The sequence below is a fragment of the Dermacentor andersoni genome, chromosome 8 (genome assembly GCF_023375885.2).
Source record: "Dermacentor andersoni chromosome 8, qqDerAnde1_hic_scaffold, whole genome shotgun sequence".
Classification (NCBI taxonomy): domain Eukaryota; kingdom Metazoa; phylum Arthropoda; class Arachnida; order Ixodida; family Ixodidae; genus Dermacentor; species Dermacentor andersoni.
Window position 1 is genome coordinate 76,830,776 of NC_092821.1, and position 72,089 is coordinate 76,902,864.

General features: G+C 45.8%; 1 protein-coding gene across 1 annotated transcript; it reads right to left on the bottom strand.

Annotated features, from left to right (window-relative positions):
• Positions 1 to 12,730: 12,730 nt before the first annotated feature.
• On the bottom strand, positions 12,731 to 54,177 carry LOC126538788 (uncharacterized). The gene is made up of 6 exons (XM_072284091.1): positions 54,055 to 54,177; positions 38,617 to 38,729; positions 35,902 to 36,064; positions 24,305 to 24,496; positions 16,820 to 16,957; positions 12,731 to 12,934 (listed from the first exon to the last, which is right to left on the bottom strand). Exons 1-6 carry the CDS (start codon positions 54,175 to 54,177, stop codon positions 12,731 to 12,733), a joined length of 933 nt encoding a protein of 310 aa, XP_072140192.1.
• Positions 54,178 to 72,089: the final 17,912 nt, after the last annotated feature.

Genomic DNA, 72,089 nt, shown 5'->3' on the forward strand with positions numbered 1-72,089 from the left:
TAAGTTTGTCAAGGATCTCGTACAATTATTAGTGGGCTGCCTCAGGTTCCACCTGAGGTAGCTGATCGGCTTTGTGCACGACCGTTAGCTGATGAGGTGAAGGCAGCATTATCTACCATGAAGCGTGGCTGGGCCCCCGGCCGAATGTGTTACCCGTTGAGGTTGATCCAACCTTCTGGGAAGATATTGCTCCCGCTTTAGTGTTTGTTATCAGCCACTGCTTGGAGAACTTTGGATTCCCGGCTAGTTTTCGTGACGGCCGCATTTGTGCTTATACCTAAGCACTATACATCATCAGTTCGTCCAGAGGAATGGAGGCCAATTATGCTTCTCAACGTTGACTACAAAACCTTCACAGCTGTTAAGACTGGACGCTTCCGAAGCCTGATCCCTTCCTTAATAGGATACCATCAGGCATGCTTGGTCCCTTGCAGAGAGGTACATATTCCCTCATTCGTTACGGGCGGCATAATAACGTACGGGCTTACCAGGTCGACAGGTGGTCTTTTGGTTCCACTAGACCAGGAAAAGGCATTCAATCGACGTGCACAGGGTAGGCAAAATTTCCGAAAAAGATAGATTTTATTGTGTAATTTAAGACCTCTATTTTATCCTTAACATGACCCAGTGTTTCATTTGCGCGCACGCCAAATATTTACCTCAAAATCAACATTTTTCGAAACCTAGGCAGCATCCAGCCACACTCCCTTTGACACATGCTCGGGATCTGTGCCTCTCCTAAACTGAAAAAAAAACATTTTTTTCAATGCCTATTTTTTTACGTTTAGCGGAATGGCTGTCACTCATCTGGCAACAGTGAAAACTTAGCTAGCATATTTCACTTAGCCAAACGAATCCTAAGACGCAGCTGGATTATTCACAACGCGCGGCGTTTTGCTCGTGCTTCGGCGCGTTTTCGCGTACAACCGAATTTCTTTATACTTTGGGGCTGGTTATTTAGCCGTAATGCAATGACGAAGCGAAAGAAGTGCTTTAAGAAACGTCTCTTCCACGGAAACCGGCATAAGTCGATCTCAAATGACGCCAATTCTCCGCAACACAATCCAGAAGTGGGCGCCGCAGCCACCACATGCGCGTCTGCATCGAAGCTTTCGCACTCGGCGGAACGCTTCAAGGATTCCCTCCCGGCAGCGGTCCTTGAGGCAGTGAAGCCGGTGTTTCAGCAGCTCTCAAAGCCTGAGCTTCTCCAGAAATGTCTCCATGGAAAAACTCAGAATGCGAATGAGGCGTTCAACAACGTTGGATGGGAGCGCTCTCCGAAGAATGTCTTTCTTGGCCTCAAGACGCTGTAAATAGAGACGATGGATGCTGTGCTAACTTTTAATGACAGCAGCATTGCTCGAGCCGACATGTTGAGGTCATTCGGAGTTTCTCCAGGACAGTTCACAGTCCAGTAGTTGCTCGAAGCTGACCGGCGGCGACTGTACTTTGCAGAGAGGGCTACACGACTGGTCACTAAGGAGGCTCGGAAAACAAGACAGCTAGCACAGAAAAGAAGTGTTGATGATGGGGGGTACTATTGAAAAAATGCGTCAGAATTTCTTTCTATAGTCCTATATTGCAATAAAGCTCTTTCTTCCCCTTCAAAGCCAATTATCTCAAAACACAAACTTTTGCTGCATTTCACCCTCTTTTTCAGAAACTACAAGGGCTAGGGAGATACCAGATATTGAGCAAACATTACAGAGAGTCTACAGAACTAGGATTATAAATATTATTGTAGGGGATTTTTATTTACAGGCTATTTACTGCAGATTTTGGCTCTAAAATTTGGTGGGTCAAGTAAAAAATAGAAAACTTTAAAAACTAGTCTTTAAAAAAAAGAATCCTAGTTCAGCAACACTACCTAACATTGCTGATTACAATGCCACCAAGGTTAATGTTCTAACCCCAGCAGATCATGAGAAAAAGCGTCGCGAGCATAGCCTAAAATGCATGGCAAGAATAGGACCTACCATGTCCCCTTAAACACAGCTTTACTTAGTGTACAGACCTTGCTTGCTTTTATTCAAATTTTGTTGAACTTATTAGGAATGCTATTCAAATATTGGAAATACAATATTTCTTGATGGTCGTGAAAGTGCACCATTTCCTGTTAATCGTGGTGTTCGTCAAGGGCGTCCTCTATCCTCAATAGTCTCTGAGCTCAATCTTGCGCCATTTCTGCGTTCGGTATCGCGAGACACTTTCGTGCGCAACATGAGAGCGGTCGCATGTTGCCTCGGCTCCTGCATTTTTTTCCTTTCGTGCCCACCCCATCACTTCAAGAGCCTGATTTCCTGCCTGGACCTTTGTAAGTGTTATCGGCGCTTCTTGACAGTTATTTTAGTAACTCTGACGTCCCTTACACGAGCCATGTTAGGATGGATAGTTGAGCGTGTTGGTTAAGCATGATCTGAAGTGAAGGCGCTAAAATGACGGAGGACAAAGATGAAACACACACACAGGGCGCCGCAGCCGCAGCCCTTTTTAGGGCTCTCCGCTGACCGTCTCGCTGCTGGGCCTAGCTCCGCCTAGCATGGGCGCAGGAACGGAGTGCGATGCCGCTGGCGTCCATGGCGCCCGCACCTGGTGCGAGATCCACGATAACCTCTCAAGACAGCGTCAGCATCCTTCGCCACCAGTATACCCCACAATGGCTCATAGCACTCAGTCAAGAGCAGAACCGAAGCCCCCGCCGCTGCCGCGCAGCGATTATAAAAGCATCCTAATAGTTCGTGGGGGCCTCAATTGCGCTGGAATTCATGCATGCGTCCGCAGACAAGTCATCCTCAACGCTGCGGGGCTCCCCATCACCGACCGCACCAGTTCTGACCAAATTCGTGTCAACACTATCGACAATACCGTTCTAATCAGCACACCAGACTTGGGACGTGCAGATCTCTACCACAACATCCAGAGTCTGCAATTCAATGGTAACCCTTACGAAGTCGCCACCCATGTGGCCGATACCATCGATACCTGCAGAGGATGTATTCACTTGCCCCCAGATTACTCAGAAGATGACATCGCCTCAACCCTCCGCAGATGCAAACCAACATTGATTATTGAGGGTGCACGACGCCTGGGCAATACTGGAACCATCATGGTCATATTCCAAGGCAAAATCATCCCTTTCTACGTCAACTACGACGGCTGTTCACTTCGATGCCGTCCCTTGAGGCAGAAGGTAGAAGCCTGCACTCGATGCCACGGGATTGGTCATCGCCAGGACGTCTGCACGAATGCCACCGACACACTTTTCCCCAAGTGTGGAATGAAAGACGCACCCATGGACCACGAATGGGACCCGATATGTGTTGTGTGCAACGGAAACCATCAAACCGGCTCCTCACTGCAAACAAAGGTTCAAACCGCGCCCTGCACGTCCCAGGCATAAACAAGGCACTTCACCACCAACCGAACTCCCAGTCTCGAGCGCACTCGCGACTCCAGCCCACGAAGAAGTCGCAGCAAAAGCAAGGACCGTGGGCCTGGCTATGCAACCCAAGACGTCGCTTGGCCAGCTCTATCACCAAACCCTACTCTCGCCTACTCCTCGCGCAACCCACCCCAGGTAAGCTAGGCTAAGGTAGCCTCTTCCAGCTGCTCCTCAAACCAGACTGCTAATAATGAATCCCTGCTTACAGAAAATACAATTCTAAAAGCCGAAATTCAAATACTTAAACTAGAACTCCAATCTCATCACCCCTCTACTTCAACCTCTGAAGCCCCTATCTCTAACACGACCCTTTCGACTCATCATCCATCAGCTCTACCTGAAACCTCTTCACATCGCCCTATGGACACTAGCCCCTCCACGGAACGGGAACCGCTTCACCCTCCCCCAGCAAACGTAAAACCCCGAGCACTCCGCGTTCAGAGGACACCCTGGACGAGACAATCTTAAATTACAACGACAGGCTAACCGCTTTGGAGACAAAATTCCATGATATACTCACTGCAGTTGAAAAAATCAATACAGATTACAGAGCCAGGAATGAAAAGCTCGACAAAGTTATTGACTTCGTACAAGCGCACATCCAACCAACTATAAGTTGGATAGCTGGAGTCACCGCGAATCATCCTAACATAGTTGCACCTGCTCGATCCGCCTACCCACCCGCTCCGCTTAACAATGGTCAATAACCCGACACGCTCCGAGTTTGAAGTGTGGCGATGAAACTGTAGGGGGTTTCGAAAAAAGAAAGCACACTTCCGGCAGTTTCTAGCCTCCTCGTCTAATCTCCCAGCTGTCATTGCGCTTCAGGAAACTCACGGACTAATTAGCTGCCCAGGTTATAATGTCCATCAGACCAATAAGGTCTCCCGGCCCGATACGGGAATTCTTACACAAATGGACCTCACTGCCAATCACTCCCAATTCGACAGCGTCGATATAGAGCATGATTTTCTAGAAATTATTCCTCGCAAAAATCATGCATCTGGCTTTTACATTCTGAATATCTATAGTCGTCCACAAGACAAACATCACCGCTTTGACTCCCTTTTCGCTCAAGCTATTGCCGCTGCCACCTACCACCCTCTCTTAATTCTTGCAGATTTCAATGCACCCAACCTGCTGTGGTGTCACTCCGTTTCTACTCCTAAGGGCAGATCCCTATGGATCCACATACAAGACCACAGACTCACATTACATAACGGCATCGATGCATCAACCAGGCCAGCCCTACCAATTGGGACAATTTTTGAGAGGTCCGCCAAATATCAGCTCCCACAAACATTCAAGACATTTCAGAATGGGTTCAGCAACTACACTCAGACGCCCAGACGCCCACACTACCATTCTGCCCCCCGAAACCGCTCTCACTACGGTTGATACCAAGCTTCTACACATGAGGGAAGCCAAATACTTTCTTCTCAAACGGTGGAAGAGGCAACAATACATCCGAAAACTAAGACTCAGAATTGCCAAATTAGACCTCCAGATGCAGGAGTACGCCACACAACTGGCCTGCCAGAAGTGGGGCCAGGTATGTGAAAGCATGCATGATAACCTCGATAACAAGCGTACATGGCAACTCTTGTGACACTTATTAGACGCTACCACATCGCGCACACACTACAACCACAGCATCGGCTACATGCACACAAAAGCAATCTCAACGGATTCTTCGACGACCTCCGCCATAAACATCTGCCTCCCACTCAGAAGTATGACATGCCAAAATATACTGGCGAATCCAACGAGCTATTTAGCGCTGCTATCCCGGAAGCAGAGGTTCGCCATGCCCTCGCCACCCTGCGCACAATGTCAGCACCAGGCCCCGAACTTATTAACAATAGAATACTCCGCAATCTAGACGAAAACTCTGTCAAAGCCATCACGGCGTACTTCAATCACTGCTTTGACACTGGCACCCTCCCTAGTTCGTGGGAAGATGCCAGGGTAATTTTTATCCCAAAGCCAAACAAACCAGTCAACACCTCTAATCTCAGGCCTATATCACTAACCTCTTGTCAAGGTAAAACACTCGAACATGTCATCCTCATCCGACTCAGTAAATACATGGAAGACAACCATCTTTATCCATCAGAAATGGTAGGTTTTTGAAAATCTCTCTCATGCCAAGATATCATGCTTCGAATGAAGCATGACATCATTACACCCAATAGCAGTCTAGATACGCAAGCAATTCTCAGTCTGGACCGCCACGGAGCCTTCGATAACGCTTCACAATGCGCCATCCTCCGAGAGCTTAATCTAATTGGGGTTGGCGGAAAGACATATGGCTACATATGTACCTTCTTATCCAACCCTACCGCAACGATACACATAGGCACAGAGCAATCCCTTTCTTACGCTTTAGGTAGCTGCGGCACGCCCAAAGGCTCAGTGCTGTCCCCTTTTTAATCTTTCTATGATGCCGATGCCGCAAGCATTGCAGTCTATTCCTGATCTCAAGTTTTCACTCTACGCCGAAGACATCACTCTTTGGACGACTCTACACTCTACACTCTACAGACTCTACAGACACTCTACAGGCCGCAGCAGACGCCTTCGTGGCTCATGCCGGCGCTATTATTCTCACATGCCCCTCTCAAAAATCCGATCTGCTACTTCTGCCATCCCACCGGGAGGCCGGAAAACACATGTCTAGTATACACTGCAGATCATCCTAAACGACATCCCAGTTACTAGAGTGGAAAGGCTCCGGGTGCTCGGTTTATACATTCAAAGCAACCGGCTCAACACATATACCCTACATACACTCCACACCACAGTCGATCACACCCTGCGCCTTCTAGGGCAACTCTCCAATAAATATGGAGGACTAAAGGAGGCCGAACTTCTCCGCTTGAGCCAGGCCTTCGTTATCAGTAAGATAACATTTGCAACACCATATCTACATTTCCTTAAATCAGAACCACATAAGATCGACACTCTTTTACGCAAAATATATAAATTCGCTCTGGGGGTCCCCATACGTACCTCCACTGAAAGGCTAATGCTTACTGGAACTTTTAACACACTGAACTCACAGAAGCCCACCTCACATCCGAATATAGCAGACTTTCTAACACCGCAACAGGTCGCCACATTCTACAAACTTTCTATCACTCCGGCACCCATCATCAAGACTAAATACACTATTCCACATCACATATGAATAAACTTCAACTTCAACTTCAACATACACGAGAACTTCTGCATCCCTCCACTTCCTAAAAACATGCCCCCTGTGCACCACAAACAGCGCAGGAGGCAGCGAGCAAAGGCTCTCCAAAAACAATTATCCACCTCAAAAGACGTGCTCTGTGTTGATGCCGTCGAATATGGGAGCAGAAATCATTACGCAATATCAGTCATTAACTATCACGGCCAGGTCGCTGCGGCCGCCTCCATTCCTGGCTATTCCTTGGAGGAGGCGGAGAAAGCGGCCATAGTCCTGGCCCTCACAATCCCAAATTCATCAGTTATCGTTACCGACTCCAAAGCATCCATACATAACTTCGGAGCGGTCAGGGTCTCTAAGCCAGCCCTTTCTCTCCTCTTAGCCCATCCTTTCCATCAAACTGTGGCATTAACAGGACTCCCGCGCATGCGGGCCTTGCCGGAAACGAGGCGGCTCATGCCAGTGCCCGAGGATTTACAGTCCGGGCTCAGGCATCAGATGTGTTGGACATCGCCACGGAGGAGGCGCCGTTTACAGCGCGGTATCGACTGATTACCTACCACGACATCTGCACAGACTACCGATTAGACCGTTTAACCTTTCCACCACTCATGGGCAAATCCCCGCATGGGAGTGAAGTTCTGTGTCGACAGGTGCAGATTCGCACCTTTCCGTCCCCTTACCTCCTCCACCGCATTCATCCCACCATTTACCTTTCTCCCTCTTGTAAATTCTGTGTCTCTCTGTCTCTCCCAAAGCAGACTTAAACCACATAATATGAGGGTGCCTTAAGCACCCCCTTCCCCCTTTCCTCAAGCAATTAGTATCTAGTGAGGAGCAGTGGGAGGCTGCCTTGCACAGCTCGAGGCCCGATCTTCAGGAGGCCATCCTGGAGTGGGCTGAGAGGATAAAGGAGGCCTACTTCAAGTAGTTCCTCCCCCCACCCTCTATTCAATTTCCCCTTCCCTTTAAAGAGGAATAAATAAAGTTTTTCATCATCATCATCATCCTGTGTCTGGCAGCGTTGTTGTAAATGTTACAGCCATCGCCGTGACATTTCATTGTATTTCAGGAATGAAAATATCTTATCTCGTATTTTTTAAACCATTACTCAGTACGAAAATATTTCAGGTACTGTGCTAAATTTCTCCAAATGTCGTTATCTGTTCATTGGTTCTCTAAAGACATGCCTAACTCCCCTTTCCGTCTTCAAAAGAGCGATCTTATTTGTATTTTGGGCCTTGATTACACCTTTAATGGCATGTAAGGCTGTCTGTGGCTCTCAATTCTTGAATATGTAAGGCGAAATATTCCTTAAAGGGTACGTTTACCCCTATTAGAAAGCAGCTAATTAGCACAGTCTGTATTTTGCAACCGTGTGCGGTACGTTTGTCACGTTGGACAGCCACCATTACTGGCTTCTAGGTCATTTTTGTCGCTCCTTGGTTCCTTCTGATTGGGAGCACAGAACTGGTCCGTAGCACAGCGCTTGGGCAACCACGCTCTCGTGGCGGGTTCGCGTTATCATCCCTGTAGGCTGTTTCACATGACGCGATTGGGGCGAAAAAGATCGTTCTGCCGTGCACATGGCAAAGTGATTTTCGCTGATAGCTTTTACATGCGTTTGCGGCAGCGCGATTTCCGTCGCAGCGATGCATAAAGTTGCTGCCTGCATCGTTAAATATAAACATGAAAACTAGTCAAATATTCGAATTTTCCTAATAGTATTTGATAATAGAATAAGTGCAGCATTCTTTAATGTTTAAAGGTGTGGAGACTTTACGACAGCTTGCAGGTGTGGTGAGTGAGACACTGCACAACACCGCAAGTATGAGCGTGCGGCTTGTCCGGCATCGGTGGGGTGGCTCCGTTTATTACACTCTAGTTTCGTTGTTACTGTGGAAGCCACAACTTTTTTCCTGAATGAGTACTTGCTTTTGCAGAACAACAAGATACTCTTGCGCGTGCATGTATAAGCAGCTGGCACAATTTGTAGTGATGAAGAGGTTGACGAGTGTGGCCATAGAGTGGGTACGTGCCTTATGCTGAAGCGGCGTCCTTCTCTCGACCTGGATAGCGTGCAGCTTCTCATTTTAAACAAATTGTGCAAGTAGAAGAAAAAGAAAATGTTTATAAAACTTCTAAACCACAGGCGCTGGTGGGTACGCCCTAATAAGACATAACTAAAACTGGCGCGCGACATTGCTCGACAGAAATACCAACGCGCGGTAAAACAGGAAAGCGCCTATTTCGAAGCGCTTTGTTCCGTCACACATTGCCGCTCAAACATCGCGCTGATCACTGTGACTCAACGACGGCGAGACCAAATTGTTGGAATCCAGTCGCGGAGAGCCCACGACGTCGCGGCGGTCGCTGAGGGACGGAATTCGCTGTGTCGCTGACTGAAAATCGCGCCATCTGAAACAGCCTCATCTCTCCGCTGCCGGCTGCTTGCTCTGCGATTTCGGCTCCGCCTGGTTCAGCGTGATGAGTGTGCCGCGCGTGAACTAGTCTGCTGCTTCCTTGGCACAGAAATTCGTTACATGTTACCGGGCGTAGACTTAATTCGTGGGCCGCAAGTGTTAAACGCACCTGCATTTTACGGCCCCAGAATTTTATCGCCACGCACAACAGGTACATCCTCGAAAACCGTGTCGTGGATACAATGTCAGCCTTACTGCTTCCTGCGGTTCCCCCAGCGCGCCGCGTGCGTTCCAATAATGTTTCATCGGGTGCTATAACGACGTCCTTTCTGCATGGCCACCTACGCGACTTCATGTGGTGCGTAGGGTGGCAAGTGCTCCCATTACGTGACAGACTAGAGTGGCAGAGTCCCATCTTGGCTGTGTCTCAGTTGCCTTCTTGTAGAGTCGAAGGAAACAAAAAGCATGTGCTGATGCAATGCCTCGTTGCTAGCTAGGTTATTTTGGAAGGCTGTGCCTTCTGGCTTCCGTAGTCGTGGAGTTAACCGCTTTATTACTTCTGGTCGCTGCTCACGCGGTGGTTTCGCGTGACTTTTAATTGCTGCGGGGCGCTTTTGTATGTGGCGTAACCAGTGCGAATCAGTGGCTGCGCGACGGCGTCACCGCACCTCTGTTTCCACATTTGGAAAGGCTCTACAGTGCCTGGATTCTCAGGAACTTGGAATGACTTCTAAGGATAGCGCGAGTTTCAATATATGCGTTGTTAAACTGGCAGTAGAAATGCACTATTGCGCTTACTTTTTGATGCGAAAGCGTCAAATGGCTCACTGAGCGAGAAAGCCGGCTCTACCGCTTGTAGCAGCGAAACGCCACCTAAGTTCCCATTGGCTTCGACACCACGGCACGAGCGCGCCTGTATGTAGCAGATCGAGCGAAAGAGAACGGGCATTTGTTGCGGTCTTAGAGCGCCTGGTGTCGTCTGAGGGGAGAGGGCATCGCCGCATCGGTGGCATGTTGGCACCGCAGGACGCTGCTGCTTACTGGCTCGGGCAGCACATACCGCTATGGCGCATTACTCGCAGCGCAAAACTAAAAAAAACAGCCCAGTGGCGTTCAATTGGACGATAAAGCTTTCTCACGCTCATCATTGCTCAGGTGTTCTGGGGAAAAGAGGTGTACTCGGGTATTTAAGAAAATGGCGTTTTATGCGTTCGTGAACAGAAGTAATTGGAATAGCCTGGTTATTATCGTACAATGCGGGGATGAATATCTGCAAACTGATGTCACGCTGAAGATGGATTACAAGCGGATATAACTAGAGGTTGAAAGGCTTTCGAACTGTTCTCAGACCCCGTGCATGCCCTATGAAAACAAAAAAAATCAGTGGCGAGTTTAGGTAAATGTTACAAAAATGAAATACCATTACGTCGCACCTGTTGAAGGTCCCGTATACATTACAAAGTGTTGTCGTCGCCCGGGCCCGGAGGGCGATCCAAGCCGGAGGGTTCCTGGAATAAGGGACCCTCCCACCTCGACTGACAAGTCACTGCTTCAAACAAAGGTCTCATTCTTCTTCAGTAGCTCACGCGACACACGTTCTGCCTCTTGTATTCTATATTCTGTTCTATATATATATATATATATATATATATATATATATATATATATATATATATATTTAAGACGAAAGGGGGTTAACTGAGGGGCCCGAAGAAGCCAACAAACACTGACGCCAAGGGAAACATAGAGGAAATTACTTGTGCTTAATAAATGGAATAAAGAAATGATAAATTAACGTAAATGAAAGTAGATTAAAAAATAACTTGCCGCAGGCGGTGAACGATCCCACAACCTTCGCATTTCGGGTGCGATGCCTCTCCAATAGAGCTACCGCGGCGCCGCTTCCCCAGCCACTTTCATGGGTATTTATGTTTCCTATTAGAACCCTGCGAGTGTTAGCCAGCGCCACCACTCACAGACCTTGGCGGCGGATGTGAAAGGATGTTCCACATCCGTATTATTAGGGCACAAAATTCGTCAGCTCATGCTCCTAACGTCGAGGTTGTCGGTAATACTATCCCTCGGAAAATGGATGATTTGACACCAATGAAAAATGACTTAGACTGTTCGACGACTTTCAGAAAAAGTCGGGGCACTGTGTATGGGTCCCTGTGTATGTTACGCTTTCATATTAATTGTCCTATAATAAGAATAACTCATTGACATTATATATTCGTCATAGGATAGACGGCTAATCATATTACCTTCGCCAATCAGAGCCAATGAATGCCTGCGCTGCCAATTTTTGATCCATTCGATGGTCGTATAGTATTTCTTCCACACCTCCATATTTTCCTAAGTATATGCTCTTTGTGATCTCTGGCTGTGAAACTCGATAGAAAGATACAGTGAACGCTCACTCGAATGAATTTCAAGGGACCCGGAGAAATGGTTAGCTGAAATTTCACCAAACTGAATATTCACTACAATATGGAACAGCTTGGGGCACAGAAGATACCGAGTCAGAAGTGTGAAATGCCATTCATGGAGACATGTACAGCAATATACACGAGACGCACAACTATTACGCTGCCTATCTCATTTTGAGAAAAAAGATCTGTAATTTTAATTTGGGCTGGTGCTTATAAAGCGCAAGAAGTAACAAAACTGTCCAGAGAGCCCGTGTTTTTTTTTTTTTTTTTTGCACTTCATCTGGCACAGCTTGTTGCCGAGACATGAAGTCTCGCAAATTTCAAAGGCATCCTACAGCCTCGGCTAAAGTTAAAGGATATAAATGTACCGGTGCTATTGCATCTTTTATGGCTCACTCTTCTTCGGGACGAACGCCCGAAACGATTTCCAGATCAGATAGTTCAGTACCAGTACCAGATCACTGTCACACCGCACATATTCCTCTAACGAAGTTTTGCCAGGGTCCCCCGATCAAGATCGTTCAAATGAAATATTCAGTATGCAAAGACTTGTTTAATTGAAAGATTTTTGCATAGAATGAATAGAAGAAGCGTCGGGAATTTTCTGAAATTTTATTATTCTGAAATATTCGGTAAACCGACGATCACACAACCGAAAATGTACTGTAGAGAGACATTCTGTGGGTATTATTTCCAGCTTCATTTTGTCAAAGTTTCCACGCAGTAAGAGCAACCGCGCTGTCTTGCCGCAGAATTTTAAATCCCAGTTTCCTTACAACCAAGAAGCTCGCAGCAAATGCGATGCATCCATGTGTTTTAACAAATAGGCCACATGTAGGCGTTGTAAAATGTAACACAAATTGTTAGGTTAAATAGGAGGTCATTTTTTACTGTCGCGAAACGAAGCACCATGTTCCCGTAAAAATAAAAATAAAGTGATAAGATGGCCATGAATTATCCTTCTCTCACCTGTATATCGTTTCTAGCGGGATGACATTGTTCTACTATATAGCAAGAACGCCTACTGCGAAGAACATTTGCGCTGTCAAGGTTTTCTTGTGGCGCGAAATAGGCTTCTCCATTTTGTGCTACATCATACATCAGTGACGGAAACGCAAATAAAAAAAAAAAGACCGCAATGCTAGTTACCCCAGCTTTTTCCTCAAACATTTAATCACATAGGATGTACCTGAGCACACCTTATAACGTAATATACAGATGAGGTATGTGTAGGGCGTTATCCATTAATAATGGCAAGGCAGTCTGCTTGCTGCTTGCCATTGAAGTGTGCGAGAAATGTGACGAGCTTCTTGTAGCTCTGCGTTCTGCTGTATCCGCCTGGAATCTTCTGCGGGCACGCCGAGGGAGCATAATCGTAGTTAACGTCGTACGCTGCAATAGTATAGGCATGCGTCTTGTCTTTGTACCTGGCGTCACAGATCTGTATGGGAGAAATTACAAATAGTGCGCTGTTAGTGGATTCCCTGTTTTTTTTTTTTTTTGAAGAAAACGTTATGTGTAATGATAAGTTCACTGCGACGAGAAGGCGATGAAGTCGCAAGGAGGTATGGGAACTCTGCGAAGGACTTCCGCACCTGAGGTAAGCGCAGTCACGCATGGAGGGACACACACGTATATACGGACTTAGAAGGAACAAATGGAGAGGGAAGAACAAGTACTTTCAGCTTCTTATTCCCGTATATCGTCATACGATAGACAGAATTGAGACGTTTAGAAAAAGCGCGCAGAAGTTGCTTGCATAACCTTTCTGCACTTAACCTCTCTACACATTCGGTTTAAACCTAGTTGCATTAATAAATTCCGATTTTTTATTTAACTGCACATGCTTGTAATGAAAGAATTCCCTACGAATACGAACTTCCTAATGCTAAATTTGAGCGCCGTTCTTTATGTGTTTTAATTTCGCGATATATTGGCTGGTGCGGACAATCTGCCTCCTGGGGAACGGCGCATACGGAGTAAAGTCTGGTGCGACTGCCTCGTTAATGGGGCGATCGCGAGAAGCAGCGCGTCGGCGACGCGTTGGCACGATTTACAGCCGCCGCTGCAGACATTCCTCCCAGACGGCGCACGCTACTCTGGCGCCATCTCTTAGCCATCGTCGCCCCACTACGCTTTCAACGGGGCAGCGTTAGAGGCCCCGTGTGGCAGAAAATCTGGCGTAGGCGTAAGCGGCCGGCGCCTGCGTGCCCGCGAGTAAAAAATCCCGAATATATTAGGTATGTCGATATGCGACGCCTTGCCAAGGACGTTCGCTATACGCGGGTTATATTGCCACGCCATCCTATCACTAAAATTATTCGCACTTTGTCCTACATTCTTCACAAATTTATTCCACAGAATTCTGAGAATGACAGCCCACAAACAAATAAATGTCGTGATACAAAACACCGACAGTGCACGTCTTTTACGGTAAATATTCTCAGACTTAAATATTAAAAGTGCGAAACAGTAACAGAAACACGAAAATGATGTTGTTGTTTTTTTTCGCGGCGGTGCACGGCCTCCGGGATTGGCCCACGCAAGACGCCGCGTTTCTACCTGAAAGCTCGGCTTCGTGAATAACGCTCGCATCCAGTGTTTCTCGGTAAGCATTACAATTACATAATCTGCAGTTGCCGGGTTGCGTGAGAAGCAGTAAGGGACATTTTAATGCTATCGCGTTCCATTCTTAAAGGCGAAGAATAAATGTCTTCCACTTATTGTTCTCACGCGTTCGCTTTGCTCTCCTCCTCCGCTTTCCTCCTGCTCCGTCCTTTATTACCCATTGCGCTCCGCATTCGCTCTGTCATCCTTCGCTGTGCTCGTTCGCTTCGTTACGCCGATGCTCGAGGCCGGAACGGGCGCCTTAGAACCGCACTCTAGAAGTTCAAGGTAACGGACAAAAAAGGCTACTTTCGCGTTTTTACATTTGAAATGTGCATGTAGACCGAAAACTGCCGTTGAATAGTTCCATCCATTTACCCGACTACACACTCACCGCCACCAGCACGTGTCTCTTTCCTAAACCGCTGTGTAACGTAAAAGCGTAGCGCAAAATCAAGCTTTCTTCGCGCTTCCCTCAACCTACGATCTTAGTCCGACTGTCTGAGTGGATGCATAGCCACTTATGCAGCAAGGACGGCACGGAACGCGTTGTAGCGGGCTATGGTCAAGCTCCATTTCGCGCCGCCTAACGACGTCCAAGAGTAATAGCACTAAGAGTGACGTTTCTCTGTGCTCCTACTCTTAGGCATTATTTCAATATCAATTATATGAAGACTAATGCGGCCCAGGAAGATAATAAATTTCTGGATGAACATAATTTGAACAGCTTTTGTATGCTTCTTTTAAAGAAAAGTGTTCGTAAAAGAAAACGAAGCTTACGTTAGAAGTAGGCACTTCCACAACTGCGTTGGCGAAATACCAGAGAAACGAAAAGTCTATAATGTTTTGGCTATGAATTCCTCGAGAAAATTCACTATATTTCGCGTACGGAGAAACGAACATGGCATATCCATTCTTTGGAAATCTGCTTGCCGCTGGAGCAATTTTTGTTACACAGGGTTATTCTCGGTATGACACAACTGTATGTATATATTTCCTTTGTAGATTTGTGTTATAGTCGGGTGGCGCAAGGTATTTCTCGTTAAAGAAACAGTAATGTCGGTGACGCACTCCACTCCCTTCGTTATTGTGCGATGTCTTTCCAGTGCGCGTGAACTCCTTTGAGCGGCGTGCGGTCTCGTAATTACTAATATTTACTTCTTCATGTATGTGCCAACTGGGCACTGCGGAAATATTTATGAGATCTTTACCCTAACGAGCTGTGGACGTCGCGTAACGAGGTACGAACGAGAACGCACTAATGTTGTGAGCTGAAGAAGCGCAGCGATGTTAAAATTAAGGAACTGACGTTGGCGCTTGTCTTGTGTCGGTCTCCTGCTCGTGATTGTCTTAGTTAGCGCTGTTCTTTCCTAGTTGAAGCATGCACCATCTAACCCAAATGAATGTTGCTGTGAAATTAAAGAAGCTCACGGAGGAAGGCGATTTCGGCTGCTTCGGGAAGATTGCACCATGTGTTTCTCCGAGGAAACAGATTTGCGATAATAGTATGCAAATATTTACTCGTGGAAGATTGTGGCCTATATTAGATTCGTCGGACGATCTCGCCGCTGCCACCATTTGTTAGAGTTGTTGGACGATCTACGAACTGTAGGCCGATCTCACCGCTGCCATTCAGATGTAAGATTTGGCAGTCGCAGCTGTAGGAAGGAGCTTGACTCTTCGTCGGGACTTAGGAGAGCAGGATTTATTTACACGTTATTTACAGTTGAACATCAGATACATCGACAGTCTAGCTTGACTCCCAAATGATACCCGCAAGACGAGCATACAGCAAACAGCTTACGAGTACACAGCTCACGAGTACATTTCGAGCACGACAACGAGCACGCTCTCGCAGCCGACAATCGCTGCCTATAAGCACTCCACTGGACGTCATAGTTCGACGTCATTGTAGATGGATGACCCGCCCTTTTGGAGGAGGCGGGCTCACATACACGTGTTGCACAGGTTTCAGTGCCGCACAGGTTTCAGTGCTATCTCGAGGGCCGACGACCTTTGCAGAACAGCCGCCGCCTCTAAATTCCAGAGCGGACCTCGCACAGGGGCCTCCACCGCGGTCCATTGTCTGGCGTAAATGGCTGGCGAAATTGCACTGCAGCTGGCCGTTCTTAACACCATGCAATGCGTTCGCCATGAGCAAGGTTCCGACGTTCTCAGATGCTTGAGTGCTTATGGCACCGGATACCATGGTCCGTGTGTTAGGATACCATATTTTCTTGCCGTTCTTCTTCTTTAAACGATTTTTGAATTTTTTTTTTATAAAGTAACAGCATCAATACGTGGACGTAAATTCACGCATGCGAAAATGCTTGTTCATACTTATACCGCTGTTGTGCACTACATTTATCAATATTAAACCCTCAGTTTGGGCACCTGCAGCACGCAGTTTACTCCCCATTTAACTTGACAACATAGCTAGATAAGAGCTAATGGCGTTGAAATTCATGACGGCATGCCGGCCTGGAATAGAAACTCCAAGGTGGCATCACCACCTTCAACGTTAAATTCTTTTTGACATATCAATGGTCCTGTCAACGCAGGAACGGCTTTTTGTTGTATTGCAGAAGCGCCATCGAATATTTCAGCTGAACGTGATTTGTTCTTCAGGGCACCTTCGGCGTGCTCCGATTGACAGCTCGGATTTGAACCAAGGGAGTGCTTATAAGACGCTGTATACACATTTTGTCATTTTGCTCACCTTTTTCACTTGGGTCATCGTACTGTCAAAGACGAGGGTCTGCTTGGTCCCAGGTTTCTTATCGTAAGTCTGCATATATAAACCTGTATCGTTTAACTCTAGGTTGCTGAGATATTTCGTCTTTGTTTTGGTGCAGATCTGTCAGAAAACGAAAAGAAATGTCGTTGTTTTGGCCGAAAGCCGGAACACTGATTGCGGTAGAAAATAATTACACAACTCTACCAATAAAGGTTCGCAGTTTTATGGAATGTATAAATTGCTGTGAGCATGCGTGTACTAATAAAATTATCATGCATATTTGTCGAGCGCGCAGAGGCAAATATGAGCGCACCTCGCTTTATGACCACGGACACTCGCTCTCAAAACGCTGGCATGACGAAGAGCAGCGGCGAGCGATGACTTGACGATGACCAAGCAGCGGCGAGCGAACGCGTCAAGCTGCCTCTAGCCGAAACGCGTGCGCGAAGTTTGGGATTACGGGACCTTCCACGCCAGGGGCGCCAGAACACAGCACACACGACGCCACCATACATTTCGGCTCGCCTTGTCTCAGCAATCGTCACAGTTTGCATCCAACATTGGGCGAGCGCCGCGAATTGTTCGAATTGATTCCCGCATAGTGAGTGAACAAACTTCATTCGATAGACCAAGTTTTGGTGCCTAGAGGTGGGAGGCATCCTTATTTCATGTAGCCGTGGCCCTGTGCAGAAGGTTAGCCCCGATCACGGTAAATGAGTTGTTATCATATTATTGTATCATCAGCAGATGCTCAATAGACGAGTGTAAATAGTCTCTTTTGTCTGTGTCTTTCCACACGTAACATATTGATGGAGGTTTTCGATCCCCGTGTTCGTGACGGAGCTCCGCAGCTGTAGGTACATCGAGTTTGTAACCATGGGTCCCCGCGAAGAGACGGCATAAGCAGCGGCTGCGTCTCGTGAGACTGCTGCAGTCCAGAGACTGCTCCACCAACGCGTCCCTGGTGTGTTCGCTGTGCTGGAGGAACACAACGTTGATGAATAGTTCTAGCTCTATGAATAAGTCAGTGCTAAAACAGGTGGGACCCAGCGATTACGCTCGCCAACTTCGTATTTTACCTCAGCGTAGTAATTATTCCTAGTTTTTATACACGCATAAATATTTGTCAGTCGTAGGATGATGAATCCATTGTTAAGACGTTTAATTCATTAGCAAAGCGCCAATAATTGAACCTCATTTTTAATTATAGTTTTCCTAGAGTGTGTTTAATCTTAAATTAACAGTAAACTAAATAAAAAACACTATGTTAGCTGTGCATAACGTGTTTGCACATTGAGTTATCCACGCTGACGAACTCGACTTTATAGAAAAATGATGGTCTCGAAACGCGGATTTACCAAAAATGTGTTACATTTTATTATACATTCATGACTGCAGTTTTAGGCGTGATCGCTACTGCTAGAAAAATTCGTGCTGCAATCGATGTGAGAGATCATGTAAGCAAAGCTACAAGGTACGCTGCTTTGAAAGTAGAATAGCAGGCTTAAAATGAAAGTATTTTTACAACCAGGAGGGGAAGCGACAGTGGGGCTGTCACTCACGGATCACATGTGATCAATAACAAGACACCGAAAACAATTCAGAAAAAAATTTATCGTTGCGATGGGGATTGGCGCGTTCCCCATGGGCAAGCAAGTCTAGTTTCATAATGCTTGGGCTGTACTTGTTGGCGATAAGGTAGCCTCGCTGCCTACGGGATTTTCTGAGCTAACTCGTATGCTCGGTTGCCATAGTCGGAAATTCGAATCCTTCTATAAGGTTTTTTTATTTTTATTTGTCAATGGTGAGCTTGAAATTCACCTCCTCCAGTGCAACACATTTGCAGGCTTGGAGTGACGCCTGACACGGGCAAAAGATGCCGAGAGCGTATGGGGCCATAGTAATCCAGGTACAACCAAATTAGCAAGGCCGCCTAAGCGTCAACAAAGACACTGCCTCACCGGAACAGGAATTGGCCTCCCTGGTGTAGCATTTTGCCACTACCTCTCGAATGATTCCCACAATTAACCCATGGCCCTCAGTCCCCAGCAGTTGCGGAGCATCTGGCGAACGCGGTGGTCAGACCTGTAACGCAGCAGAGGGTGCTAAGAATCTCTGGTTCCGGACAGGACGACTATGGAAACTGACCCTGTCAACTTTTAATTGCCGAACTCTGTCGAGTGAAGTTAGCTTAGCAGGACTCTTTGAGGAACTATCAGACATTGTTTGGGATATCATCGGCCTTAGTGAGATTAGGAGAACTTGTGAGGCTTATACATTGCTGAATAGCGGCCAATACGGGGTAAGATTCATAATACATAAGGACACAGCAGACAACATTGACGAATTCTACAGCATTAATGAGAGGGTAGCTGTAGCCGTAATCAAACTTAATACGAGGTATATTATAAAGGTAGTACAAGCCTGCGCTCCAACATCCAGTCACGGTGATGATGAAGTGGATAAGGTTTATGAAGATACTGTAGTATGAAGTATACTGTAGTAATGGGCGACTTCAATGCAAAAGTGGGGAGAAAGCAGGATGGTGAACAAGCAATTGACAACTGCGATGTTGATTCTAAGAACGCTCGTGGAGAGGTGCTGGTAGAATTCGCAGAAAGCAATAATCTTCGAATAATGAACCCCTTTTTCAGGAAGCGTAGCCGAAGAAAATGGACGTGGAAAAGCTCTAAAGGTGACACTAGAAATGAAATTGATTTCATACTTTCTGCTGATCCCAGCATAGCGCAGTATGTAGAAATGAGTGAGTGAGTAAAAACTTTATTGAATATAAACAAGATGAAGCACGATGGTTGTACCCCTATTCCAGGGCCTCACTGGCACGAGCGGCTCGCTGGGCTTGGTCCAGGAGAGTCAACTGGCTCTCCCGACCCTCGTCCGCAAGCCGTGCCTCCCACTGCCTAATCCTCATTAGTCAACCAAGGGAACAGGCTGATTTCAGGAAGGGATACTCTACAATGGATCACATCCATGTTATCACAACCATATCGAGCAATCCGCAGAGTGCATTAAACCTCTTTATATTGACAGGTGTACTTGTCTTCATAAGGCGACACGTTTCACCGCCTAACAAATGTTATCGCACAGCGCAGGACACGCTTGCATGTGTCGGAAGTTTCTGGAATGTTATCGATGCTTCCATCCACTGTCTGTGACCGAACCTTGTGTAATCTGATTGCATGTGTGCGCGACGCGAATAATGTAGAACTTTGTGGAAGGCGCGCGGGTCCAAGCGATTAGTCTGGAACATTCGACGAGTGATGTATAAAAGCCGACGTGCTTGACCCGCTGACCAGTTTTCGACGATCGCCGACTGTGTACGCCGCTGTCGCCGTTCTTTGAGTGTAGCCTGTTTTTGAGGGCACAAGTTCGCCCAATAAAACGCATTTCGTCTTTCCCAGTTTGGCTGCTTTCTTCACCGTCACTATCACGTGACAATATGGCTTTCATATATTACGAAAAGGCATTTGATTCAGTAGAGATACCAGAAGTCATAAAAGCATTGCGTAATCAAGGAGTACCGACCACTTCCGTAAGTACTTCGGAAACTATGTATAGAAGTTTTATATATACCTTAATTCTACGCAAGAAAAGCAGGAAGTTACCAATAAAGAAAGGGGTCAGACAGGGAGACACAATCTCTCCAATACTATTTACTGCGTGCTTGGAAGAAGTATTCAAGCTATTATACTGGGAAGGCTTAGGGGTAAGGATCGACGGCGAATATCTCAGTAACCTTCGGCTTGCGATGACATTGTTCTATTCAACAACAATGCAGACAAATTACAACAAATGATTGATGACCTTAAGAGACAGAGTGTGAGAGTGGGGTTGAAGATTAATATGCAGAAGAAAAAATGGCTGTGGCTTAGCTAAGGTTAAGCCCAGGATGCGAAGCATACTAGCCTTTATTTTAGTTGTTGAACCACTGTTTAGCCTGGTGAACTGCTGTTGCTTGGCTATATTTGGTTCGGCTAGACGAAGAAACAACTCATGCGTTACTCTGCTTCGCCTTCAAGAGTGGAACGTGACAGCGTTCCCGTCGACCCACCAAGGGGTGTAAGACAATGGGCTACGGCGCAGCGACTACGCGCCCCGCATTGGACGCGGTGAGCGTCGAGCAACGCATCGTTCGGCGCGGCAACGAAATGTGCGCCTGAGCAAGCGACGCACGCCTGAGCCTTAGAAACAGCTCGTTTCTAAGGCAACACCGCATTCACTAGAGGCGCTTTTGTACCGCTTTGAAGCATCGTACTCGTGGCTCAGTGGTAGTGTCTCCGTCTCACACTCCGGAGACCCTGGTTCGATTCGCACCCAGCCCATATTGCAAGAGTTGAGCCAAAGCCACCTAGAAACAAGCGCAGCTGCTTATATACCGCCGCGACGGCGCGAGCGACGGCGCGAGTTGGAGCCCCGTTTCTCCTCTGTCGTGACGTCACGGTGTCACGTGGTCAGCGTTGAAGGCGACGCCGCGAGCGACGGCGCGAGTTGGAGCCCCGTTTCTCCTCTGTCGTGACGTCACGGTGTCACGTGGTATGGCATGGGGTCACTAAAGGTCATTGAAGGCGACACCGCCACGCCTGAGAAGCTGGGTTGAGATCTAGTAATATGCTTCGCATAAACGATGAAGAGCCGGGCAAGAAAACAACAGTTCTACGTCGCCAGCCTGCCACTAGAGTCTGTGAGAAAGTACGTTTGCAGGTCAATTAATCACAGGGAAATTTATAGAAGAATAAAGATGGGTTGGATCGCATACGATGATGATGACGACGACGATGTATTCTGGAACAGATCCAAAAGCGCTCGCATAATTATGTTTCTTTTGTCACGTCAAATGCACATATTTTGCTAACAGAAATCCCCGGAACAGTACAAGTATGAGCGTTATTACACATAATGCCGATTTCACTACAAAACTGCTCAAGGGCCAGCAACATCGCTTTGTCCTACCTGCTTTTATATCATCGCCTTCCTCATTTTCGCGCACGAAGTCGGATACCAATCCTGATTTCAGGAGCATTCGCAATTTACCGCAATAACTTGAACAATTTCTTAGTCATAGTGAAGAATTTCGTTGTCAGTAACCTCGGACTCGCTTTGTATCCTTTTAAACGGTAATATGAGGCGCATTTTATTTCAGCAGAAAGTCAAAATGTCCAGATAATTAGCTTATAAAAGAATCCCTAATTTACATTTCATTTGCTCGCTTTGTTGGACGTTGAAATGTTGACATTCAGCAGTTTTAAATTCACGCCTGTTTAACGGAAATCCCACGATTAGCATCCATATTGACATTGGAGTCGTAGATGGCAAATCTGACGCTCAGCTATGGTATAGAGTCGCAGTTTACTGCAGATACAATCGACAGCGGGTCTACGCTAATCTTGGCTTTTAAATTTGGTCATACCGTAATGATAGTAAGTCTCGTAATGGTCTCCCGCTAAAGTTTGCAATAATAATAAGGGTAACGTCTATTACTAATTAAGAAAGTTTCGGACGCATATGTCGAAAGCGATGCTTATCTCAGAAATTTTGCTTGTGTAAAAGGACTTCAGTAGGACTGGGTTCCAATTTGGCAATTCGAATTGGTGACAAACAAACATTAGAAGGCCCTTCAACCTATAGCTGAATTTTTCGTGCGTGAGTTGGGGTTGAGATACGGGCGGAGTTATTGCGCACCGCATTTAATGGCGTCACTTCTCGCGGGAGGTTGGCCTCTATCGGAATCGGCCGAATATTTAACGTATTTAACGTAACACTATTTTTATAATGCCGCCTCGCAAAAACGACTTAACTTTCATTTCAGGCAATTTGACGCTAATTCTCTGCAGGTTGATTGTGCGGTGAGTTCAGTAAAAGGGAGTTTTAAATGTGTGACGGAATGACGTTAGCAGAGTTATTTCTTTTATATAAGGTTGAGGGAAAAGCACTCTCGTCGTCGTGCGGGGAAAACGTGCCGATGCACTGCTCACTAGCCTATAAGTAGGCCGCAGACTCATGTGCTCAATCTTGGTCAGGCATCGAATAATAATTTCGGTAGCTGGCAAATTAATTTTTCTCTTCATATCACCCAGACAGACAACATGCCGTGGTATCTCAGTGGACCTTGCGCTGTATTGCTAAGCTCGAGGTCGTGGGTGCGATTCTGACAGCGGCTGCCACACTTCGAGCAAGGCGAAATACAAAACTCTCGTGTACGGCGCCTTTCCTTCAGGCTAAATAACCTGCGGGTGGTCCAAAATAATCGTGAGTATCTCACAAGCATATCGTGGATTTTGCATGTAAAACTATAGAAGTTATTTTTAATTCCTTATTGAAGACTAAGCTTTGCGTATTAGCGCAACGACGAAATAAGGAGTTAATTGATATAAAGGAAGTAAAACACGGGCACTAATCCTCAAATGTCTATGTTAGCAATCCACGTGCACGGACCCTGATTGGGATTTATTCTTTGAAGCTGTTAACCTTTCACAGCATGCGCACATGCAATAAAGTTTGCAATAATTCTACAATTCGCAAAGCGCTGGTAAACTTGCATTAAAATTTATTTTGTGGCCTCCTGGTTTTAACAAAGTTCACTTTAATCAGTTCAAAACATTTAAATGAAGCACTGGTGGATTGGGTGCCACGATTCTTTGATATACATCTTGAAGCTTCTGACAGCGTCAGAATTCTTTCCGAATAATACGCCCTCTAAACGCATGAAAAGCAACTTAATTCCTGAATTGCAAAACGTGAAGTGAATATTTGGCAAGGAGGTAACGATCCAACATTTACATTTACGCATTTAGGCAATTCTATTTGCTGCGCATGTGGTGAGGGTCACATCGAGTAACAATAGGGAAATTATGGTGTTACTTCTGCTTAATATCATATAATGGTATGAAGGAGAAATTTGCTATGTGTCATGCAAGTTCTCTTTGTTTATGCACATTGCATTTAAGGAGGCGATTTCTAGGCACAACTGGTACCGCGTTTGGCCCCAGTTGCTGGTTATCATTCGCTGCAGACGCAAGTTCTGCGAACCTGATACCTGCAAAAAGAAACACGTTTTTTGTCGAGCGCACTCTCGCAAAATGTACTTGAAGATTGTTCTAAAAATTTTCATTTCTACGTGGGTCACGTTGTCCTCTCGGTGGCTTCATGTGCTAAGCACCTTTGCTCTTTCTGAGATTCTCGCTTGCATTTGCGGGCAGGCTTTTCTTTTCATTCGCGGGCAGACTGTACTTACTCTCCTTTGTTTTCTCACGCCGTTTGCCCTTTATGCCGTTTAATGGCTCAGATGGTATCTCTTACTGATTACCCTGCATTTCGGCTCGTCGTAACGCAAGTGACCCAGCACCTGATCAATTGCATCTTTCGGCATGTGAAGACCTAGTTCAAGTTTACCAGTCTCCTAAGTTTTGGCGTACGGTTCACTACCTAGTCCTGCATCATGGTGCTCACCAGTTGAGGAATCGTGTATTCGCGGAAGCTTTCGCACTGCTCGAACACACCGTAGGCGCCGATTTTCTGTTCGCCGATGTCGTCCACCTTGGGCGTGTACCAGCGGCCTTTCAAGGTGACCGAAATGGCGTAGACGGGCGGAGGGTTGATTCCTTTTTGGCTGATGCAGGTCACCATACTGGTGGCCGCCTCCTGCAGCAAGAGTGCAAGCACACGATACTTTTCACACCCGTAAGTCATCGTTCCTGAGAATAATCAACTATTAGAACTAAGAATTGCTACTTTTCTTACTCACCCGCCATCATTAACCAATGGCACAAGTATGCACGACCATGAAAAGAATTGCGCATAAGTTTCACGGAGCTCAATTACAGGCAGCTCATTGAGGCCGATAAACGTCTATTAGAAGTTACAGGGTATTGTGGGGCATTGTCCTCTTTTGAAAAACTTTCCACGTGTGCCTTCATCTATAAGCCAAAATTGACGGCTTCTATTCGAGGCTTTCTCGATGCGTCGCCCAATTAACACACTTGTAGATCAAGGCTATAGGCCGGGGACTGAGGGCCGGGGTTTGATTGTTGTGTTCATATAGGAGGTTGTGGCACCCTGGTGCAGTACTTGGCCACAACCTCCTATATGAACACAACAATCAAACCCCGGCCCTCAGTCCCCAGCAGCTGCGAAGCAACTGACCACGGCGGCGGTCAGACCTGCGACGCTGCAGAGGGTGCTAAGAATCCCTGGCTCCGGACAGGCCGGCATTGGAATATGAACCTCGCAACGTTTAACGCTAGAACGTTATCTAGTGACGCTAGTCTAGCAGTACTATTGGAAGAATTAGAGGGCAGTAAATGGGATATAATACGGCTCAGTGAAGTTAGGAGGCCAAAAGAAGCATATACAGTGCTAAAACGCGGGCACGTCCTGTGCTACCGGGGCTTAGCAAAGAGACGAGAACTAGGAGTCGGATTCCTGATTAATAAGAACATAGCTGGTAACATACAGGAATTCTATAGCATTAACGAGAGGGTGGCATGTCTTGTTGTGAAACCTAATAAGAGGTACAAAATGATGGTTGTACAGGTCTACGCCCCAGATCTAGTCATGATGACCAGGAAGTCGAAAGCTTCTATGAAGACGTGGAATCGGCGATGCGTAAAGTCAAAACAGAATACAGTACACTGATGGGCGATTTCAATGCCAGGGTAGGCAAGAAGCAGGCCGGAGACAAGTCAGTGGGGGAATATGGCATAGGCTCTAGGAATAGCAGAAAAGAGTTATTAGTAGAGTTCGCAGAACAGAATAATATGCGGATAATGAAAACCTTTTTCCGCAAGCGGGTTAGCCGAAAGTGGACGTGGAGGAGCCTGAATTGTGAGACTAGAAATGAAGTCGACTTCATACTCTGCGCGAACCCTGGCATCATACAAGATGTAGACGTGCTCGGCAAGGTGCGCTGCAGGGACCATAGGATGGTAAGAACTCGAATTAGCCTTGACTTGAGGAGGGAACGGAAGAAACTGGTACATAAGAAGCCAATCAGTGAGTTAGCGGTAAGAGGGAAACTAGAGGAATTCCGGATCAAGCTACAGAAGAGGTATTCGGCTTTAACCCAGGAAGAGGACCATAGTGTTGAAGCAATGAACGACAATCTTATGGGCATCATTAAAGAGTGCGCAATAGAAGTCGGTGGTAACGCCGTTAAACAGGAAACCAGTAAGCTATCGCAGGAGACGAAAGATCTGATCAAGAAACGCCAATGTATGAAAGCCTCTAACCCTACAGCTAGAATAGAACTGGCAGAACTTTCTAAGTTAATCAACAAGCGTAAGACAGCGGACATAAGGAACTATAATATGGATAGAATTGAACAGGCTCTCAGGAAGGGAGGAAGCCTAAAAGCAGTGAAGAAGAAACTAGGAATAGGCAAGAATGAGATGTGTGCGTTAAGAGACAAAGCCGGCAATATCGTTACTAATATGGATGAGATAGTTCAAGTGGCTGAAGAGTTTTATAGAGATTTATACAGTACCAGTAACACCCACGACGATAAGGGGAGAGAAAATAGGCTAGAGGAACTTGAAATCCCACAAGTAACACCGGAAGAGGTAAAGAACGCCTTGGGAGCTATGCAAAGGGGGAAGGCAGCTGGGGAGGATCAGGTAACAGCAGATTTGTTGAAGGACGGTCGGAACACTGTCCTAGAAAGATTAGCCGCCCTATAGACACAATGCCTCATGACCTCGAACGTACCGGAATCTTGGAAGAACGCTAACATAATCCAAATCCATAAGAAAGGGGACGCGAAAGACTTGAAAAATTATAGACCGATCAGCTTACTGTCCGTTGCCTACAAAGTATTTACTAAGGTAATCGCAAATAGAATCAGGAATACCTTAGGCTTCTGTCAACCAAAGGACCAGGCAGGATTCCGTAAAGGCTACTCAACAATAGACCATATTCACACTATCAGTCAGGGGATAGAGAAATGTGCGGAATATAACCAACCCTTATATATAGCCTTCATTGATTACGAAAAAGCATTTGATTCAGTCGAAACCTCAGCAGTCATGAAGGCACTACGGAATCAGGGTGTAGATGAGCCATATGTAAAGGTACTGGAAGATATCTATAGCGGTTCCACTCCCACCGTAATCCTCCACAAAGAAAGCAACAATATCCCAATAAAGAAAGGCGGCAGACAGGGAGATACGATATCTCCAATGCTATTCACAGCATGTTTACAGGAGGTATTCAGAGACCTGGAGTGGGAAGAATTGGGGATAAAAGTTGATGAAGAATACCTTAGCAACTTGCGATTCGCTGATGATATTGCCTTGCTTAGTAACTCAGGAGACCAATTGCAATGCATGCTCACTGACCTGGAGAGGCAAAGCAGAAGGGTGGGTCTGAAAATTAATCTACAGAAAACTAAAGTAGTGTTTAACAGTCTCGGGAGAGAACAGCAGTTTACGATAGGTAGCGAGGCACTGGAAGTGGTAAGGGAATACATCTACTTAGGGCAGGTAGTGACCACGGACCCGGATCATGAGACTGAAATAACCAGAACAATAAGAATGGGCTGAGGTGCGTTTGGCAGGCATTCTCAAATCATGAACAGCAGGTTGCCACTATCCCTCAAGAGGAAAGTGTATAACAGGTGTGTCTTACCAGTACTCACCTACGGGGCAGAAACCTGGAGGCTTACGAAAAGGGTTCTGCTGAAATTGAGGAGGACGCAACGAGCTATGGAAAGAAGAATGATAGGTGTAACGTTAAGGGATAAGAAAAGAGCATATTGGGTGAGGGAACAAACGCGGGTTAATGACACCTTAGTTAAAATCAAGAAAAAGAAATGGGCATGGGCCGGACATGTAATGAGGAGGGAAGATAACCGATGGTCATGAAGGGTTACGGACTGGATTCCAAGGGAAGGGAAGCGTAGTAGGGGGCGGCAGAAAGGTGGGCGGATGACATTAAGACGTTTGCAGGGACAACATCGCCACAATTAGTACATGACCAGGGTAGTTGGAGAAGTATGGGAGAGGCCTTTGCCCTGCAGTGGGCGTAACTAGGCTGATGATGATGATGATGATGATGATGATGATGATGATGATGATGAGATCAAGGCACATTGTCGCAAAAAGCGAGAACGTCTCGTTACAGCGAACTAATGATGGCGACAGATATTCTCCTTTCCAGTGAGCTCTTGTTCCTTATAATACAATACCGGAAGTACATTAGATTGTCTGACAATTGTTTTCTACATGACCACTCGACTTCAGTTCCGTCACGCACATGATTCGGCTGTTGACGAATTTCGTGCAAAAGTCAAACTTATTACGGTTGATCGAACAAGATAAACGTGCGTCGCGTTAACAAGTGGACATGGCGTCATGCAATGAAGCACAGCCCTACGACATCGAGCTTGCGAAATGTAAGGCATAGAGGTGGGGGGGGGGGAGGTCTCAATGCAGTAAATGTATTTACGAACTCAGCTGAACAAGTATTGCGTTACACTGGAGTTAATGATACTCACGTAGTGGTGACGGTGAAGAAAGCAGCAACTGTGTGAATGACAAAACTAACGTTTTATTGGGGCGCACATGTGCCCTCAAAAACAGACTGCACTCAAACAACGACGATGGTGGCGCGCACCGTCGGGGATGGTCGAAAATCTGCTCAGAGGGTCAAGCGCGTCGGCTTTTATACATGAGCCATATATCCCAGCCAGAGCACTTCAGCCAGAGTATTCGCTGGTGCCCGCGTTTCTTCCAGAAAGTACAACACAATGCGCGTCGCGCGTACTTGCAATCAGGTTAAACTATGTTCGGTGACAACAGACAACGGATACACCCATCGATAACATTCGAGAAATCACCGATACATACAGCTGCATCCTGCGCTGAGCGATAGCATTTATCAGACGGTGAAACGTGGTCCGCCGATAAAGATGAACAAATAGACGTGTCAGTACCCTCCTCTTAGAAAACGAAATTCCGATGCTACAAACAGGAAAGCGTAAAAGAAAACTACAGTTAGTAGCAAAAAGTAACCAAGCAAAGAAGAAACAAAGTCCCGAAGTTCGAAGCGCTGGTAGAACGGCTTAAGGCGCACAACATGAAATATTCCACGTCGCCTGCGGCGCCACAGTGATTACGAAATACTGTCTGGCACAACATCATAGTCCAGTGCACCAATGCTTCAGATATTCTCGTAAGCTTGTGAAAAAGCGCCGCAATAGCTCCTCACTTAGTCGTCGTCAGTGTATCCATGTCTAAACCCGAACGCGGTCGCCGGGCTGGTATTCCAAGTAGTATCGTCGAAGATTGTAATGTGGGCTCTGGGTCCTCTGATAATTCTTGATGGACAGGCGGTCGAGCTGTCGGGTTTCTTCGGCGCATTGGATATAAGCGGCGACTTCCACATTTTCTTCGTCGGTGATGTGTGGCAGCATGGCGTCGAGAGTCGCCGTCGGGTTGCTTCCGTAAACTAGTTTGAACGGCGTGAACTGTGTCGTTTCTTGCACTGCCGTATTACATGCAAAAGTGGCAAACGGGAGAACGGCCATCCAAATATTGCGCTTGACGTCGACGTACATCGCTAACATGTCGGCGGGCGTCTTGTTCAGTCGTTCCGTTACTTCATTCGTCTGAGGCTTCTAGGCAGTGGTCCTCCGGTGACTTGTCTGGCTATACTGCAGGATTGCTTGAGTAAGCAAAGCTGTGAGGGCTGTTTCTCCGTCAGTAATGAGAAACCTTCAAATCAAACCTACTCAAGTCAGTTTATTTCAACACCACAGGAGGCAATACAACATTCACAAGAGTGATGCTGTAGGGTGAAAGCAAAAAGCCATCAATGCTTGACGAAGTTTTTCACATCATTTACCACATAGCAAATAGCAACATGAAAGCATCAGTATTTGTACAGTGGCAAACGTGACTTTGAATATTATACCGATTTTATTCTACGCGGTCCTAAAAAAGGGTGTTTGTAGAAAAAGAACGGCATCATTCGTTTGTTTGCTTACAACCTGTTTAGTGTTAGTGGCAGTAAATAGTTCATTTAGGGACGATAGTTGGTACTTGTGTAAAGTATTTTCTAAGCGTCAGTGGTTCGCATGCCATACGAGCTCGTGTATGGTGTTGAATGCGCTAAGTCTATTAGAAAAGGATTAAGATCTTTTCGGCAAGTAGGATATCGCTTAAGTAAAATTGAATCGTAAATGCTCGGCATCGGTTGTAAATTTAGGACTTCGAAAATGGGTTTATAGTGCGCATAGCATGGAGCACGTGCAATTACACGTGTAGCTTTCATTTGCAGTCTGTATATTCTAAGTTCCTTTCCGATTTGATGCCCCATACTATAGCAATTATTTAGCGCAGATAAAAATAGATAATTGTATAGTACGAGTTTAATTGGTTGCGGCAAAAGAAAACGCAGACGCGATAGGACACCAACGATACGAGAAAGTTTTAGAGTGAACAAGCTCAGCCTGACTGTTCCATACCATTTTTCATGAAAAATCACTTCCATGGTTTTCACTATGAGTTCAATTTTAATTGCTTCTGGGCCAGTCTTTAGGGTCAAATAGCAGTTTTCGGTCTGATTTTTGGGACGAAAGTGTGGTTTTGTTTTCGTGGTGTTTATAATTATCAAATTCCTTATGCCCCAGGTGTTCAGTAATTCCAAGACACTGTTTGGTTTGTACAGTCTTTAAAAAATAAGCTGGTATCACCTGCATAAATTATAAAATTTGTACTTTAATCAATGTTTACAAAGTCATTTACATAGACATTGAAGAGTAGTGGACCCAGGATACCACCTTGAAAAACGCCCTTCGATAAGTCTTTAAAATTAGACGCATAGCCAAAAATTTATAATTTTTGCTGTTGCTATCCAAAATGTGATTTTAATACATTTAAAAGGTTACACCTGAAAGCATAGTGGTCGATTTTATTTATTTATAGTAATGTGGCTAATTCTATCGAAGGCTTTTGCGAAGTCAACGAAAATTCCGAGTGCATATGTTTTGTTTTCGTATGCATACAGCATGATTTCTTTTTGCGTTAGTAGCGCCGTTTCAGTTGAACACTTCTCTGTGAAACCAAAATGAAAAGGCCTCGTAATGTGGTGCTTGGTTAGGATAGAAACTATTCGTTTATGTATTTGTTTTTCAGTTACTTTAGAAAAAATTGGCAGAATTGAAATGTCTCTTAAATTTGATGTTTGTTTTCTTACCACCCTTGCAAAAAATAGAGAGCTTTGCTATCTTAAGATGCTTAGGAAAACATAAAATTCATGATATATTCAAAGACAGGGGACAGAATATGTATAACATGATTAATTAGGCGAATTTACAGGCCGTCAGCGTCACAACACCAACTGTTCTTTAGGGCCAAGAAATGAGCGGTAACCTCCTGCGTAGTTACTGGAAACAGAAATGCACACTCGATTACTTGCGTGGTCATGAACCACGTGACATTATTATCATGTGAGCTCTCTCCAACGGAGGTATAGAAATTATCAAAGGCTACGGCAAGGTCATCACTAGTGAGGATCTGATTTCCCGCAGGGATGTGCTGCCGTCCAAGCATGGCAACATGTTCAACTTTGTCCAGACGGCTTTAGATGTTTTAGTTTCCTTTTTTCAGGATCAAAGAGGATTCTGAACTATTCAAGTTTGTTTCTTCTTAAAAGATAATTTGTTGCAGAATTGTGTTTTCTAAATGTCTGAACGTCTTCTTCGTTCCCAGATTTTAAAAAGCGCTCGTAAACTACATTTTTTATATTTTGTAGATTTAAGGTACTCTGAAGTAATCCAAGGCTTCCTTGCCTTGCGTAGCCGCTTTATTGTTTCGAATGGAAAACACTTGGTATAGGCTTCTATAAAAGTTTCAACAAAGAGAATATACCTTGTGTCTGTGTCGGTTTCACAGAAAACGCCGTCCCATTTAACTGGGATATACATGCAGTAAGTACATAAGCCGTGCTTGATGCATATGTAACGGAATTGTAAGTTCGCATCCTTAAATTAAAATTTTCTTATCGCTTAAAACTACGTATACACGTGGATGGTCCCTGTATAATATGTCTTTTAACGACACCAGACCAAATAGGATGGATTTGTGCTAATTGGTATAATGATGTCAATAAGTGTGCAGGAATGAGAATGGAATCGAGTAGGTTCTTTTGTAGCATTTGTAAATGAGTTAGACTCCCAGATATCGCAAAGTTGAAGACGCGGGGGCTGGAAGTTAGCATGTCAATAATTAGATCACTGCCTATAGTAAGGTTCTCATTTTCATTGGCCCACGACAGGAAAGCGTTGGAAAACTTATAAAGGTGGACACGTTGCATTTAGGTGGGTGGTATATCAGAGAAAAAAATTCAGCAACAACATTTCACAGTCATTATCTCGTTATCATCAGTAATAATAGAAAACAATTCCACTATTTCACACTCGTCATCACCAGCCTATTTTCTATCCACTGCAGGACGAAGGCCTCTCCCTGTGATCTCCAATTACCCCTGTCCTGCACCTACCGATTCCAACTAGCGACCGCGAATCTCCTAATGTCATCGCTCCAGCTTGTCTTCTGCCGTCCTCGGCTGCATTTCCCTTCTCTTGGTACCCATTCTGTAACCCTGATGGTCCAACGGTTATCTAACCGGTGCGTTACATGACCTGCCCAGCTCCATTTTTTTCTCTTGATGTCAATTAGAATGTCGTCTGTACCCGTTTGCTGTCTGAGCCAAACCGTTCTCTTTCTGTCTCTTAACGTTACGCCTAGCAGTCTTCGTTCCATCGCTCTTTGCGCTGTCCTTAATTTGTTCTCGCGCTTCTTTGTCAGTCTCCAAGTCTCTGCCCCATATGTCCGCACTGGTAAAATGCACCGATTGTACACCTTCCTTTTCAAAATTAATGGTAAGTTTCCAGTCAGGAGCTGACAATGTCTGCCGTATGCGATCCAACCCCATTTTTATTCACACTCAAACAAATCCTTTACTAAAAGCCTAACCCATCTTATCACTCCAGTTCAAGAAATGAGTAGCATAACTAGGAATACGAAGAACTTGAGACTGGTGGCTATACCAGGTTTCGGAAACCATCGTGACGTTGAAAGAGAATTCAAACAATTCAAGCCGTATCGCTATCTGGTCTGCCTTGTTTCGGGCTGACTGTACTTTTACACGAGGAAAAAAATGTGGCGTTTTATTTCCGATAGCCATAGACTTAACGGGTGCAGCCGTCCTTATGCTTTTTTTTTTAAGTTGGAGCTTTACGAGTTCAGGCGACCTTTTCTAGAACGCTTTGATTTGTTATCTGAAGCACCAGCAACATCTCATCCTTTCGCTCAAAAATTTTGCCGCCCACTGACCAGGCAAATCTCCGTTCGGCTTCCTTCTTGCGCGCAACAGTTTGCCCAAGCAGCTTTTTTAACTGCGGTCATAGTTGTTTATTTACGAAAATAAAGGTCTTTCCTGGGCCACCAATATCGGCTGTCGTTAAACGTATGTTCTTCGCCTTCTCTAATACTTAGTCACGCTTTGACCGACGGTTGAACTGCACAACAATATGGGGGCAAGGGTCATCTTTAGTAGTCACGCGCTGGCAAATTTCAATGTCATCTTCCCTCACGGATTCGCCGACAGCTTGACCAATTTTCCGAATGACCTTAGTCAACTGTTCACTTTCCACGACAAGGACGTTTTTCACATCAATATTTTCATTTCGCGAATACTGCTCTAGGGCGGTCGTTCTACGCTCATTGTTTAGAACGAGCTTCCTTCAATTGATAGCATTCAGTTTCGACAACGCCATGTTCAGACTTTAGCTCACTATTTTCTTTTTCAAGCCGCGAGTATTGCATCGACATTTCTTCAAACTTCTTATTAACAAAGCCACGACTTGGTTTCACGTCACGTATTTCTTTGCGAAGCTCTCTCGAGGACAGTCCTCTGATCACCTCGCAAAAATTCTTATTTTAACTCTTTGATATCTTTTTTCCATTTCGGCTGGCGACATAACCAAACAGCTCGGCAGCAGCAGCAGAAAAGAAAAAAAAAGGCTGAGGAAAAAAACAAACAGTAACATCACTGACCTAAAAAATAGTAAACAATGGTTCAGTAGGCTATCCACAGATCCGCTGCTGCTGCCAAAGGGCGGATCAGTGCACCCGGCGTTGGTCGCAACAAAAACACGACGGCGATGATCTCCGTCCTGCCCTGATATGATATGGAGCGATGCGGGGACATCATACAAGCAGGTCACCAGTGACTCCCGCGTTCACCACAGTCCTCCCTTGACACTAGGCAATGCATCGACGAGATGTGCTGCGGGTTGAAATAAAGCTTCGCCTCCGCTGCGGGTCGGCACGGCATTGCGCAAACATCAAGAGCGGCCCACGTATTCAGAGTGCTTAACGCCTGATTCACCTGCGGCAAGTCACCTCACAATCGATCACGTGACACGATACGCATAAACAGCCATTCTGCCTGCTGCCACGGCCAGTCATATAGCATCCTTGCTCCTGCAAAACTTCATTCTCCGTTGCGGTGCAGCTCATCAACTTCCGAGCCATAGAGCACGTGTGCTCCTTTCCGAACTCTTAAACGCACTCCGTGCTGCCGCATCGTTCATGACACCACCACTGCCTACCATGCTGAAACCAATCGTTAGACGAAAAGATTTAACCGCATTTTCGCCACATGCTCTCCCAAAGTGTAGCCCCTAGTCACTTTAATAGCGACTTCATTTCGCCATGTATTACATACGCCTAGAACAATGCAGCTCGGGCGACCACAGGGTTTGCCCCGTTCTGCCTGTTGTATGGTGGCGAACCTTCGACCACACTCGACACCATTCTTTCGTGTCAACCCGACTCATCCGAAGGTGCGCCCACCTCTGAAGCTGCCTTTCCCGCCGAGGAACGCCGTCAGCTCATCCGCTCCGCCACAAGCGTAAGCCAATGGTAAGAAAAATCTCGAGTTGGTGATGACCAACCCCATTGTCCCTTTCTGCAAGACTCTCTCGTGCCTGGGCTGCTGTGGTTAGGATGCTGCCAACGCTTCCTGCTTCTCTCGTGTACTGTCCTTTGTTCGCATTACAACACACACACACACACACACACACACACACACACACACACACACACACACACACACACACACACACACACACACACACACACACACACACACACACACACACACACACACACACACACACACACACACACACACACACACACACACACACACACACACACACACACACACACACACACACACACACACACACACACACACACACGCACGCACACACACACACACACACACACACACACACACACACACACACACACACACACACACACACACACACACACACACATATATATATATATATATATATATATATATATATATATATATATATATTGAAGCGAACTCACGCGTTCATAGCATGCATGCTATTGGCAGGAGGCTATAGTAATTAAGGCAATCTTTTGTTTACCCCATAAATTACTCATTAAGTAGGCTTAATCACGCAACTTCTTAATTATTAACATTTGACACCGAGTATGATAAGCAGATTTGTAGAGCATTAGCTTCAGAAACCAGCTATCGAGTTGTTTCGTGTACGATACATCTCACGTACTCCTTTTTTCCGGGTGAGGAAGAAAGCCTGCGAAATATGAAAAACAAGAAACGACGTGACGGAGCTCTCGAAAATGGTGCTAATCGTTGTGAGTATAGCCCTCCTCGCGAACTCCACGGCTAGAATTTCTAAATTAAAGCATGCGTAATAAGGTAGGTAGTTTAAAACGTCATTAGTAAATTTTTGTTATTAGTCGATTGTGCATGTCAATTTTTTGTGCAACTAGTTACCGCCGCTTCGAGTAGATCACCTCATGAACACCCTGTACATAAGCGTACGCGGCAAATATATTGTTGTTTGAAGCCTATGCAGATTGCAAAATAGAAGTGTATTGCGATCTTCTGTTCTTTATGGTGCATATTTCTAACTTTAAAATTCTTTAGACTACTACGCACGTAGCCACGCATGGAAAACCAGTGAACTTCGTACTCACATAAGTGTGCCCATAGACCAACTTAGCCTTGACACTTGGTGGAATTTCGTAGATACTTGGCGGCACTATTATGCATACGAAATTGGGCACTTCAGTTGCGATCTCGTCTTCTTTAAAAGATATGTGCCCCAGGAACACCACAACATGAGGTGTGTAGATTGATCTGAAAGAGGAAAAGAGTTTTCAACTTGTTACTAATGTTCCATAGCAAATGAATGGTTGGTATTAACTGCTATGAACTCAAACCATTGTTCGTGCCCCCTTCTCAAGCACCCTATTTGTCACCGCCCCTGTACATATGTAAGGTATAGCCATTTTCTTTTGCAGTACTGCGCACAAAATAAAACGCGGCATGAGTCCCCCATCCGCGTAGCTTTTAACGTGCATGATCCCGATATTTAGAACTACATCTGAAATTGAAGGCCATGATGGACTTGATCTAAATGACGCCTCACGTAAACACGCCCATGGCGCTCATTACGTTTTCTTCGGCGTGCTAGCGACATGCCTTATTTATATCACGTCAAGCATGGGCATGAAATTAACACGTACTTCTGAATACTGGGATAATTTTGACACGCGGTGCTTCCCAAATTCGAAGCGTGGCACGTTTTTGCCGCTTCGGTATTTCAACGACGCCTGCTTAACTCTTCCAGAGACCCGACGTTTACTTTCCGAGGCGTCTAAGCTGTTTTAATCACAGATGCGTGGTTTGCAGCACCCATTTGAATACCTTCACACATGCATGCCAGTCGCGCCGTAGAGCGATACCGTTATCTATTCGCTGCTTGTATAGCGTAGTCTGAGTTACGGGCTCTGTCACCGCTATCTGGGGCACGGAAATGGCGCTCTCCCAACACATGTAGCGCTACCTAGCGCAGTAGGCTGCAAGCACATTGTTGGTCCTGTATATGAGCTGCCAGTGGGAAAGGGCTTTTACTCGCATGTTATTATTATTATTATTATTATTATTATTATTATTATTATTATTATGAGGGTACTGTCCGATCACAGGTGGAGCAGGACTACGAGAGGACCGGCTTTTATCGACGCGCGTTCTGGCCCAACTCTACGGCCTACCGCCGTTACGAGGCGCATGACGTTCGTCAGCGCCCCGTTGAGCCGTCTTGGCCAGTTTCTCTGCCGGCAACAATGGCAATAATGATCGGGAAAGGCATGCAGTGCTTCTTCATGCACATGATCTGGCACATGTCCAATAAATCTGGCGATCCAGTGCGGGGCTAAGTCTGCCTTTTTTTTTTCGCAAACAAAGACAGTGTTTCTAAGCGGTCCCTTCACGCACACAGGCCTCAAGATGTCTTGCGCACAGGACTGGCAAGGCTAAACATCTGTGAAGGTTTGGGCGTATCGTAACGATGCTATCTGCAAAATTCTGCTGCCATGTTAACCGTACTACATGAGTTAAAGGGGTCTACATCGATGGAAAATTGCAAGCACATTCTTCCTTATTCAAGGACGCCTGTCAAGCACATTTCTTAACGCAATACTAAGCCTGCAGTTGAAGAGCGTGGCATGGAGGAACAAAGATGAAAATGCCTGCCTCAAATCGAAACCATACACGCGGCAACACGTAAAGTTACAAGTTCCTTAGAAATAAATTTTGGGGTTGTATCTGTTCGTTTATTCTTGCAAGTGGGTCACCGGAGGGCGTTTATCTTATATTTTAAGGAAAGGGGTGGGGGTTGGCGCTATTGTTATCCGATTTTGCGAACTGGTCAGGTTTTCCGTTTTTATCAGGGCAAATAATAATAAGCTTTCAAACGTGAATTAGCAATTATATTCTCACGTTCTTGCTTAGTCTCTAACTTTGTCGTCCGCGCGGCACGTGAAGATGGAAGTGCACCAAGTCACCCAACTGGCTAAGGTGGTCCTAGTACGGCAACGCAGTCATACATCCCACAGCAAAGGCTATGCTCGCGTCCATCCTTTCATCGAACAAAGTCAACAGAAAGGTATTGCATCGCACGAGGCAAGGCTACGACTGTGAGTAGAGCAGCCCTATGTACCTGGCAGTGCGTCCTTTGAAGCAACTACGTCCTTCCTACGTGCCACGGCTGAATGCGTCATGTGACGTCAAGTACCGTCTCCGCGCTCTGGACGGCCGTGACGGGGGCTGTAGACCCCCAAGCACGCGGCCCGCTCTTTTCAGTGGAGTCATTCTTTAGCCACTGAGACGGAGCATTCCCACCGAGCACGCGCAACCGTTTCCGCGTTGACCTGTTCCAACCAACAGCCAGATGCGCTACCTATTCGACCATGGGCTACGAAGGGACCCACGTAGGCAGGAAAGCTGTTAAAGACATACCTACATAAGCTGTCTACCCCGCAAAGTATCTGCCGTACCTTTAGAATTATTCTCCCTTTAAATGGAGCATCGAGCGACCGAAACTGGACGGTCACTTTTATACCCAAGTGTCAACCTTTGGCTATTTGCGAGAAGCAGATTAGCCGCGCGGTTTGCAAGTCTCCAATGTTAATAAGCCGCGATTTTAGATTTTAGTTTTAATTTTTGGTAAGGCGTGTCACTATTTTTGTCCTGCCTTAGTCGTTTGCGCTACGACAATTGAAAAAAAAAAACAAGCCACCTGTGTTACCATGACAACGACTTCTACAGCACTATTGTATGTTGCGCAATAATTTTCAATTTCTGAATACAACCTTCCCGGAGACCCTGCACGATTAAATGTTGCTTACTGAAGGTGCTGTGCCGCCTCCTCGCAGGCAACTTGCTTTTTACCGTAGTAGCCGAGGAAGGTGTATGACGCAACTCTCTTCGTAGCAGATGGCTTGGATATGTCAGCAGCTTTCTGTGGAAAGGAGGCACGATGTCATTACGTAAACATCACTTCAATCGCAAACCGTTTTAAACAGCCCTGCTGCACGTGCAGCAGCACCAGCTTTTAAACATGGCTTTTTCGTTTTCAGACGCGTACTCATTATCAACGTAACACCCTCGAGAACTTGTGAAAAAAAAAATTCAATCGTGTCACATAGCTTCTACTCAAATATTTTGCTTAGCATTCATTCTATGCAAAAAAAGGGTGACGATCATTTACACGGAGAAATCGTTGAAGGTAAAAAGAAATTTATTGCGACTGACCGCTCAAGGACTACCGCGTGAGCTTGTAATATTTGTCACTGAAATCTAAAACATGTTCTTTTCAACTTGTGACTTCAGTAAAAAACGAATTGCATCATTTTTACGTGTATACTTATTGCTAACGATTCAAATTTTTTGTTTTGCTGCCCCCAATCAAGACGCACGCAATGAGAAGCATCGTAGTATGGGAGGCTCCAAAATATTTTCGACGAGCTGGAGTTCATAAGTGTGGCCCTATTCTTAGTATAAGCGTGAAGTTTTGGATTTCAGGACAATGTTTAGGCTGTAGCTGCGACCAAGAATCGATCGCGCGACGTTATGCGCCGTGGCAGTTATCTGAGAGCAAGCGAACCACGGTTACAACGTTTAATTATAATTGACATGACAGCATTGCAACCCCTTCATCATTGGTTTCACTACAATTTCTTTGAAACACCATTCCCCCCATAGCACTCTCTGCTGATGCAGATGTTTTCTCGGCGATTCTTTTTTTGTCTGCGCAACGCTGTCTAGAAACGATCGCCATTGTGTCAGTTCAGGGTCCACACAGCACAACTGCTGTCACTTTTGTAAGGGCATTTTTAGTAATGAAACTGAATATAATATCCACACTGAATATTGTCCGAACATTTACTAATGTTATAGTGTATGCGCATTTTTTCTCAAGATTCTTGACTTGCACTATTGCGAGATCACACCTTTTATTTTGCAGAGTGCATCGCCCTTCTTTGTATGGCACGGCGGCTCAGGTGAGATGCGTATTAACTGTTCTGTAATCTTACAATGAACGGAATGACTTTCTGAAAATAGTCGGATGCGGAGCAGTGAATACTTTGCATTTTTTACGACTTGAGTAGTTTGACAAGCCGAAATAATGTGTCACTAGGTGGCTCACATCACGCCAAGATAGGTAAATTATGTCCTCAAGAAGTCTTAGTGTCATTTGGTGATATTCTTATTTCGCAGTGAAATAAAAAATTCGCTACAATATCTCAATATGCATAACAACAGGAGTAGTGAATCGCAAGCTATCACAAGCATTAAATTTAGCTATGTCACTATTACTTTCAGCTTATCATGATAAGCGATGCCATACAAATGACCTGATCTAAAATCACTCTCGTCGTTCGGATTCTTTCAATCAGGATTTTGAGCATTAAGATTAGACGTCCCCAATAAGACGCCCCTTCTACGCATATTACATTCCCAGACATTGCTAAATGACTAGCCTTAAAAAGTTGAAGACGCCTATACTTCCATAGCTCCATATTTAATCAGATATGGCGATAGGAAATTTTATGACTGGAAGAAACTAGGAGCGTTGCTTCGTCGTAAACATCAAACATAATCGACAAGGACCACAACAATTCATGCAGTAATTAGTTAGGGATGTAGGATATATAGTGACCAACTTAGATCTCGTAAGAACTCTGCCCTTCCCATTCATGGTACGCTCTGCACATATATATATACATAAGCAGCGAAACAACAAAATATACAGGAACTGTCATAAAATTGACCACATCATATCGATCATGTTACTCGTGTGCAAAGGCTCTTTCCTTAGAACTTGTGTTATTTGCGTCTTTGTTATTTGTATAGTTGCCATTTCTACTTGTATCGTGTTATTTGTGCCCGATCATCAATAAACAATAACACCTCCCACACATCTAAAATACTTAAGAAGACAACACTTATAGAAGTGTTACTCAAGTTTATAAAAGAGTTTGAATATTGAGAAGGAAATATTCAGTAGAGAAGAAGACGAGTTATGCAACTGGAAGGGCAAGTTGTTCTGTTAGCCGAGAGTTTTCCATGGCAATGTTCAGCTCCAGCACGTTTTGCGAATGAACGCAGAGAAGGAATCCAAAATGATCACAGTCAGGGTCTTTGCAGCAGGAGTCATTTACTGCCCTTACCGTTTTATTATCCCAGTGTCACCGCATCTTCCTCAACTTGTCGGTCACATTGCCTTCTGTGGAAATATGACTGAGTTGTTGAATAAAACTGCAGTACAAGATTTCGCAAGGCTAAGAATTGAGTTATTTTTATAACAGCCAATTGATGCATTTTTTTTTCTATTTCTGACATTTACCACATCTTATTGCGCGCTACTAATCATAGCAATGCCATTCCGTAGTGTTCGTAGTCGCCGACTAATAAATAGTCTTTAGCAACGTTATTGTCCCGTTACAGCGCTTTATTTAACCCACGTAAGAAAGATGCCTCTTAAAGATAAATGGCCTATCACCGTAAGTGCGAGGAAGAAAAGAGATGCTAGAGACCTTCAAAGTACGAAGGGCATTTTCGAAATAGCCTGGTACATCAGTAATCGTTTGGTGCATATTCATTACGCCCCAGTGGTGGATTTTGAACTTCCATAGTTTTTCATTTGCCCACGCTGTTGCGGTCGGCTTGTGAAGGTGGGCCAAAAATTGGCCGATGTCCCTGAAAGCAAACGAGAAATAAAAGTATTTGCATTGTTTTCCATACAAGTGAAGAATAGAAGATTATGAGATTAAGCAGTTGCAATTTAGTTAAAGCAATGTAGCCGTAGACCTTCCTAAAATGACCGTTCTTTGCAAAAAACGAACAAAATAAAACTTCGTCAACACGCTGTCCTTTATAGCATCCCACCGCGTCCTATTCAATAAAATCTGGTGGCTCGAATTTCTGGAAATACGGACTGTGATTGTAGCTAGAGTATATTCCAGCTCTGAGGGGGAGTGAGCGACACTGCAGTGCTCAATATACAGATAGGTTTTGAACGACCGGAGAGTAAGATTTTCTACAAGCCCAATGAAGGATTCGTGAACTAAGGCTAAGTGCCTATGGCTTATTTAAACCACTGATTCTAGTTTTCCCAATATTTTGACGGCAGAAGTCTTGAAGTGTGTGTATCGGCACACACATTAGCCTTTTAACTTGCCGATGACAATGACTGTTCAACTAGAACACGTGTCAATAGGCGCAGCCTCTGTTCAATGAACGAAGCCTACCCAGATCCATCTTACGAGCTTCATGTGATGCGAATATTTCGCATAGCGTTTAGATAAGTGCGATACATCAAAATGTGAAACCTACAATTTTGAATATTTTCCTCTTGTGCAGCGTCTCACAGCCAGTAAAGTTAATGCTTATGTACCGCATTTATAACAGCATTGATTTCAGTCAAGATTTATGCTAATGTACTACACAGTGCGCATGCTGTGACGAAACGGAAAAAGCAGTTCAACAGGAGGTGCAGTGTGAGACGTCGAGGCAGTGATGTCACGAGGACAATGGCAATGTATCATACGTATTGAAGGAAGATTGGTGATGAAACATGCATTGCTCCGATAGGTAATAGATGCTCATCAATAGATTTTAAGTGCTGCATACCCATTCTGCCGCAGTGGTACATAGCTGCTGCGCAACATTGCTCACGAATGGGCGCAGAAAGGGCTCATACATGGTGTACCCCATAACATAACAAAATTAATAAACCCGAAGCCATTGTAAAGAATGTGTTATACTGTAGCACTCTTCAATGAAGCACACTAAACACACTGGTTTATTGTAGGCGAACTTGTGCCAGGAAACTCAATATTATGCATTCACACACTTTAAAAGAAGAGTTAGCAGGAGCCTATTCCACAGTCGACCGCGTCTCTCCGACGAACGCACTTTTTACGCACCGCGAAGGCCAAGAGCCACGCCGTGGCTTCTCATTGGACGGCAGACTCGGGCGCTGCCGTGAGCGCGTGCACGGGTGACACGCGCTGTATCGCCATGCGCGAGGCGTTGCTGGCGCTCTTCTAATGGCGATGCGACGAGTAATGGGTTTTAGAGATGAGACGCTTGGAAAGGTGCCTCACGAGAATGCTCGTAACGGGCATGTGGAGAGCTCTCTGCGGCAATACCACTAAGTGTTCTGTGTGCTTTAGGGATACCCATGAACCGACATACCACGTACAAGTCCGTTGTCTTGATTACTGTTTCAACAAGTAGAGCGTCAATGCACCCACGGACAATTTTTGTGGGTCCCTCTACCTGACAGTGGGTCAAGTAGGCAGACAGGGCGTCCCTGAGCTGTGAGAAATTCTACATCGGGCAGACCGCGAGATGTTTCAATGAAACCTCCATGAAGCACAGCAACGACGTCCACAAGCGGAAGAATGGGCTTCCTGCTTTTTATTAGCATGTGCGGATGTCAGTGACATTTTCAAGGAGTTGACGTACTAACGAGTGGAAGCAGCAAATGGAAGGGGAATTAATTGATATGCTAGGCACCTATTACGTCAGCTTGCCATCTGTGACTAATGGGAAGAAAATTTGCCTTAACTCGCGGAAATTTCACGCAGGTTATAAAGGAACGCATATGTGACTCGGGCGCTTGGCGCAAAATTCCGCGTATATGGGCGTTCATTTTAGGTTGACAGAATGTTTAAAAATAATCCATGCATATAGAAATCTGATATAGAATATCTACTCATTTATCTAGAATACTCGAAGAGGCAGAAGTCTGTTACACTGAAACAATAAAACGCATAATTCACCACTTATCGAGATAGCATATATCAACTTCTGACTTATTATTTTTCGTGGACAGATATGGTCTACTATTTCAATTTTAGCGTTTTACATACCGAAACCCCAGTGTCATTAAGTCACACGGCATAGTGGTGGACTCCGAGTTGATTCAGACAACTTGGGCGTCATTGATATGCGTCCGGTGCATATTACACGGGTGTTTTTTCACTTCGCTCCCATTGAAATGCGGCAGTCGCGGCTGGGATTTGACATCAAGTCCTCAAGCTTAGCCACGCAAAGCCAAATCGACTACACCACTACTGTGCGTTTGAAGTAAACTAAGTGAAGCCAGTCATTTGGCTAGGCAGATAAAAATGGAACGAAATTTGAAACAGCCCCATTGACTGATACTTGGCTTCAAACTTCCGAAAAAATCCGCTGTTATTCAACTTACTTTTTTTACCGAAACGCCCTTATTACACACCTGAGCTCACATACTACAGGAACACCAATACATTTGGTTGCAAAGTTCGGGAACACATACACCAATGCTGGTGTCATCATAAGAATGTGCTCCAAGTATTCACAAGTTTTACAGTTTGCTTATAGAAAATCAAAAGGGTAAGGACTAAAGGACTAAAGGACTAATGCGCCTGACTGAGGCCCTGACCCCTGTACAATCTGCGCTCCAATGAAGAAATTAGGACAGCGTAAGAATGAGGAGAAAAGGAAAAAAGAAGATGGGGGGGGGGGGGGTACTTGAACAAGGAATTCATCAGGCAAGATCGAGGAAAAAATTATACACTGAAAGCTAAGAAAAGCAAGCACATGATGTGCAACCAAAAAACAGCATGAACAACACAGTTTGGGCGAACAATAAAAAAGCGTAATTAACCATATTTGTAGTACTACTATTTCAGTTCTTAACGTCACGATTTGTAGCAGTACGCATTCGGCAACAAACATAGCTACAAGGAAACAAATGCAGACATAGTACTTTACTTTGTCTTACATACAAAAACGCTACAGTATTCATTGGGCTCAAACTGGCACGAATAACCATTTAAAGCTCGCTTCATAAAAACACGCTGGGTTCAAACGGAAATCGCACGTCACACCAACGAGCTATGTTCGGGTACATATATTTCTTGTACAATTTTATTGATGGCGATTGCTTTATTAGGTTTACCATTTCCTTGTTTTCATTTAGGAGCTTTGTAACTTTATTACTCAAGCTCTGCATCCCACAATTATTTCTAATCTTAGGTTGTTTATAGTTAATCACACGAAAGTTGCGGTCTGTGCTCGTTTCAAGATAGACTCAAAATTTGCCCAGTCTTTTTTTTTTCATTTGCTCCAAGATATAAAGTGAGAGCTCCTCTGTATAAATAATATTTGGTGGAACTAATTTATACCTCATTTCATATGTAGATGTGGTATCATTGAAGCGGACGCGTTCAAGAGCACGAACAGCTCTCTTTTGTAAAACCTCAAGTTTATTTAAATTTGTGGTCGTTGTATAGCCCTATGTCAGTAAGCAGTATTGTAGATGGGACTGAGTTAGTGCATGATATATAACCGGTCTGAATCTGTTTATAAAAAGGGACCTAATATCCAGCCTTGTGGTACTCCCGTTGGGATTATGTTGTGATCTGAAGAACAGCTGTTTATTATCACGTACTCTTAACTATCAGGTAACGTCAATTAGTTATCAGATAAGTTTTGATTACCTGATAAGCCTGGCCCCTTAAGTCGTAAGAGGGTAGTTTATTTAATAATATTGACTAAGTAACCGAGTCAAACGCTCTCTTGATATCTAAAAATATTCCCACCCTAAACTCTTTGTTTTCAATATTCTCAACAAATTTTTTTAATGCCTAGTGGCGCTAGCTCTGTGGACTTGGTTTTTTTTTCTTTTGAAATCCAAACTGCCGGGATACTATCAATTTGTGTTTTCTTAGAAAGTCAGTTCTTCTAAATATAACGCGTGCAATTACTTTCAAGAATACGTTCAGAACGGGGACAGGGCGATAGTTTCCTAAGTCATCTTTCTTTCCTCCTTCGTGAACAGGAGTTACGCGTTCTATTTTTAATTTGTTGGAACCCAGGAAGCGGAGCCGAAGTAGAGAGGGCTTCTTTATTTGACGCTCGTAAAAAAAAAAAACTAAAAAATGCAGGCGCGCGCTTGGATCCACGTTCGTTTCTAACTTCGGCTTCTTCACTTCTTTTTCGTAGCATAATATCTAACAGCTCCCGGCCGAACAAGTTGCGTGTGCTTGTTTCTTTTCAAGACGGAACTTGTCCGGCAGATTCTAGGTGGTACAGCATCTGTACCGGTCCCCGCAACGTGTTGCCATTGGAAGTGTGTACTTTGCATGAGCGAACTTTGCCGTCGCTGCCCGGAAATAATTCAGTCACTTGTCCCATCTTCCACAATTGTCTTGGCGCTCTTAATTCTTTTATCAGTACTATGTCTCCAAGTTTCACTGATTCTGAGTGTCTATTTTCATTAATGTGAGCTGAACGAAGTTCTCGGAGGTACTCTCGTCGCCACCGATTCCAGAGATTGTTTAACACGTGTTCTCTGTGTTTCCATCCTCGCTGAAGTAATTCGCGTGACGATGGTGTTTGCTTTGATGCTGTGCTTGACAAGTCTGGAGGAAGCATAGTCAACCTTTGGCCTTTGAGGAAATGACTTGGCCTAAGCGGCATTGGTTCAGAGGCTTCTGCATACACAAATGTTATCGGTCGTAAATTTATCATCGCTTCTGCTTGATAGAACGTGGTCGAAAGTTCTTCATAGGTAAAGAAACTGTTTCCTAGTGTTTTCTTCAATGTATACTTGACAGATCTAATTGGTCGTTCCCAAAATCCTGCCCACCAGGGAGCTTGTTCGGTGATAAATTTCCAAACAATCCTGGGACTTCCGAAATACAATTGTACTTCCTGCGATTTCCCTATATCATAAAGTCGCTGGATCTCCCTTGAGGCCTTTTTATTACAAATTCCTCGTCGGGGCACAAATCGTTTAAATGCTAGCAAGAATTTGTCGTAAGACTCGTGGCAAGCTCCAGATGAACCACCCTGACGATGAAGCGAACTACCTGAAGAGGACGACCGACCGACGCGATCAACGCGACGATGCTGCGACAGAATCAAAGAACGATCCACTTCATCACGAATCCACCAATTCCCGACGTGACGACATGGAAAGACTACAACTTAAGCGTGCTACCGTTCGAGCGGTGGTCACTAGGATCATCAACGACATGACAACTCTTATGCAGATGGAACCAACACCATCTTGTGAGCTGACCGACCTTCTTAACCTATTGAAGATAAAGGAAACTATGCTTATGGACCTTGATAAACAAGTAGAAGAGCATGTTACTGATGACAACCTTGAGGATGAGCTTCAAAGCGTCGGACAGTATCAGGAATCTATCGTCCTCGCGAAATCCCACGCTGAACGCATTTTATCCGCTTTGCAATCATCGACTACGCACGCATCTCACAATGACTTTCATCAAGCACGCGCACACGTTAAGCTACCTAAGCTCGATGTGCCGAAGTTTCATGGTGACCCCCTTAAATGGCCAGAATTTTGGGATCAATTTGAGTCTACTGTTCACCAGAACCGATATATCACAGACGTAGACAAATTGAAATATCTTCGGAGCTACTTCATGGGTAAAGCGGAAGGTGCCATCAGCGGCCTGTCGACAATCAACAAAAGCAATTCCACAGCTATAGCACAGCTATAGAACTCAAAAACAGATTCGGTCAGAAGTCAATGATTGTTAACGACCACATGCGTCGTCTTCTAAACCTACGTAAAGTTCGTTCTTGCGAAGATTTCGAAGGGCTTCAAAGGTTGCATGAAGAAGTGCTGATGCGCGTCAGATCCCTGCATAACCTCAGCGTCGAAGAAAAGCAATATGGAGTGCGTCTGAAAACTGCTATAATATCTGCCACAAGAATTGGTACTCAGTTATACTCAGCGCATCTTGTCTTTGACAAATACAGGCGTTACTAGTGACAGGTTAAATGAAATGTCTGTTCTTGTAGACTTCTTGAGCCTTGAAGTAAGAAGCCGGGAACAGACTATATTGATGACTTCTGAAAATAGAGAACAAGTTTCACCCGCAAAACGACAATCCAATGAGCATTTCCAAGGTACTTCATCTATGTTAACCGTGAAACTGACTTCAGAGAGTTGTATATTATGCGGAGACAAAGATCACTCGGTGGATGTCTGCTCAACGAAACTAACATTACACGAGAAGAAAGAGAAACTACGCAACTTAGGATGTTAATTCCGCTGCACTAGACAATTTCACAAAGCTAAGGAATGCCGAAACTGGACGAGACTAAGCTGTGCGAAATGCGAGGGGCGACACACCTCCACGATGTGTGACCCAAAATGGAAGCAGAAGAATACGGAAACGAAGGCCACTGTTTCCGGCTCGTTAACAAACTGGCTAAAGTACAGAGTTCTTCTGCAGACCACCCAAGTTTGGGCTCTGGGATCTGGAAGCAAATGCTTTGTAAGAATATTGATTGATGGTGGCAGTCAGCGCATCTTCATCACGGAAGTATTGTCTAGGAAGCTGAAAGCCGCTGTGTTAGCCGAAGAGCAGCTCACCATGTCGGGATTTGGAAACGTTTCAGCACCGCGGAAATATTATCGGAGAGTACGAGTCACGCTGCATAGCCAGTCCGACTCAAACTCCATTGAAGTAGAGGCTATAGAAGTTCGCGAAATATGCAATGACTTGTCAGCATTAACAGAGACAAATGTACTTGCAAAGTTGAAAAGCAATAACTTACGTATGGCTCACGTGAACGCAGTTCAAGTCTCGCCTGAGCCTGGAAAAAGCATCCTTACTGGTGCAGGCTATTACTGGCAGCTCGTCAGCGGTAGAATTAATCGACTGGACGACTCCTTGACCGCTATCGAAACTATCATAGGATGGACACTTCGTGGAGATACTAGAAGTCCACCTAAGTTCTACAAGCCGGAAACCATAAGGAATTTTATGATAGGCCTAACGGAAGCCAACGTTTCCCAGCAACTGAGGTCTTTCTGGGACGTAGAACATCTGGAACTGACTAACGAAGACAGACTTTCGAAGGATGACGAACGCGTCCTGAAGAGCTTCATGGAAACAACTGTCAGAGACAGTGGTCGCTATCAAGTTGAACTGCCGTGGCGCAACAATTGTTCCCAGCTTAAAAATAACCGGGATGTCGCGAAGAGGCTCGAGTCATTGCAGAGAACGCTACATCGAGAACCAGAGTCTCAGAAGGAATATGACACTGCCATTAGGGGCTACTATAACAAAGACTTCGCTGAGAAGGTCACAATAAACAGTACGAGTGAAAATATCACGTATTATATGCCACACCGAGCAGTAGTGCGAAGCAACAGAACTACGACTAAAGTACGGGTACGACTAAAGTACTAAAGCCTCTTCTCATGCTTCGGACTCCCTTTCACTGAACGACGTCTTGTGGACAGGGCCGAGTTTGAACCCCAACATCCTCGACTTACTGCTGAAGTTTCGCAGCTTCAAGATTGGAATTGCCGCCGACATCGAAAAAGCGTTTCTTCAAATGTCGCTGGCTGAACAAGACCGAGACGCGTTTCGTTACTTCTGGTTTAAGAAGGGTCTTCCAATATTTTAGAATTGCGCATGACAAGGGTTCATTTTGGCGCCTGCAGCAGTCCCTTTCTCCTTGCGGCAACTCTGTGACACCACTTCCAACTGGTAGAAGACAAATACCCTTCTATTGCCAAACTATTGAAAGATCATTTCTACGTAGATGACTTGGTTATCGGGGCACAGGACAAAGAAGCAGCGCAGCAAGTCGTTAGCGATTGTTTCAGTATCTTGAACCAGGCAGGAATGCATCTAAAAAAGTGGACGACAAATGATGGACACTTAAGAAACTTTTACAATAGTAGAGACTTAAAAGTACAGTTCGTTGTAAAAAAAGAAAAAAAGATTCTTGGTGTCCTTTGGGGTACCGACAAAGACATTTTAAAGCCATCACTAACGAAGATGCTTGAAGCATTGAACGAAGAAAGGGTTACGAGGAGACAGATCTTAAGCTTCGCCTCACTCATGTACGATCCCTTTGGATTCTTAGCGCCGTTCGTGCTGGTAGTCAAGTTATTTATACAAAGACTGTGGTTAGAGAAATTCACCTGGGACGCGCCACTTCCTGAGTCCCTTCTAATAGAGTGGACAGCGTGCACTAAAGGCCTCAGAACGGTTAATCAGCTAGAAGTCAAGAGATATCTTGGTCAAACCCTCCTGGGCAAGAATGTGCAGGTTACAATACACGCTTTTAGTGACGCTAGCCCAGTTGCGCACGGCGCCGTGCTTTACCTTCAGATACGAGACTTCAAGGGAGCCACAACAGTTCAGCTACTACTAGCCAAGTCGAAAGTCGCACCTATACAAAAGATAACTGTGCCACAATTAGAACTGATCGGAGCCCTAGTTGCAGCTCGACTAGCTGCAACAGTGAAACGTGCCCTAAATCTAGAGGGCATTGAAACAGTTATGTGGACACATCCTATGATGGTGATTCATTGGCTACGAGGTTCAGCGAACCCTCGGGAACAGTTCGTAGCAAACCGAGTTACAGAGGTACTCTCCCTAACTGATTTGAACATGCGGAGACATTGTCCGAGTGATCAAAATGCAGCCGATTTGCTGTCAAGAGCATCCACTGCGGAGCAACTCTTGCAAAGTTCAACTTGGTGGAAAGGACCAAACTTCCTCTACACTGAGACGACAATCGACGAGCCCTGCTACACCGAGGATACAGTCGAAACAGAAGAAACAACCAGTACCGCAGCAGCAATTCAGGATACAGTCGGCCTAGAAGAGGAAATTACGTGTTTGAAAGCAGTTGCTCGACCATTGTGCTTACAGTTGTAAACATCAACGACTAGAGCTCTTATAACCGACTGATGCGTATAACTGCTTGGATACAACGATTTGCTAGGAATTGCAGGTACACAAACACCAGGAAGAAGGGACCTTTAGACGCAACTGAAGTACAAGAGGCTGAAATTTATTGGATACGTCAAACACAAGATAAAGTATTTGGACCGGATGTCAACAGAATGGACATCGCACTCCAGCGGTTCAGACCATATCACGATGAATGAGAGCTTCTTCGCTTAGGAGGTCGTCTTCAGTTCAGGTAGTTCGCTTCATCGTCAGGGGTCTTCAACTGTAGATCTGATATCCTGGTCATGGTACCATATGTTGAAAACCAGGAAGTGGAGCCGATGTGGAGAACGTCTTCTTTATTCGATGCATCTAAAAAAAAACTAAGAAATGCAGGCGCCCACTCGGCTCCACGTTCGTTTCTAACTTTGGCTTGACTTCTTTTTCGGAGCATAATATTTAACATAATTCATCGGAAAGTATCCGTCCTTTAGAATGCAGTTACAAATGTGTGCCAGTGGAAGTGAAATTGTTGACGCTACAGCGTTGATTGGATCAGTCTTAACCTCGTTGAGACCAGCTGCAGTTTTACTAAGAATAGATTTATTATGCTAATTATTTACAATTCCCTAGTAGGCATCAGGTATAAGTATCAAAACAATTTATGTTTATATAGCTGCTCGGGTCAACTTTTGCCGTATTATTTCATTTCCTGCCGCAAGTTAGAAAATGCTGATCAAATTTGTTGAAAAGGTCTCTACCTGTAATGGCTTTGCCGGCAAATTTAATTTCATCACGGATTAAATTTGTGGGCTTTGAATGACATATTTTATTACAGATATTCCATGGTTTACTGGAAACATCAACGCCATCAAATTTATTACCGTAAAATTGTCTTTTGCCTTTCTAATTTCCTCGTTTATTTTGTAGTTATACCTTTTATATTCAGTCAATTTATCGCTATCTTTCAGTCTCAAGAACTCTTGAAACAGCTTGTTCCTCTCTTGTATTTGTTTATAAATTGAAGGTGTCATCCATGGTTTCCTAGCCTTCTTTTGTTTCATACAACTACTGGGAAAGCCTGGTGGTATAAGTCCAGTATCTTTTCGTAAAGTCCTAAAAAACAGACCGAAGGCCGGTTTTCGTTCAGGACTTCGGACCAGTCTGCATCAAGCAAGGTCTTCATGAAAACGTCTATCTTAGGATCATCTATTCTTCGGAATTTATGGAATTCATCAAAATTTATCTTCTTTACTGTTTTTCCTAAGATACAAAAGACCGGCCAATGGTCACAAATATCGATAGATATTGCCCCAGAGGCAATATTATTTTCTACACTATTTGTATAACAAATATCTGACATTGCCTCGTTGGCAACAGTTATTCGCGTAGCAAATTTTATGAGATTTTGGGAAAAATATCTAGACCTAAGATATGAAAACGTTTTTCTGCAGGGCTGTTTGACAATGTATAATATTTGTGTCACTAATAACTATAATATTTTTCGTAAAAGTTGACAGATCTGCAAGAACATGATGAAGAGATTCAAAGAAGCACGTGGCATTCCCCGATGGAGGCCTGTATATAGCAACCAGGTAAATGTTGCAAGAAGATATTGTAATAGTTTTGTAGTCATTTGAAATCACTGATTATTCTTTTTAGATAGAGCAATCAACGTCGTCCCTTGTGCAAACACTGACACCACCACCCGTTCTCGACCTACGAAATATACTACATTCCCGGCAGCCATTGAACCAATAGACATCCCTATCACTCAAAAACCGTGTTTCAATGAGGCATAGTACATCAAACTTCAATGACATCTTTTGTAATTGCCTCTTGGCACACTTGCTTCGCACGCTTGTTTTTGTAACCACGTGCATTGAAATTTATCATAGAAAACGCATTGTATGCCCACGCATTCTGACTTACGTACTAGTGAAAGTAATCTGGACTATACATTGAACCCTTCATGGTATTTACGAGTTTATCGAAGAATGCAGCAAGTTATGTAGGCCACAACACTTATACCATCTTCTCGAGATCGCTCCCAGTAGAAATTTTAATTGCAGAGTTCCTTGGTTTCTTCCGTTCGAGCACTGTTCCGCGATGTCCTCAAACGAACTGGTAGCCTCTTTCCATTGCTTTGGAACGTGCAAGATAAAGACGATTCTTATTTAGCAGTGTCAAGTTTTCGAAAAAAAACGACATTCGACTGTCTTTTTCTCAATAACTTGGCATTTGCTTTCCATTGCTCATTCGTCTTGCGAGTGGCAAAACGAATGATGATGGGTGGCACACGATTGGGGAGTGAGGGATGCCTGTGAATGCTATCAATGTCGGAGTCAGTGAATTCCTGTAGCCCCAGTGGCTCACCCACTGAGGTTACTACGGCCAACAAGTTCTCATTTGTTGTTACTTGAATGTCGTAAGCCTCTAGGTTCAGTCGCCTATCATATTGCTCAAGATCATTTAGCTCTTTCTTCAACAGAAGAATTTCTTGCCTTGGATTTCCCGCTTCAATTTCAGTCACCTTTTCCTGAACATTATTTATCGCCTGGTCTTGTTTGTTAAACCGAGTTGCAAAGTTATCCTATTTATCAGAGGTCATTTGCACAGAACTCTCAATGCTATCAATGGTTTGTTTTATTCCTAGTGCTAATTCCATTTTCTCGGAGAGGGGCAGCAAGGTGGTTAGCTTTTTCTGAATGTTGCTCACTTATCAACACTGCTCGGCTCTTCCCTTGTCGTATAGTCGCCATTTGACGACCTGTCATGGTCAAGATTTCCACAAGAACTGCATTGCCCGTCAGTTTGCAACTGCGCATTCATCTGCTTAAACGCCTTTGCTGTCACTCCCGAACACTTTCCTACATGGAAACATGCCTCACACTCGGTGCACGTCAATGATTGCTGATTGTCAAAAAATGTTTGACACAAGTGCCACCAACATCATTACGCATCATCGAATCTTGTGAGCCCGCCATTTGAACATGTATGCAAACATCACTCTTGCGACGGCAGAGGCAGCAGCAATGCTATCTGAATGGTCGCAGTAGTAAAGAAGAATCTACCAACCTGCGAATACGGAAAGTAATACTTAAGGGCGGGTGAAGCGTTCGAGCTGCCTGCCGCTGCCGTCGCCGAGCTCAGTAGATACGCGGGTCAAAGTCCCCGGTTACACTTTTACACTTTTTAAATCAAAATGTGTGTAGTAAATTCTTTACCTTAAGTGTAAAAATAACGACACTTGCATAAATAGTCAAATATTCATTTAAATTTCTTGTGCAAATATATCCTGCCATTGAAAACATTCTAGCACATGAACTAGAATTGTACTAAAAATGGTTAATATTGAAAAAAAAAAAACTGTAAGCGATAAGAATAGATACTGCGAATACTCTTGTCCTCTTCGAAGTATTTGTTTAAAGTTAAGACATGTGCGTCTTCGGCGTCCATGTCTCGTGTTTGTTTTGCCCCATTGCTCTGTCGCACCTCAAGTCAGTGTACTTACAAGGCAGATATCGAGACGCCAAACTGCGACTGCTTTGCCGCGGCCGCAATCGTCTGAAAAGTCTTGAACTTTCCCCGGGATGGTCGACCCAGTTTGTCGAAGGGCTCCCTCAGCGAGTCGTAGAATATGAAGTCGCAGACCCCGTCCGGTGGCAGCTCCATCGCGCCTTCGCTGTCCACGGTGCAGATCACAGATTCGAATGTCGGTGGTCGTTCTACGAGAGCTGCGCACAGTGGTGCATGGCTCATGAAAAATTATCAGTCGCCGAACGTATACGCCTGACCTCGCTAGCCAGCAAGCAGTGCCATTGAACTCTCACGCAAGTAGTATCACCCAATGCTCCAGTAAAGTGACTCACATTTAAAAAAAACCCCTTCCCGCCGGGACTAAGGATAAATAATATATATATACACAAAAGCATCTGGACTACAGAATTTGTGTATACAAACTGTAGGTTAGTGTAGGTGATCTTTTTTTTTTATTGTTGGACAAAGTCGCTAAGCACCGGCGCAAAGCATTTATATTAGCGAAGTCAAAAAGTAATAAAAAAAAGACTAGTTCACTACTTCTTTTATTACAGGTACGGTCGTCTATCCCATTATTTTTCAGACTGCGGCAGAACCTCAGTAAACTAAAATCACCTGAATAGAATTGTCGCCTAAATGAGACAGGTTTATGGTTCGCTGATTTTGCATTCTGGCTATGGCAAAAAAAAATGGTTCGTTGAACTAATCACATTTTTCCTACTCCGCAAAAACAAACCTAAATATATTACCGCAAATGAATTGCGCAGACAATGTCAGTGGCATCGCGAAAGATGTGTATGATTGCGCCTTTCCTTTACGGATTTTCTTGCGAGTTGTCTACGTTTTTTATTGCCAAGGTGGGGGCTTTGACAGACTTTACATCGGTCGTGCCTTGGTGCGGTTTCTTCGTTATCATAGTGTGGAGGAGCTAAGAATTTCCTTAGCGTTAGCAACGGTAGCAAATGAACCCCCGCGCAATGAGATCACACTGGAGACGAAGACCAACGTTATTGATGGCTTCGAGAGAGGTTTGTTTCCCACTACATAACGCCTTCTTTGGTTTTGTAACTAGGTTTTCTACTACTATAACTAGGCAGTGGCTTCGTTATACAAATTTAGTACAGATCCCCTACACCTACTGTTTTTTGTTGACAATGATGTACCTGCCCCTTTCAAAAGAGCATTTTGTGCACCCTTGAGCTCCATCTCTTGGTGATTTCAATCAAGATTTAATGAACTCATTCAGCCGGTCCCTTGAGCTGCCGACTAACGAGAGTTCACTCTGAGCGCTTACGTCCTGCAGTTGCGAGTGGTTGACCTAAATCCGAAAATAAAAGGCAAACGCAATTTTCTAGAGCAATACCGCAAATAGGCATTCTGGTTTTCGTGCGTACCAACGGCTAACAAATAAACTTGTCTGCATGCTTTACAAGTAGCTGCAAATGGAAATAAATTTGGTTCCAAAAGCAGGTAGCAGAGCTACACTTGCACCTGGGTAATTTGCAGACCGTTCACGTGAAGAGAACATTTCTATACATGTCACAAATGCTCCAAAAATGCAAAGCCCGTTAATGCGAACGAGAACTTAATAAATTCAGCAACTATTTTGCAGTTTCCTAAACTCACGCAGCTTATTTTACGTTATACTGGAGGCCTTTAGCCCCAGAGTGAAACTTGATGAAATTGCAAATAGTTAACAGGCTCTCTCTAAGTGCGCGTAACTTGTTGCGACCTCATATGTGCTTTTTTCATTACAATAAGTAGGCCGTTATGTAATAAACCAAGAAAGAGATCTAAATATGGAACACGCTTAAGCATCCTTTGTAACTGTGCAATGCGATACCGTTAAAATATCCCTGACTGCTTTTAACACTTCCCGTCAGCTGCAGCTGGTGTAACCGTGATGTTTACCGGGAAACGCGTGTGGCGAACGCTTTGCACGAAGGAGAGCTTTTTGGTAGCAACACGGCCTCTTTCGTGGGCCGATCCCGGAGGTTGTGCACAGCCGCGCCAATTAACTACATACTTCGCAGGTTACTGTTGTAGTTTCGCACTTTCAATAAATACTTCTGAAAAGATTTATCACAAAAGGCATGCGCTGTCGGTGCTTTGTTCCATTGCATTTATTTGTGGCCCATCATTCTCACGATACCGAAAAATAACTTTGTCAAGAATGTACGAAAACATATAGGCAACATTAGGGGTAGAGTGGTGTGGCAATATAAGCTGCACGCACTTCATGCCAATAAAAAGTTATGGCATACACATATATTAAATATGTACGGCAGTTTAACTCACGCAAACCACCGACCCCGACACCGGATTTTATGCGTCACTGGGTTTTAGCGCTATCGCGCTAGAAGTGTACACGACCAACGCCACAAAGTCCCGTCCTGTCTGAAAATCGTTGTTTGTTTCGTGCAGAACAGCATGTTTATCCACAGCACCGTATAGCAATTCATCGTTGTTTAATTCTCGCCAGAAGTGCTTCTTTAATGTAAACAAAAAATTGAAACTTGTTTGTCCGTATCAGTGTCGTCAAAGTCATGTGGAAGCATAGCATCCAACATCGTTTGTACATTCCGCCGATGAACAAGGGTGAACGGAGTCATGCGCGTCGTCTCTTGTTTCGCCGTGTTATATGCAAAGGTGATATACGGTAGGATGTCGTCCCAATTTTTATGTTCAACATCCAGGTACATGGAGAGCATGTCTTCAATTGTTTTGTTTAGGCATTCTGTTAATCCGTTGGTTTGTGGATGGTAAGCGGTTGATTTCCGATGCGCCGTTCCACTTAGCAGCAGTACGTGATCTAAAAGCGCAGCCATGAATGCGGTTCCTCGGTCTGTTATTACGACGGTTGGTGCGCCGTGTCGCAACACAATGTGCTCAATGAAAAAGCGCGCCACCTCTTCCGCTGTGCTTCTCTGGATTGCCTTTGTTTCAGCGTAACGTGTGAGATAGTCGGTTGCTACGATAACAAAGCGATTCCCGGCAGTAGAAGTAGGAAGCGGACCTAATATATCCATTCCGATTTGGTCAAATGGTCTTCGAGGAACCTGGACGGGTTGCAGGAGGCCGACTGGTTTCGACGGAGGCGACTTGCGCCTCTGGCAGTCGAGGCAAGTGTGGACGTGATGTTTCACGGTGGTGTTAAGTCTCGGCCAGTAGTACATCTGCTTCAATCTGGCCAACGTTCTCGTGTAGCCTAAGTGACCAGAAGTCACCTCGTTGTGACAGGCTTGAAGTACTTCCGTACGAAGAGCTGCAGGAATGACGAGCAGATAGGGGGACCCGGTCGAAGAAAAGTTTCTTTTGTAGAGGACTTTGGCCCGCAAACAAAACGACAACAGGCCTCTTGCGAAAACTCTATGCAGGTTCGCAGATCTGCCCTCTAAGTAACTGATGAGCTCAAGCAACTCAGGGTCGTCCCGTTGTTGTTGGGCGATGGTGGATGTGTCCAGAACACAAAGAAATGCCGAGTCTTCTTCGGGTGGAGCAGACGACTCTATCGGCGATCGAGATAGGCAGTCAGCATCCGTTTGTCGTTTCCCCGACTTGTACTTGACAGTCATGTCAATCTCTTGCAACCGTAGGCTCCAACGCGCCAGTCGTCCCGAAGGGTCTTTAAGGTTTGTCAACCAACACAGTGAATGGTGGTCGCTGATAACTGTGAAGTGGCGGCCATACAAATATGGGCGAAATTTCATAACAGCCCATACTACGGCGAGGCATTCCTTCTCAGTTGTGGAGTAATTGGCCTCTGTGCGTGAGAGTGTTCTGCTTGCATAGGCAAGTACTCTTTCTGTGCCCTCTTGCCAATGCACAAGAACAGCTCCAAGCCGACATTGCTGGCATCAGTGTGGAGCAATGTAGGAGCGGTCTCATCAAAGTGAGCAAGCACTGGAGGTGTTTGGAGACGTTCCCGCAAGTCAGTGAATGCACCTTGGTCTTCGTTGCCCCATACAAAAGCAACGTCGTCTCTCGTCAGGCGAGTTAACGGCGACGCAATGCGAGCAAAGTCCGCAATAAACCGCCGGTAATAGGCACAGAGGCCCAGAAAGCGCCTGAGAGCCTTTTTATCGGTTGGTACTGGAAACTGTGCTACCGCCGCAATTTTCTCAGGATCTGGGCGAACACCTGCGTGGCTGACGACGTGACCGAGAAACTGTAGTTCCCCGAAGCCAAAGTGGCACTTCTCCGGCTTCAGGGTGAGGCCGGCGGACCGGATGGACTGCAGAACCGCTTCAAGCCGTCGGAGGTGTTCTTCAAAAGTTGCGGAGAACACGATGACGTCGTCCAGGTACACTAAGCAGGTTTTCCACTTCAGACCCGAAAGCACAGTATCCATGAGACATTGGAATGTAGCAGGGGCAGAGCACAAGCCGAAAGGCAAGACTTTATATTCGTATAGGCCATATGGCGTCACAAAAGCAGTTTTTTCACGGTCTCTCGGATCTACCTCGATTTGCCAATATCCGCTTTTTAAGTCCATTGAAGAGAAGTAACGCGCGTGACGAAGCCTGTCGAGTGAATCATCTATACGGGGAAGCGGGTACACGTCTTTCATTGTCACTTGATTTAGTTTTCGGTAGTCCACGCAGAAACGGAAGCTGCCGCCTTTTTTTTAACTAGAACTACAGGAGATGCCCAAACTCTCGTGGATGGTTGAATTACGTCGCCTTCCAGCATTTTTGTCACTTGTTCTTGTATGGCTTCACGTTCTCTGGGAGCCACACGATAAGGATTTTGGTGAATTGGTCTTGCCGTATCCTCTGTAATTATCCGATGCTTCGTTAGATGCGTCCATCCGACGCTGGACGTCGACGCAAAGCAGTCATTGAACTTCGACAATAGCGTGAGAAGCCGCTCTCGTTCGTGCTACGACAAAGCAGTGCTGACGTCGAGTGCAGAAGCTGGGCCTTGCGTAGGTGCTTCTTCGAGTAGCGAACAGCAGCCTCGAACATCCGCAACACCATCAAAATAAGCCACAGCCGTGCCCTTTGGAAGGTGCCGTCGCTCTGTGTTAAAATTGGTTAGTAACAAGCTAGTGCGCCCGTCGGTGATACTTACGATTCCTCGTGCGACCGAGATACCGTGAGTCAGCAACAACGTGGTTATTTGGTCGGCAACTCCCTCGCAATGAAACGGTGTGTCACATGCTACCGCAACAAGGGTGCATGATCGAGGTGAGATGACGACGTCGTCTTCTGCTAGACGAAAGGAGTTGCGTTGCGGCGATAAGCAATGGACTAAACCTGGGCTCTTATAAAACGTCACCATGCGGTCCGGAATGTTAATTACGGTGCCGTATTCTTTAAGGAAATCCATTCCAATAATCAAATCCTTGCAGCACACAGGAAGAACGATGAAAGCGGCCACGAAAGAAGAATCCCGGATACTAATTCTAGCAGTACATCTTCCAATAGGCATCAGTAATTGCCCGCCTGCCGTCCTTATGTGGGGTCCCGTCCATGGCGTCCTTACTTTCATCATACGGAGGACGAGTTCCTGACTCATTATAGAGAAGTCGGCACCAGTGTCGACTAACGCTGTCACCGGCTGTCCATCCACCAAAACATCAATGTCGGCGCTCACAATTTCTTCGGTGTCGGGGTTTATCGGCTTCACGTCGTTCTGCGGCGAGAGTGTCGGGGGCATTTTATTGTCTTGCGGTGGGCCTGCAACCTTACCCCCAGAGGTCGCCGCCTTCAGTTTCCCCGGCGTGGGCTGCGCGACCTTCGTCCTCGGAGGTCAGCAAAAGTACGTCCAGTAGGGGAAGGCATCTGACGTGGAGGGGTTGGCCAGCGCGACCGACGGCCGAAATCGGACTGAACATGTGGCACAGATTCGTCATTCGGGTGCGCTATTGGAGGTCCCTGAAAAGCAGTTTCGTCGCGGCGTAGCATGGAGTCGTCAGTTGCACGTCGACCATAGGACCACGGACGAAAAGGTCGAAATGATGTGTCGCGATGCCAGCAATGACGCGAAATGTGGCCAACGCCTCCGCAGTGAAAACAGTGGGCGCCTATCGACGGTGCGCCATGCGTCGGTTCTCCGAAATTGCGGCCGTCCCGTAGTGTCGTTTTGCGGCGTTGGACAAGGCGCTGTGAACGGCGGCTGGTGGTATGACTGTAGCTGCGTGACGGGTGCGCGCCTCGAAGCCTCCTCTTGCGGCGGCGACCAAGGAGCGACTGTCGGAGGCTGGTGGTATGGCGGTGTGGTTGTAACGGGTGGTGGACATCGGACAGCGGCTGCGTAGGTCATGGGACGCTGGTGATCTTGCAGGTCGGCTGCCGATAACACCTGCCTGATTTCGTCACGCACCACTCCGGCGACTGACGCTACGGGTCTGTCCACTGTCGGTGTCAGAATCTTTTGAATTTCTTCTCTGACGAGTTCTCTGATCAATTCCCGCAAGGGGTTCTGGTACTAGCCAGTCACTGCGGCGGCATTGATTGTGGTGCTGGTGGACAGTCGATTGTACTCTCTGCATCTCTGATGAAGGGCCCGCTCAATAGCGGTAGCCTCTTTGATAAAGTCAGCGACGGTGGCTGGTGTATTCCGCACAAGTCCCGCGAACAACTGCTCTTTTACACCTCGCATGAGGTAGCGCAACTTTCTTTCGTCAGTCATGTTCGGGTCGGCTCTACGAGAGAGGCGGGCTATGTCCTCGGCGAACATTGTTACTGACTCATTAGGTTGTTGTACGCGTAGCTCCATCATCTGCTGGGCACGGTCGCGTCGGTCGGCACTCGCAAATATATCTGATTTTCTAACGAAAGTCATTCCATGTCGTTAGGCTTCGCGGTTTTCGTACCAAGTATGGCCGCTGTCGTCAAGGGCGAAATAGACGTGGGAGAGCTTTTGCTGCTCAGTCCACTGATTAATCTGTGCGACGCGTTCATATTTGTCAAGCCAGTCTTGAATGTCTTCGAAGACTGCTCCGCGATAGCGAACGGGAACCAGAGGATGCAGAACGGTTACTTGCTGTGGACTGGAAAACCGGCTGCTTTGGGGTGCTTGCGTTGGGCTGGTTTCGGCCATTTGGAGATGTGTGGAGCTCCTAGAGAGAGGTGGTGGAAGAGGGGAGAATTCCGGGGCAAGGCCTAGCAGTCGACGACTAAAGCGATGCACGGGTGTTGAAACTGGTGATAACGCGTCCGGGCTAGAGGAACGACTCCCAGAAGGACTCCTGAGCATCAGGCGCGGTCAGTACCCAGCACCTCCACCAGTGTCGCAGTACAACGCGGAGAGTAGACGGGGAGACGTTCAAGAGCCGCAGGACAACTTGTTCAAATACAAAACAGGCCAGAGACACGTCTTCTTCATCCACGCCGAATGCCACTGACCCACTAGACGAAATCCGTTAATGTCCCTATCTTCGTTGTCGTCTGCATAGAAGAATAGACGCACGCGCCAATATAATTCAAATTTTCCGCTAAAGGAGCTCAGATAAAATGCGGAAACCATGGATAACGCCTTATAATGCGTAATCAAATGAAATCAAGACATAATCATTAGTAACATTCCTACATACTCGTTTACCGGAGGACTGGCTGGCCTTCAAGTGTTATCGAAACAAACTAATAAAACGCTTGCGATCCACAAGAACTCACTATCAATCTACATAGCTTGAAGTGTCTGGTAATCGTTCTGATGTACTGTGGTCGACATGATATCCACTCCTTAATCACTGCCACTTTACCGCCCGTTTCAAAACTAGAAGTAAACGGTATAGATAGGAATGGATCACATTTGTCTGACGCATTTAATAATTTTTTCACTGATATGATAACGACTGGAACCCCGGCTGATGCGTGCGAATACCTAAGTGTTCACAACGTCAATCATTGTAGTTGCGTCTTGTCACCGCCCACGAAGTCTTATCCACAATAAAAACTGTATATAATAGCGCCAGTTGTAATATAGACCGAATTCAAGTACGTCCTTTAAGACGTGTCCGATGTTATCGCGCCGACTTTAGCAGATATCTTTAACATGTGTATAACTAACTCAGTCTTTCCTTTAAATATGCAAATAGCAAAAGTACCCATGCTTTATAAAAAAGGTGACCGAAATAACTTTGGCAATTACGGACCGGTGCCTATCTTGCCTGTATTCTCAAAGGCGTTCGATAAAAATTATGCACACTCGATTTTCAAGTTTCATTGATAAATATAATTTAATTACAACTAATCAATTTGGTTTTCAGAAAAATAAATCAGTTGAACTGGCGCTGCTGTTGCAAAAAGAGTATATTCTTAAACAATTTGAAAATAAGGCGCTCGTTCTTGGTACTTTTGTTGATTTTTCAATGGCATTTGATTTATAAACCATAAAATACTGTTAAAGAAATTACATTGCTATGGTATTCGCGGACAAGCTTTAACGGTTATTGAAACTTATTCATCCAACAGGCAGCAGGTCGTTCCGATAAGCGCCGCTATTTCAGGAGAGAAACCTTGTCTGTGTGGAGTGCCACATGCAGTATTCTAGGCCCGCTATTATTTAATATCTAACTTAATGGCAATGTAAATATTATTTGCGAGTCCAAATACATAATATATGCTGATGATACCAGCATGCTTTTTAACGGCATGATATTGACACGTGTACTTATCTGTATCGGGCAACCACGTTTCGCCGCGTAACAAATGTAATCGCACAGCGTGGGACGCGCCTGCGTGTATCCGAAGTTTCTGGAAAGTTATCGATGCTTCTATCCGCTGTCTGTTGTCGCCGAACCTTATGTTATCTGATCTCATCGCGTGACGCGAATGGTGTAGAACTTTGTGGAAGGCACGCGGGTCCGAACAATTAGTCTGGAACATTCGACGACTCCTCTATAAAAGCCGACGCGCTTGACCCGCTGATCAGATTTTCGACGATCGCCGACTGTGTTCGCCGCTATCGTTGTGCTTTAGGTGTAGCCTGTTTTGTGGGCACAGGTTCGCCCAATAAAAGCTACTTTTGTCTTTCGCAGTACTGCAACTGTGTTCTTTAACGTCACTACCACGTGACATCTGGTGGAGGTGCTGGGTAAGTCCGGTCATGAATGGTAATTCTTGCCGTGCAGATTCCAGTCGGCGTAATGAGGTGTCCTCCAGCGGTCCGAATTTGGGGGCCCTCCCATGCAGTCTTAACCTTCCTCAACTGGGCGGCGATGTGTCCACTCATTACGGAGTAATCGGCCCCTGTGTCGACTAAGGCAGTGACTGCGTGGCCGTCGAGAAGTACGTCGAGGTCGGTGGTTCTTCGTCTGGCGTTGCAGTTGGGTCTTGGCGTCGGATCACGGCTGCGTCGTGTTAAACTGAAGCTGGAACGTCGCGTCGTCACGTAGTCATTTGTCGGTGTAGTCTTGGCTTTCTGACTTCGTCGGGACGGCGGCGTGTCATTATTATGTCGTGGAGATGGTCTCTTCGGCGTCTCCGTCGGCGTCGGAGGATATTCGTCAGTTCGACGAACAGCAACCGCACCTCCATCGGTTGCTGCTTTTAGTTTTCCGGATATGGGCTCGCAGACCGGCCCCGGGCTGGGCCAGTGTATGGTCGGCGCTGCGGCGACAGGTAACGGCCTGGTGACGGCGAACGGGACGGTCGTCGAGGGCTCCACTGAGTGGCGGCGAGGTAGTCGGCGATATCGCGAGGTCGTTCGCCAATCTGTGGTCGCGGCGCGTTCACGGCGAACCCTCGGAGTCCCATCTCCCGGTATGGGCATCGGCGGTAGATGTGCCCGGCTTCTCCGCAGTGATAGCAAAGCGGGCGATGGTCAGGGGCGCGCCAAACGTCAGTCTTCCTTGGAATGCCGCGTGGGGTGACGGGTTGGCGTGCTGGCGGCGGGGTTGGTGGTGGACGACGGAACTGTGTCGTCACTGGGCCCTGCCGTGGGCGCGGTGGGGGAACGTGACGGCGCGCTACAGCGGCGTATGTCATCGCTTGCGGCTGAGGCTGCGGCGATTCAGGGGCTACTCCGAGTTGTTGTTGGAGCTCCTCACGTACGGCGTCGGCAATCGAAGCCACTTGAGTCTGCGGTGACGGGAACAGCTTTTGTAGTTCCTCCCGCACGACCGCTCGGATAGTCTCGCGCAGGTCGTCGGTGGCCAGTGACTGAATTCCTGTGCAGTTGGTAGCGTTCGTGCGGCGGTTGAATTGCCGGTTCCGCATTTCGAGTGTCTTCTCGATGCTGGTGGCCTCGTGAAGAAACTCTTCTACGGTCTTCGGTGGACTTCGTATCATTGCGCCGAAAAGTTCTTCCTTCACGCCACGCATGAGAAGGCGGACTTTCTTCTCTTCGGGCATATCCGGGTCGGCGTGGCGGAACAGGCGGTTCATTTCTTCCGCGAATATGACATCACTGTAACATACAAGTCCGGACGAAAACACTCAGATGCCGATTGCCTATCACGCGCCCCCATTGACCCGCCGCCGCAAGATGACGAGGATCACGACGCCTTCCTTGGCATAATAAGCGCGGAAGATTTCGCCGAACAACAACGAGGGGACCCGGAGCTAAAAGCCCTAGTCGAGTATTTGGAAGGGCACACCGACGTTGTCCCTAGGGCATTTAAGCGTGGATTATCTTCGTTCACGCTTCAAAACAACCTACTCGTGAAGAAGAACTTCTCACCAGTCCGCGCCAACTACCTTCTTGTTGTTCCGTCGGCGCTGCGTCCAGAAGTACTGCACGCCCTACATGACGATCCGACCGCTGGGCACCTCGGTTTCTCCCGAACGCTATCGAGGATACAAGAAAAGTATTACTGGCCGCACCTAACCGCCGATGTCGCCCGTTACGTCAAGACATGCCGAGACTGTCAGCGACGCAAGAAACCACCGACAAGGCCAGCGGGATTACTACAGCCGATCAAGCCTCCTCACCGACCTTTTCAGCAGATCGGGATGGACTTGTTGGGACCGTTTCCGACATCAACTTCCGGAAATAAGTGGATCGTCGTAGCGACGGACTATCTCACCCGCTTCGCTGAAACTAAAGCTCTACCGAAAGGCAGCGCAGCCGAAGTGGCGAAATTTTTCGTCGAGAACATCCTGCTGCGACATGGTGCTCCAGAAGTCCTCATCACCGACAGAGGAACGGCTTTTACAGCAGAGCTCACGCAAGCCATTCTGCAATACAGCCAGACAAGTCACAGGAGGACAACTGCCTACCATCCGCAGACGAATGGTCTCACGGAGCGCCTGAACAAGACCCTCGCCGACATGCTAGCAATGTACGTCGACGTCGAGCACAAGACGTGGGATGCGGTCCTGCCGTACGTAACATTCGCTTATAACACGGCGGTACAAGAAACAACACAGATCACGCCATTTAAGCTGGTTTACGGCAGGAACCCGACGACGACGCTCGACGCTATGCTGCCGCACGTCACTGACGAGGAAAATCTTGACGTCGCTTCCTATCTCCAGCGCGCCGAAGAAGCTCGACAGCTCGCCCGCTTACGGATCAAGAACCAGCAGCGTACCGACAGCCGACAGTACAACCTGCGACGACGCTTCGTCGAGTACCAACCCGGCGACTGTGTTTGGGTATGGACCCCGATACGCCGACGAGGACTAAGTGAGAAGCTACTGGGACGCTATTTCGGACCCTACAAGGTTATCCGACGTATTGGCGCACTGGACTATGAGGTCGTGCCAGACGGCATTTCGCTATCACAGCGGCGCCGGTCACGACCTGAAATAGTCCACGTTGTGCGACTCAAGCCGTACTACCAGCGTTAATGAACTTTGGGGCTTCGCGTAACTGACCTTTGGACTTCATTGTTTTGTTACTTATGTTTAATAGGTGTCCTTTTGTGTTTCGCTCTCTTATATTTATAGCATCGGGACGATGCTTTTTAAGAGGGGGGTATTGACACGTGTACTTATCTGTATCGGGCAACCACGTTTCGCCGCGTAACAAATGTAATCGCACAGCGTGGGACGCGCCTGCGTGTATCCGAAGTTTCTGGAAAGTTATCGATGCTTCTATCCGCTGTCTGTTGTCGCCGAACCTTATGTTATCTGATCTCATCGCGTGACGCGAATGGTGTAGAACTTTGTGGAAGGCACGCGGGTCCGAACGATTAGTCTGGAACATTCGACGACTCCTCTATAAAAGCCGACGCGCTTGACCCACTGATCAGATTTTCGACGATCGCCGACTGTGTTCGCCGCTATCGTTGTGCTTTAGGTGTAGCCTGTTTTGTGGGCACAGGTTCGCCCAATAAAAGCTACTTTTGTCTTTCGCAGTACTGCTACTGTGTTCTTTAACGTCACTACCACGTGACAATATTAACGAACTTACAAGTACTTGTAATCACACAATGAAAACGCTAGTGTGATGGCCAGGAGCAAATGCTATGCGTATTAACGAAAATAAAACAGAAGCTGTTATATTCTGAACAAAAAATAAAATTATTCCACCTCATGAAGACATATTACAGAGTACTCACACTATTGAAATAGTTGACCATTTTAAATGTATGTACATATTTTTTCCCGCGAATATGAGCTGGGATTACTACGTAACACATGTCCTGCAAAAATTGCCTCAGGTGACAGGTGTAATTGGTCGGCTTCGATACTTACTGCCAAAAGGAATCAAGCTTCTGCTCTATCACTCGCTCATTCGCTCTCGTTTAAATTATTGTCAACTAGTGTGGGGTATAACGATGGTCACTGACCTAAATCAAGTATACTTGATTGAGAAAAACATGCATTAGGCATATTTTCAATGCACTTTTGCGGCATGTACTAATGATTTATTCTGCTGTTCAGGAATAGTGAAAGTACGCCAGACATACAATTATACCTTAAGCAGAAAATTCAAATTATAAACTGGTAAGAACATAACTAATTTGCACGTTCTGGCCAATTTAGGAATTCGGCATTTAAGTTATCCCACGCGTCATGGAAAACATTGGGAAATAGACACAGTACGATTAAACTACGGAAAAGAGCGCTTTTCTTACACCCTTCCCTCCCTTCTGAATCACTAAGGTCTTAACAATTTTGACTTGTTTGATTGTTCATATCAGGATATCCGTAAGTAATATACCCTGCTGTATAGCTCTGAAATTTCTACTACATAAGATTTGTTTTACTGCAAACCATGTCTAATTTATCAAATCCACAACCGTATCGAGTTGTTTCATCTTGTTGTATGTAATTGTTTGTAACAAGTTGATTTCTGTATTTTTTTTCTGTACATTCAGTGTATTTATTCTAGATATTTGTAATTTGATAGCATTTCAGACATTCATTTTTTTCTAAAAAACTGTTCTGTATTTATTTTTTGACGACTGTAAAAGCTGTTTTAACTTTTCTGTATTAATTTTACATTTTCATTACATAGTGTGTGCCCTAAAGTACTACGCTCTCTCTTGTTTCAATTTTCGAATTATTTTACTGTAGTGCTCTTACCGCTCCCAAATTTTTCTGTGGGGCTGTTACCTAGTCAAGCTGTTCTGACAAACAGCTTGTTGTCAGTCCTTCTTTCTGTATCATTGACAAAATGAAAACAAAGATTGATTAATAGCACAAAAATTATCGTTGAGCTGGATTACTGGACATTCCACTGGAACTTGTACAAGAGGCAAACGTTCAGAATTACGTATGTACTTACTGTTCCTATTAAAAATTTGCGCGTGTAACTTTAGAGCGCAAATTAAAGTCAGTAAGTTCTCGGGACATATACATTTGGAAGAAATCTTGAAGTTAGCTCCAGAATTGTGATGACCGCTTTTGTGATGATAAGCGGACGGGTAAAGAATACTTTTAGATCCACTTACTATAACAACAAATAGGCTTGTTATGCATTGAAGTGGATAAATAACCGAATAAGTGGAACTCGAAAGTATTTTGTCGCCCATTTATCGAATGAATACCGCGAAACTGGTTTTAACCTCAGTGTTCGTTCCAAGTGGATATGTTTTGCGAATTGAAAATTTCTATAAGGGCCGTAAATATATTGTCACGTGGTAGTGACGGCCGACGACACAGCAACAAAGCTGAATGGCGAAACTAAATTTATTGGGCGAACCTGTGCCCACAAAAACAAGCTACACTCAAAGCTCAACGAAAGCAGCAAACACAGTCAGCGATCATCGAAAATCCGATTCGCTGGTCAAGCGCATCGCCTTTTATAAATCAGTCGTCGAATGTTCCAGAGTAATCGCTGGGACCCGCGTGTCTTCCGCTAAGTTATAAACTATTTGCGTCGCGCATACATGCAATCAAATTACACAAGGTTCGGTGACTGCCAGCGGATGGCACCATCGTTAACATTCCAGAAACTTCCAATACCTGCAGGCGCGTCCTGCGCTGTGTGATAACATTTGTTAGGCGGTCAAACGTGTTCGCTCGATGAAGAACTACACGTGTTAATGCCCCCCTCTTAAATAGCATTGACCCGACGCTACAAAGAAACAAAGGTAATGAACAAATAGGCCGGTAGGAAAGAATGAAAATAAGGAAATTCGTCAGTGTGAGTAAGAGCGTCTAAGAGGTACCACGTGGACCACTTCAGATCGTGCGTGGTGCCGCAGTCAATGCGAAATGCTGTCTGACACGGCCTCATAGTCCAGTTGGCGAATACGTTGAATGATCTTGTCGGAAGCTCAACGAAAGCGGCAAACACAGTGAGGGATTGTCGAAAATCTGATCAGCGGGTCAAGCGTGTCGGCTTTTATACATCAGTCGTTGAATGTTCTGGAGTAACAACTAGGACCTGCCTGTCTTCTAGCGCATCTAGCGTATGGCGATGATGGCCTGACGATAATGGTATCACGAAGTCCGTATGACGACGCCAGCGTGATCATCTCGTCATTACGAAAACGATAAGGCGACGACTGTAGATTACAATGATGTGAAGACGAAGTCACAACAAGTGTCAGATGACGAAGTCAGGACGATGAAGACGGAACAACCACGACGGCATCACTGACAATATGAGAACGAAAGCACAGCGACGATGGCACGACGACAGTATGGCATATCGTGACGACGATGGCATGACGCACAACGAATTATGAAGGTGAAATGACGAAGATGAATCGTGATTCCACTAAGAAGTCTAATAATTTAGGCACTAGCTAATCACTAGTGGCTCACGCCATTAGGAAACTTGGTCCATTTGATCGGAGGAAAAGGTGTCCTGACCAGAGCATCACGGCAGTTACACGACCAAGCTAGAGTAACGATGACTCATTGGCCACAATAAAATCACCATGATGGTTGACAAGGAATTCATGACCACTGTATGACGACACCGGTGTGACGACGATACGTCAAAACGCTGGCATGGTGGGAGCCAGAAGTTGGGACGGCGACGATTGAAGGACGGAATCGTGAACATGAGCATGAACAAACCTGGCAGACTACTTGGGTCACTGAGTCGGCGTAAGAAGCTGGATAGATGGATCGACAGACAAGCATAAAATGCATCAAGTAGACAAAGAAAGCGAATTGCATCAACTATATACCCTTTGCATTTCTTGGTTTCTTTGTTGGCTTCAGTTTCGCACTCCCCCCCCCATACATACATATATATATATATATATATATATATATATATATATATATATATATATATATATATATATATATATATATATAGAGAGAGAGAGAGAGAGAAGAGGAACCAAGGGGGCCCCAATTTTATCACTCACATTTACGAAGCCAAAAAACAAACACACCAAGGACAACGCAGGTGATGATAGTACTTGTACTAAATGAATTATAGAAATGATAAATTCATCGAAATCAAAGTGGATGAGACCGGAACTGCCCATTGGCGGGATACGAACTCGCGCCTTTGCATTCCGCGTGCCATGCTATTATTACCCCTTGATCTACAGCGGCGACGTTCTCCGATCAACTTTCAGGGGTATTTATGTTTTACTACTAGAATGTTAGCCAGCGCCATCACTCGCAAACCATGGCGGCTGATGTGTAACGTCCTTTCTGCCGCAGGCGTCGCGAGTACCTGATCTATTTGGGGGATAGCAACAAGTAAGTAAACCCACACATGCTACCTGAAGGCATCAATGTTGCCGGATTCGGGGCCCTCAATTGCTATGCTCCATTGAGCGTTGGTTAATGGGACGATGCAATTGACGTATAAATAATAAAAGTCAGGCCCCTCGGTTCTCTTTCATCCCGTTCAATATATTATGAGGTTCTCGAATAAGCATTGAAGCAGCAGCTTTGCTGCTTTATTCACCGTCAGTACTACGTGACATCTAGTGGAGGTGCATTGCGTTCATGCACCGGACGCCCCCAACAAGCTGTTATCCACGCCTCCGAAGAGAATACCAACGTCGCCAAAAACCACCGAGGTAACCGCAGGCTGCAAAGGCTAACCCCGAAGCACAGACGTTTGCTTAAGATGACCAGGAAGATGGTGGCCGAATCAACAACCCCAAAATCAAACCCAGCGTCCGCCATCTTTCTTCAACAACACAGAGAGCAACATACCTCTCGTCGAGCTTCGTCGTGCGATCCGGAAACCTGGCTCAAGGCTTTCAAAGAACCTCAGCCTTCAACTGGACCTCTGAGGATAAGCTACGCCGCGTGTACTTCTTCTTGGAAGATGCCGCGAGGACATTGTTTTAAGAAATGGGGTATATACCCTTACAATGTGGGACCTGTTTCGCCGTAGTTTCTCTAGGACATCCATGGGTATCGTTCGGAGGAAAGGACTGAAGCTATATTGGATGCCCAAGTGCACCTACCTAACGACACCATTGCAATCTTTGCGGAAGGTATGAGCCGTCTATTACACCACGCCAATCCGGAAATATCCGAGCAGAAGAAAGTCCACCCACGCATGCGTGGTGTAAAGCAAGAACTTTTCGCCGTATTGATGCGAAGCCGACCAAAACCCATCGACGAATTTCTTTGCCAGGCCACCAGCTTCAAGAAAACACTGGAAGTGTAGAACGGACAGTTCGTCCGCCACACGCACTCAAGAAGCTACGTCGGAGTTCAATCACTGGGCACCGCGTGACTATGAGAGTGGTCGTGCGGCAAGAGCTTAAGTAGTTGTTTCCTTCATTAAAGCCTCAAGTGGCTTCGAATGCCGACGTTGCAGGCGAGGACATAAAACGGTCACTCGGAGTCCCTCTATCGCCGCAGCATCAGCTAGAAGCGATGACGTACGCTGCCGTAGACGGCTACCCCGCTTCCTCTTCGCGGCCGCGCCAGGGCCCGGTAACACCGCAGTTCTGCCGTCCGCCGATGCTGCCGCATGCACTAACCTGTCGCCGCGCCCAGCAGGCCAAGAAGACCTATGTTTGGCGCGCCCCCACCCCTGTTCACTGTTACCACTGCGCAGAAGCGGGCCAAGTATACCGTCGAGGCCCATACTGTGGGAGGGGTCTACAAGGGTTCGCCGTCAGCGCGCCACGTCGACAGCTTGGTGAGCGGCCACGTGACATCGCTGACTGTATTGCCAGAACGCAGTGGAAACCCCGACGACCTTCGCGTTCGCAGTCTCCAGGACGATACCTGTTGCCTCAGCGCCGACCATACACTTGTCCACCCTGAGGCCAGACCGTGAGCGGCTATCCGAAAAACAAAAAGCAGCAACCGATGGAGGTGCGGTTGCTGTACGTCGAAATGAAGACGATCCGCTGCCACCGACGATGAGGCTTCAAAATCTATTTCGGCGACGCAGCAACGACACGCCTTCATCCAGAGGAAGCCTGGAACCCAAGGATACGCCGACAAAACACGACCTGACCAGCCTCGGGTCAACGCGACGCAGCCGTGATCTGACGCCAAGACCTAACTGCAAAGGAAGACAAAGAATCTCGATGTGCTCCTCGACGGCCACGAAGTCAGGGCGCTTGTAGACACTGGAGCCGGCTACTACGTCATCAGTGCATTATTCACCGCCAAGGTGGAAGTCAGTCCTGCATAGGATTGTCCTCAAATTCGGACCCCCAGCTAGACCATACCTCTTAACGCTGACTGGAATCGCACGGGAAGAATTACAGTCATGTACTTCCTCAACCAACACGGCGCAATCATCGGCCTGAGGTC

Coding starts and splice junctions, on each gene's coding strand:
- LOC126538788 (XM_072284091.1), bottom strand. CDS start 54,177: ATGGAGCTGCCACCGGACGGGGTCTGCGACTTCATATTCTACGACTCG. Junction 38,730..54,054: donor TTCAGACGATTGCGGCCGCG/GCAAAGCAGTCG, acceptor TCCTTTCCACAG/AAAGCTGCTGACATATCCAA. Junction 36,065..38,616: donor GAGGCGGCACAGCACCTTCA/GTAAGCAACATT, acceptor TTCCTCTTTCAG/ATCAATCTACACACCTCATG.